At 46.8% G+C, this 72,089-nt stretch overlaps 2 protein-coding genes across 2 annotated transcripts; both read left to right on the top strand.

The window, feature by feature from the left end:
- The first annotated feature begins 239 nt into the window (after positions 1-239).
- LOC144153293 (uncharacterized) lies at positions 240-26,508 on the top strand. Its single transcript, XM_077684943.1, has 9 exons — positions 240-339; positions 7,908-8,243; positions 13,520-13,725; positions 13,848-14,066; positions 16,796-16,939; positions 20,084-20,284; positions 23,556-23,659; positions 24,492-24,585; positions 26,275-26,508. The coding sequence occupies exons 1-9, from the start codon at positions 240-242 to the stop codon at positions 26,506-26,508; spliced, it is 1,638 nt and encodes a 545-aa protein (XP_077541069.1).
- An 8,677-nt stretch (positions 26,509-35,185) lies between these two features.
- Positions 35,186-59,708, top strand: LOC144153294 (glutamate receptor ionotropic, delta-2-like). Its single transcript, XM_077684944.1, has 7 exons — positions 35,186-35,362; positions 39,707-39,830; positions 42,435-42,591; positions 43,319-43,628; positions 45,589-45,774; positions 56,127-56,287; positions 59,627-59,708. The coding sequence occupies exons 1-7, from the start codon at positions 35,186-35,188 to the stop codon at positions 59,706-59,708; spliced, it is 1,197 nt and encodes a 398-aa protein (XP_077541070.1).
- Positions 59,709-72,089: the final 12,381 nt, after the last annotated feature.

The raw sequence follows: 72,089 nt of genomic DNA on the forward strand, positions 1-72,089 counted from the left end.
GAATAAAAACGTGTTGACGGTGGACATGAACGTCAGAGAAATCAAAGAATGCGTCTGTCTTTATGCACCCACCCTCAGGCTTTTGCCTACAAGCGATCTGGAGGATAACATACAGCACCTCGTGAACTTTTTTTCTTAACATGCACACACAGTAAAACAAATTATCTCCGATGATTACAGGAATAGCTGCGGTGCTCGGCCAGCAGCGCCACACCGGGAGGAGTGATTGGGCGGAGAAGATGGGCTTCTTCGTCAGCTTCCTGCAAGATGCCTACATAAACAAAACCGATGGACCTCTCTTCCTCGTTCACTGGATCAACGGCTCCCTCGACGCCAACAGTAAGACGTTTCGGCGTTTAACAAGAAAGATGCGACCTTGCTGCTTCGTTATATTTACAGTGAACCTGTCTTGCACCAGGTTCCGACCGAAATTCCGTGTGCTAGGACAGTCAAGTTTACAGGCCTGTGTTTTTATCTACTGTTGTGCCATTTGGGACAATCCGAACATTTGCGGCCCTTGTTTTCGGTTTTCTTCTATTTTTGCTCCTCGTGTGAGTGTTTGTGCGTGTTTTCGCTTCCTCTTCCATTTTTTCCCGCATCTATTCCTCTCTCCTTCATCTCTCCTCCCTATCATTCTGCCATCCCCTTTTCCGCACAGCAGCAGGCATTCCGGTGTACACCTTAAAATGTGATAAATTAGGCCTGCTGGTGGACTTTCCTTCCAGGTTTTATTTCAGTCAATTCATTCATCAATCGGAGCATGTCGAGAAAAAATCGCACGCGCAGGCTCTATATTTAGTGCAAAATATTATGTTGCTTTAATTTAATGTAGGTATCTTGAAAAACATACTGAAATTGGCCATTCCCCAACTGCGCCTTCAGGCTGAGTTTTATTTACTTTTCGTAATTAGTTTGCTGGCAGTGAAGTGGCAAACGCTACATAATTGCTGTCTGTTCAATACATGGTCGTCTGCGGAGGATGTACGGTTACCGAAAATGGCGGGAACTCTCGTTTCATAGGCAGTATCCCGAAACACATTATGTCAGAAATAATTGGCTCCAATCCACGCTGACAAGGTGGTTAGAAAGCAAAGCTTTAAACAACACCCACAACAGTTGCGCATGCGACGCCACTTGAATTCACACACGTGGCTCTACAAAGAGTGAAACGAGAGATTCTGCCAGCCGTTACTTGGAATTCGCGGGGACGGTGTCCCGAACGCAGCAGCGGCGGCCACGCCCGGTATAGAGCGACAGACGCAGCTGCTGTAGCTCGGCCGTGAGTCTGCGGAAACAAAAGGGAGAGGAGCGTTTTTCGATTGATGACACAGCGGAACCTAGCCATTCTGATGTGCAAGCTCAAAGCTGCGTCACCGCGCGACAAAAGCGCAAATACCGAAACAATTTATTTTTCTTTATACCGATTTAAACTAGTTAGTTTAGTCAGTTTGCGAATTGCGAGAAAGCTGAGGGAACTATTATAATCGCTATTTATGTGAACCAGTTGTTCTTTTCGCTTTTTGTAATACCTGTTAAGACAAAACCGAATCGGTATTCACCAGTTTAGAAAACGGAGTCGCGTTCCTGGCAAGCAGAGAGCAAAATGTTGTGTTCTCCAGCGGCAAGACGTCTGCATGTGGTCTCTCCATTTTGTTTTTCCCGCCTTGCAAACCAATCGTTAACGCATCTTTGATGTACAACCACTCAATTCCGTCGGGTCTGGGTTACCCAGGAGGTGCTGTCGAACAAGTTAATCAAGCCTTGCGAAGGAAGCGCGCAATGAATCCGAAGCTGCGCCAAAACAGGCCCAAAAGAACCGTCACTAAAGCATACGACCAAGCCGTACCGCCGGCGAGCCCGCATGTGTGAGAAGGCACCTGCGCTCAGGGAATTCGCCATCTACACTGTGCTCCGTGAGAGAAACCCTCCTCGTCTCCCTCCGCCTCCGTCGCGTTGGAAGTTCATCGTCCCGCACACCGCGAAAGCACCGCTGGCTGGTAGAGTAGAAAGCTTTGCTATAAAATGGTTTTAAGTAAATTATGTGCACGAACGTTATGGATCGATACAGTCAGTCACCCTAGATGACTCATTATAGTTATCAAATAGTTTAGCTTCGCTGGTCCTTCATCTTTGTAGTAGCGGGTAGGCTTTAATTTCAACAGCGGAGTTGCTTAGGGTTTCGTACTGTCCGTTCATGATGGTCGTCAAGCCAGGCGGAGGTACCCCGTTGTGCCGACAGATGGCGCCACAGCTTCGACGGCAGTCCCGTGTGCGTCTCGGCGTGTCCGCACATGCCCCTCATCATCATCATCATCATCATCATCATAATCATCATAATCCTATCTACGCCCACTGCAGGGCAAAGGCCTCTCCCATCAATCTCAAATTACCCCGGTCCTGTGCTAACTGCGACCAATTTATACCTTTTTGATCTCATCTGCCCATCTAACTTTCTGCCGCCCCCTGCAAAGCTTACCTTCTCTAGGGATCCACTCTGTTACCCCTAATGACCAACGGTTATCTTGCCTTCGCATCACATGCCCCACCCACGTCCATTTCTTCTTACTAATATCTACTAATATGTCCTTAACACGCGTTTCTTCCCTGACCCACTCCGCTCTCTTCTTGTCCCTTAATCTTACACCTATCAACTTACGTTCCATTGCTCACTGAGTCGTTCTCAATTTAAGTTGAACCCTCTTAATGAGCGTCCAGGTTTCTGTCCCGTATGTGAGTACCGCTAAGATGCAGCCGTCATACACTTTCTTCTTCAGCGAAAATGGTAGGCTGCTATTCATTATCTTAGAATGTCTGCCATATGCACTCCACCCTATTATTATCCTTCTAATTATCTCTGCCTCATGGTTGGGATCCGGGATCATCCCCTATACATGCACCTATAAATTACCAGACCTCCATGGGTGAGCTTCGAGTACGTAGATACTGCGGCAAGTGGCGTTGTGAGCAAGCCCGCCCCGGCAGAAGGTGGCCGCCAGTGTGCCGAAGTTGGCTCCGCTGTTTCAGTAGAGTTCACAAGAGTGGAACTGGCTTTCCTTTTTTACTTTGCCATCCCTGGATTTGTAATACATCGCCGGAAAGTGGCCACAGCAATCAGTATGAATCAGCCGAAACTGGCATTGTCAGTTTGCATTGTCGGTATCAAGGGGGTCATCCAGGAAAAAAAACACACATCCTTATGAGAAACATTTCGATAAAAGCAGGCATAATTTGTTGGCTATGTACTAGGGTGCGGTCTATAAGAAAACTTCTACTTAATCGAGAATTCCAGTGAAGCTGGTTGGTTATGCGGTGGAGTTACTGTATGTGGTAACTCAGTGTCGAAGGGTTGCGCGCTGCTGTGAACGTTGGCTGGGTGATTGCGGTGGATGTGCACAGAAGAGAGGATATGAGTGGGACGTTTTCAGGACGACGTTTGAGAGATTTTGTAGGAGGTGTTCATGTCTATAGAACAAATTATTTTTTAGAACGTTGTTAATCTCCTGCTGACTAGAATGTCGCAGTTGATCCAGCAAAAATTCATAGTAAAAATCAAAGCCCGAAAGGAAGGACGGTAAAAACGAGAAGCTTTCTCCATGCACCCTGAATCGAAGCTCAAAATATAAAGCTGCTTCAACCATGAAAGAATGGCGCAATCGGATAGACGTCGACTTCATAACGTGGTTGGTCGGTCGGTCGGTCGGTCTGTCATTTTGTGTGTCGTCCTGTCTGCCTGTCATTCGATCTGTCTGTCTGTCTGTCTGTCTGTCTGTCTGTCTGTCTGTCTGTCTGTCTGTCTGTCTGTCTGTCTGTCTGTCTGTCAATCAGTCAACTTTATTGATGTTAGGAAGGAAGGTAAAGGTGGGGCGTGAGGAGCGAGTGGAGCGTTCTTTGCAGGGCCCCCGTTTTAGCTGCAGAGATCTTTTCTCTTTCGATTAACGCCCGCTGAGTATTTAAGGTGGGGATGCCCGGGGATGCCTACTATGTGTCCAGAGCGTTCGGTTTGTGGGTTTCCTCTGGAGGCCATATAAAGGGGAATCCCCAGGATGCGTGGAAATTTGATACCTCTCCGTGTTTTTTGCAGTGTTCGTCTGTGGTGCTCGGGTACATCAAAGCAAGCCCACACTTGTATGAGAGGATGCTAGATACTTACTTAGTGTTCGACTTTTATTGTTATTGAGGTCTTTGAGTGGTGGAGAGGTTTTGTCTGCTGCAACTGAGCCTGGTGAGGTTGCAGGAGGGGAAGGCTGTGTGATTTCTCGGATTCGGCACGGTGCTTTAGGAAGCTTGCTTCCTCAACAGCCACCTCGCTCCCGTCTAGTCACTCGCGACCTTGGCACCAGATGATGGGGCGTTTGCGCTTCAGAGTTAAAGGAGGGGCTAGAGGAGGTAGCCTTTATTGTGGCAAGAAGACTATGTTAAGTGGGGGAAGTGGGAGTAGAACGTGGGGTGAAGGGAGAATTTTCTGCGTTCCCTTCGGGATTCTGCCTGCCGCTATGTTTAGAGCGGCCCTTTTCGAGTCCGTGATGGTGTTGGAACATTTGTCGTTGTGTTTGCACCACCGAATGGCTGATAGGACGATCTTGTCTCCACTTCGTCCTTGTCCAGGCCTTTGATGGTTATGCAGTCTATTACCTCTCCTAGGTGGTACATCGCTACTACTGTTGAGTTCCAGTTTGCACCTGTGCTTGCAACCGCGTAGACTGTTTTGATCTGGTGTTGGAAGGTTTCCCTTCCCTCTGGCGGCGTCGTCGTCGGCGTTGTCCGCCCCTCCCCCATTCTCCTCGCCGCGCCAACTGCGCTCTCCGCCGCTGTCCGCCGCTCCCCCCCTCTCCTCTCCGATAGCGAACACTCTCTCGCGAGGGGCATTGGATTGGATTCGATTGGATTGGATTGGCTTGGCTTGGCTTGGCTTGGTTTGGCTTGGTTTGGCTTGGCTTGAATTGGATTGGATTTGGATTGGATTGGATTGGATTAAAGTGGATTGTGTTGGATTGTGTTGCGTCATAGCCGCGGCACGTTGCGTCATAGCCGCGGCACGTTGCGTCATAGCCGCGGCAGACGCGCTGGGGCCGGCGCATGTGCAGTACTCTCTCTTCCGCGGTTTCCTCTCCTTCGGGCGCGCTGCGCATATAACCGGTGTGCCGTTCTCCGGCGAAGCAACATCCACGCTTGGCTCAAACACCTAGAGTCCACGCCGCTTTACAAGTACGCCAACGTCGTCATCGACTGGGACCGGCTTACGTAGTCCCCTCAATGTTATGCGCGCTATAAAACGCGGTCCCTTCGCCGCTGCGCCTATGCGTCGCATCTACACAGGGGTTCCCGCGAGGGGAGGTGGGAGTTTTAGATGCACAGCATCTGATTAACTCGCCTTGTCCCTCCGGCGTCGTCGTCGTTGTCGTCGTCGTCGTCGGCGGCGTTGTCCACCCCTCCCCCATTCTCGTCGCCGCGCCAGCTGCGCTCTCCGCCGCTCACCCCCTCTCCTCTCTGATAGCGAACACTCGCGCGAAGGGCATTGGATTGGATTTGATTGGATTGGATTGGCTTGACTTGGCTTGGTTTAACTTGGCCTGGATTGGATTGGATTAAAGTGGATTGTGTCGGATTGTGTTGCGTCATAGCCGCGGCACGTTGCGTCATAGCCGCGGCAGACTCACTGGGGCCGGCGCATGTGCAGTACTCTCTCTTCCGCGGTTTCCTCTCCTCGGGCGCGCTGCGCATATAACCGGTGTGCCGTTCTCCGGCGAAGCAACACCCACGCTTGGCTCAAACACCTAGAGCCCACGCCGCTTTACAAGTACGCCAACGTCGTCATCGACTGGGACCGGCTTACGCAGTCCCCTCAACGTTATGCGCGCTATAAAACGCGGTCCCTTCGCCGCTCCGCCTATGCGTCGCATCTACACAGGGATTCCCGCGAGGGGACGTGGGAGTTTTTTATTTTGGCAACCCTTCGCTCTTTGTGACGGGTAGGATGAATGTTGTTGGGTAGGGGGTGTGGGGTCAGGCTTTTTTCGTTCAGTTAGAGTGATGCTCGTCATCCGGTATGCCTGATTCTTTTTTGCGATTTTTTAATTTTGGGCACGATGGCTTATCCTGTAACACTTTCATTGAGGAGCACTCTCTGGGCTGCTAGTACAGTTTCCCTTAGCTCTTCTCACAACACAGGGGTGACAATTTATCACTCTCAAGCATGAAGCGACAAATTAGCAGCCTTGGTCCACGGGAAGCGTTCGTCTTCCTTCACGTGCTGAATGTGCCTTCGCTTATTATCCTCATCACCGTTTTGTGCAACCTATATTCTCTTAAGTTGGGTCCCCTGAAATGCATTTCCGCCTTTCCACTAAATCAGTGAGGCAGAGGATGCTTCGGTTTAAGTACTTAAGGAACATGGCCAAAAGTAGGGTAAAAGTCACTTATATGTGTCGCTCTAGTAGGAAATAAGTACGAGGAGGCGTTGGTGCAGAGTCAGAGAACGCCATACAAGGTAGCGTGTTGTCGCACGTGTCCATACCTATAAGCCTGAATAACAGCTTAGAAAGATCTTTCCTAAAACACCCCCCTTGCTTCGTTCCGTGGCCCCCGGCCGAAATATAATGCGAATCGAATGTGCAAATAAATCTGAAGGTGACTGTTCATGCAACGCGAATTTCCCTTTTGTTTCGCTACAAAGCCCAGTCAGACTACAAACGCTTCATTAAGTAGCTTGGCACAGGAATGGCTTGATTCCTGAAAACAAGTGGTCTACCCCACAGTGCTTTTCTATGTAAGTCATCATGCATACTTTGTGGTGCTTACTTTTAAAGGAACGTTGTTTCTTAGAGACTCGTGGAATATTTTATTTTAAGGTGAAGTGGCAAGGGAGGGAAGTGCAGAAACTTTGTTGATACCTGCAGACCTCGCACATTACTTACACAGACAGAACACAGACGCAGGATAAATGCTTCAGAAGTCGGTCTCCACAACCACTCACCGATGTGGCTCAGTAAGTAATGTGTTGCACTGATGACCACGTTGATGCTGGTTGAATACGATGAGGGAAGGAACAAAAACGCGCGTATGTCGATATTTGGGCCCATGTTCGAGATCGCGCGGTTGTCAAAATTTATACGTTGTACTTCACTAGAACGCGCCTTATTGTCCATGCGAAGCGTAAACCCGTAACGCCCCAGCCAGCCCCCCACCGCCCACCCCGGTAAAAAAATAAAACAACTATTTTAAACTGATAATAATGTTGACTAATTATCTTAAATATTTTATAAACTTGAATGTAAAGTTGAGTTACCTATGAATGTAAAGTTGCATAATGAGAATAAATATCGTCGGTGGGTGATCTTCCTCCCGTAGTTATATCCAACAGTTAACTTTTCACCAATGCGTTTTGCTTGATAAAGGACAGGTTAATCTCGTGAAATTGTAATTTGTAAGAATTTTGTATGGAAAATAATAGGACGTTTATTGTGCTTCTGACAGATGTTGTTATTAAGTCTAGAGAAAGCAGATACACATTGCAGCAAACCATGCCTTCTGGTTTGTTTACTTATGTTTCGTTCAAGGTCCTGACTGCTGCTGATAATAAAACATGAGTAAACAAGCTGTAACTTTAGGCCGCGGAAGTTTAAAAAACTGCTGGAGTTTCAGTGCCTAAGGCATTCAGGCCAAGGTCATGGGTTGGATTCCCGGCAACCAGAGCCGCTGTTCAGATGAAGCTGAAAAGCAAAAATGTCCGTGTGTCGATATTTCGGTACGCGCTGTATATGCCCAGGTGGTCACATTATTCCGGAGCATTCCACTACGGCACACCTCCTAGTTTCTCAGGTTTCGCTTCGGTATGTAAAACACCAGAATCAGTCAGTCTCCAGACTTCTTTGTTCGTTCCACCTTTCCGTGTTCCGCGTTGCCTGCAGTTTGTGATCTGCGCGCAAGCGGCCTCATCGCCCTCATCACTTCCGGCGGATGCGAGGCGACCGTGGCCCTGGCCAGGGAGGCAAATAGGGCCCACCTGCCCTTCATGGCCGTCCTGAGTGGCGAGTGCAGCCAGCAGTGGATGGTGGAGCAGGCGTACCCCAAGCACAGCCGGCGAGGCAGACCGGGGCTCAGTGTCTACAACCTGGCAGCACAGCAACGACGGCCCGGCGTATTCGTTTTGCCCCACAAGGAAGCCTCGGATGTTCAGGTGGTCTTCACGAAGCTGACGAGTATGAATGTGGACCGGGCACTCGTCCTCTACGACGACGACTTCGGTAGGTTTTTTCTCCAGAAATAGCTTAAACACATGACGCTCAAAAGAGGGTAACGCAGGTTGGAGGATGGTGGGCTATTCTCGACAAATGGGAAATTTGGGAACAAGTATTAGTTGATGTAAGTCTTTTCTGAATGGCTCAGAAGTCCGTCACGTGGTTCCAGCGAACAAAGCTATAGTATTTCCCGGCCGCGGCGGCCGTTTTTCTGATGGAGGCAAAAAGCAAAAACGCCCGTGTGTGCGAAATTTCGGCGCACGTTAAAGATCCCCAGGTGGTCAAAATTAATCCGGAGCCCTCCACTACGGCGCGCCTCATCGCCTGCGTTGCGTCGGCGCGTTAAACCCTACAATTAATCAAATTATAGTATTGAAAGCTCGTGTCGAATGTCAGAGCCAATCAGAAATGACCCCAGGGACGTTATCACCTGTTCCCTAATTTTATGTTTATGCCGCATAGTTCCGTGGAGCTCAGAACAAGTACTCCTGGCGGTCACTGCAAGTTAGCAGTGCTTGGCTGCTCGTGGCAAGAGCGAGAGCAGTCCTAATAAGAGAAACACTGCGGAAACACTGTGGTACTGCATTCTATTTGATTCATTTGCTTCTTTTCTAAACAAAATTTTACTGGTGTTGCTATTTCAAGAACGAGAGGGGGAGAACATGGGCTGTAAAAGAGGGGGGGAGGGGATGGGCAGGGCGTGTTACGTGACACGGGATGCAAAAGGGTATTGCCAGTCGACGACATTTGCAGCGAAGTGAGTAGACACCAGTGCTTTTCTTTTTTTGACGGAAGCATTGTTAAGAAGGCAAATATTCGGCCCTAACATGCGTGTTCCATTGGACGGCCCTCCCTATTGGCTCAATTTCGCTTTAGCTTCGCACATCAGCAGAAGGTCAGGGCAGCAGAGTACAGGGTCAGCCTTAACGGAAGGTCAGCCTAAAAGAATGTCTCGCTGCGGCCATTCAAGCATTTCGTCATAGCGGATGTCACAGAATGGGTGAATAGTAGTAGTGGTAGTAGCAGTAGTAGTAGTAGTAGTAGTAGTAGTCGTAGTAGTAGTAGTAGTAGTAGTAGCAGTAGTAGTAGTTGTAGTAGTCGCAGTAGTAGTAGTAGTAGTAGTAGTAGTAGTAGTAGTAGTAGTATGAGTAGCATTAAAAATGTTTATGTAGCAAAGAAGTGCGAGTAGTCCCTTAGTCCAGTAGCCCAGGTGAATACTTCGCGGTCTCTGTCCTGGAGAACTGTAGCTGCTTGGCTGTTAGACCTGCGCTGGTCTGCTCGTTCACCCACCTCTCAAAGAGCAGAAAAGGGGGGGGGGGGGGAAAGAGATGGGAGGCCTGGGTTTGGAGCGAACCCAAGGAGTATGTGAGGAAGGATGCCTGGCTGAGAGTGAAATTCGACTTCACGGAGGTATTGGCCTGGATATAGGTGAGGAAAAGCGTCGTGTGGATTCTTCTTGTTTCTCCTTTTTCTTCTTGTTTGAATACTTTGAGATTAGTAACAAATTTGCATGATGTTGCAGAAAAACACCAAGGACGGCGCACACTTTAAACGTTAGCACAACGAAGCGATCAGACGGCGCTTACGGCCGTCAAAATTTGACATGCACAACAGGGGTCTATTCATGCGCTACAAGTACCCCAACGATGAAAATTGACCCGCTTTGTTTCTGAATGACAATATGTTTCGACTTTATGGCATTTGTCAGGCTTTCATCCATACTTTCACCTATTGCCATCGGTGAGTGTTTAAGGGGCAGTGGCTTTACAACAGGCCATACTGCATTACTGCGCAATAGGGCAGACCTCACACGGCGGTCACGTGACAAGACGAGCGAATCGCAAAACTCGAGCACTGCGCTTGCAAAGAATTTCTCCTCCCTAACGAATTAAAAAGTAACCACCGTTCTTTTGTAACTGAGTTGGTAGCGTCATAAGGACGAAGGCGTACGGGAAGCGCCCCCCACCATCCCTCAACGTTTCCAGATACCGTTGTTGGCGATCAGCTGGCAGGGGACTCGCCTTCGTTTGTTGTATGTATGTATGTATGTATGTATGTATGTATGTATGTATGTATGTATGTATGTATGTATGTATGTATGTATGTATGTATGTATGTATGTATGTATGTATGTATGTATGTATGTATGTATGTATGTATGTATGTATGTATGTATGTATGTATGTATGTATGTATGTATGTATGTATGTATGTATGTATGTATGTATGTATGTATGTATGTATGTATGTATGTATGTATGTATGTATGTATGTATGTATGTATGTATGTATGTATGTATGTATGTATGTATGTATGTATGTTTTGTGTTGCTTTGTTTACGTGTCTTCGTTGATATTTGACGGTTGCCGAAGCCCGGTCAAGGTACTATAATGCAGTTTCTTTACAGCCACCATTTTTCCCCATTTTACACCTGGTGTGTTTTTTCGTGAGAAATAAACAGCCTGGATCGGAATCCGTTTCGATATCAAAGGGCCAAGGACAGACGTAGCTAGTGTAATGCATGGGAAGTATAGAAAAGCGCTGTTACAGTCAGCAGCAAACTGGTGGGATTAAAACATGACCACACAAACAGGCAGAGAAGTGTTCTCCTCGGAGGCCCCGGACGCACTCTTTAGGGTCGCGTAGGGCGAGCATCAATACAGAGAACTCCCAATCGCAGACAGGCATTCAACGTGTTGCGCACGGCAAACAAAAATTACAAATACACAAAACCACGGGTCTTGTGGCGGTTTCCCCAAAGGGGAGTACGACAGCCACCGTTTGCCGAGGGCTTGTTCCAACCCGACTTCGCTGGGGTCCGTCAGTTTATCCCGGTTCTCGCGACATCCGCGACCGTGAATCACAAGCCCCGAGTAGCTGCGCCACAGCCAGGCCCTGGCTTGTTTCAGCATGATGCTCCTGATGAGCCGTGATCGCCGCCATACACACACGAAGCTTCTCCTCATTGCACGAACGTTGCCCGTACTATCTCGCGCGCCCTGGGCAACGCCGAAGCGCCTTGTGGTGATTCCTTACAAGAAAACAAAATACAGCTATGGTTCTTCAAAAGATTGCCTTGTCGTAATAACAATAATACCAACTGTGTCGGGAACTTCAAACAAATAATCGAGATAATCAAGAAAAAAGATGAAACAGCGGCGACTCCCCGACCACTTTCCGGCGTTTGCTCTATGACGTCACCGAAACTTGCTTGTCTGATTGGCGGACGCGGTCCGAAGCCACCACTAAGAATCATGACTGGGCGATTGGAGAAGGGTCTCTAGTATTGTTTGGTCACGTCACTTTAATGCCAACGTGTGCAGCTAACTCACCAAAAACTGCGAATATAGCGCTGAGCCATTTTACGTAATTCCTGTGCATACACATCACTGTAGCAGACAATTTTAAAGGCTCCCAGCATGTCTTTTGCTCTCGGGTAAAAAAAAAGTGTTTTGTGGATAAAGTGGCGCAGAGTGATTTACCAAAGACTAGTTTATTTTTATTATTTTTCATTCGATCGCCCTCAGGGCCCGAGGGCCTTGCATAGGGGAGTAGGTACACACATGTAGTACATACAAACAAAAATACAACAGCAAAAGTGCAATCAGGTAACATCGCTTGATACAGGGTTGAACTAATGGCTACGTACATATAAAATTAGTGACAGCAACATTAAATAAAACGGCATCTTCTATACCGACAATGTCATAAGGAAGACGATTCCAACATACAGACGTCTATGGCGCAGATGAGTCCTGAAAACACTTGGTGTGCGCTGATGGAATCCCTACTTTGTTACGATGACCTATGCAAGGGGAAGCGTTTTTCGCTGGGGACACTAATCTATTTATGAGTAACGCGTTGTTATAGTACCTTTTATGAAACTGACGCAGCCGAATAACTTTCCTGCGAAGAGACAGTAGGGGCAAAGATAGTGCTGTTTTCATTGATGTGAGGCTCGAGCTGCGATAGTAATTAGAAAGAATGAAGCGCGCTGTCCGATGTTGCGCTCGTTCTAATTCCAAGATAAATGTTTCAAGGCCAGGTTCCCCAGCAGGGGCTGCATATTCTAGTTTGCTCAGTGCAAATACGTCGTAAAGCAAGAGCTTCAGTGAAACAGGCGCTTAACTAAAATTTCTTCGGAGACATTTTAACATGCTATTAGCTTTAGCTGTACTATAGTTTAATGTCTGTCTTCCAAGTTAATGTAGAGGTTACGTGTATGCACACATACTTATAAAAATTTACCGTTTCGAGGAGAACGTTATTAAGTTGGTATGTGCACACTATAGTTCTTTAATGGCTGACAGGCATGTACTTGCATTCGTTAATTTCTACGTCATAACCCAAATCTGACACCATTCCTGAACCCCATCAATATCAACCTGTAATTCAAATACGTCCTAATGACCATTAAGTGTCCTATAACTTCCACATTCATCTGTAAAAACACTGACCGAAAAAGAAATGTTTAGAGGAAATCATTAATGTAAACCAGAAAAGGTCACAACACGGGCACCTGTGGGACGCAAGAGCGAACCGGGACCCTGGGAGAATATAAGTTGTTGGCTGTTATGAATTGGGAACGGTTACTGAGAAAACCAATCAGCCACGCGAGGACGTTATTGTCTCAATTCTCGTGCCGTGATTTTAAAATGAGTAAATCATGAGTTACCCCGTCGAATGATTTTAAGAAACCTAAACAGGTACATTCAATGTGTTTGCCGTGGTCGCGAGTGGAATGGAAATCATGACTACAACATACTATAGTTGCGTTTCACAGGAAACGTTTTAACGAAACCCATGCTGCGAATCTGTAAAGAAAGACTTGCCCTCTAAACAGTTGATAACCTGCGAGTAAATGACACGTTCCAGTATTTTGCATAGTAACGAAGTCATTGATACCGGTCTGTAAATTTCTGGACAACATTTATCACCGGGCCTAAACAATGGCATAATTCTTCCCACACTCCCATTATTCGGAAGAATATTTTTCTTAGAATCATGGAGCTGTAGATTTCAGTGTTTATTAGGAACTTGGAACTAATGTTGTGGACGCCGGCGGAAGACGAGATTTTAAGGTTTTCTATCAGTGTTGTATGCCTGTTGTGTCGAAACGAATTGCTTCCATTGGGAGGTAATCACTAGCTTGATAAACATCCTTTGTTCCTGTGTTTTTTCAAATAAAACAGGGCCGTATTGCGCCTTCATGGCGTCTTTACGACGCTTACGTGCCTCACTCTGGTCGAAAGATGTAATTCACACTGACTGAGTTTCGCAGCCGAGAATTGCATGAAAATCTTCAAGGACGAGGCGAGGCGCACAAACATGACCATGGGTTTTGTGCCGCTGGAAGGGAACCATCTTGACCCTTCTGTGGCCGTCAACGTTACCCTACAGCGCCTCAAACGACTCAACACTTTCTACACCAACTTCGCAATGGTCATCTTCTCCAATATTTCATTTGCCGAAGGGCTACTTACAAAGGTGAGCAGAGGACGCCAAACCGTACTCTCATATTTGTTATTATGACTAAAAAAAACTGAAGAGTTTCTTTTTGGCTAGTTGGAAATTCTAGAAGATCAATATATCTTTTATGCTTTGTGCAGCTTATCGAAACAGGCATCATCGATCCCAACATGCGGACGTTCATCATTTACACTGGTTTTGACCATAACTTGGACTGCTGGTTCTTCCCGTTCAAGACTCGGTATGCGTATGAGAAGCTCCTCTATGTCATCCCCCGCTCGTACTCTAAGGAGACACTGCTCCTTGTGAGGGCCGCGGGAGCCCACTGGAATAAAGGCTACGAGCAGCCGTGGACAAAGGTAATGCCGAAAACAGAGCGTCGACGGCTTTTTTTTCGCCAGTGCATCCTCCGGAACAATCTAAACAAACTTTACTCGCTCCCTCTCCCCAGCAGCGTTCAGGAAAGGCTAGTCTGGGGACCCTGCGTCAAGTGGCGAAAGTAAGGCGCACGTCGTGGGTGATATCCGAGGCTCCTGATGTGGCTAACTCGTGCCGAATGAATACCCATTTATATCCCCATGAGGTGATCTAGAGTCGCCTCAGCGGAAGAGGCTGTACACAAATGACATGTGTCCGGCACGAACTTCCGTCGTCCAAGGAAGCCTCCTTTCAGCAATTATTATTACTCATGGGCGTTTTTCGTTGCTGATTACATCGAGTGTTCAGTATACGAAACGTTTGGACTTAAGACCACGTAAGCAGTAATGTGATTAGCTCGGCGGAAACTCTGGCTAGGTGTCGGCAGGAGTCGGTTCGATAAGGCTGATAAATTACTGTAACAATCTCAGCCATAAATACAATACAGTGGCGCTCCGGTTATAAGTCCCCGGGTTTTATGACAGACTAGTCGAGTCCCGGTGAAGTCCTCGCAGAAACAATGGAACAGAAACCTTGGTTAAGCGACGTATGTTCATGCCTGACCCGCGTTATCCGACGTCGGACGCGAAGCGCGCGACCGACCTGCCAGCGATATTAAAGGGCCGCGGGCGTGTTCCGCGGACCTTAAGCGCGGGTCTATCAGTTCCCTCGGCATATCTTTCGCTGTCTGATCTCTCAATTCTCTCCCCTCTCACAGCCGCCCGCTCCTCTGCACAATCGCGTTCCAGCCTCTCGAAGTTATATTTTAAGCTCTAGTCTCTTCTCGCTGGAGTTTCTTGTCTTCTTGCGCAGCGGTCACAAGGGCAGTGTGCAGCCGGCATTCATTTCATACGCTCAGCAGTGAATCGCCAACCAGGTTACGATTACAGGATTTAGCTTCCACATGTGTTTTCTCGTGATCGTGTGTGCCATAATTCGCACTGTCTGACGGGAATCGTGGCAGTGGACTGCGGTACACAGCTTGTTTTGTACAGCGTGCCTGACACCAGCCCTCAATTATTCTTTTCGCATTTACTCTTTTTAGTAATTTGGGTTTCCTAGCCCTCTAAAGAATTTGTTTGTTGCTTACATGAAGGTTTCTTGGAAATCCATCGCCCGAAGCTGTATTTGTAGGCGTAATTGTGGTTGTTCGCATTTTGCGACGCCCGCATTTTGCGGCGATTTGGCAAGGTCCCGAGAAAGTCGTGTAATTGGCGTTCGTCTGTCAATCAGTTTCGTTTATATAAGCGTAATTGTGGTTGTTCGGATTTTACGACGTCCGCATTTTCAGGCGCTTTTGCACGGTTCCGGGAAATTCGTATAATCGGCGTTCTCACGGTGTATCAGTGTCGTGCGATAATGTCACCTACCAAATTTATCCTAATTTGTTGCTTACCTATATATGAGGCAGTTTTGGAGGGTTGACTCTCCACAAGTATGTTCAACATTTTTTTTTATTTTCTGCCTGTGTTTTTGACTCGAAAGATTTTGGCTTCAGCTTTGCGAGTGCCATTGCCGAAGCCTCTCGCGGAAGTTCCAGCGGTACTGACTCAACAAGACAGTGCCATCTGCAAATCCTAAAGATTAGTATATTGCTCACTGATTCGTAGCTAATTACGTTCTTAAATACTGTGTCTGGATAGAGAATGAATAACTGCGGTGAGATTGTGTCTACTTGCCTGACGCCCTTTCGGACAGTGAACGTTCTCGTTTTTTTTTCAGGAAGGAGATTCGTACCCATACATACATCTTATATATCCTTTAATAGGGCTACGTAAACCTCCTCTATGCCACAATCTTAAATTCTTTGTTAAAGATCCCCGGGGGGTCAAAATTAATCCGGAGCCCTCCAGTACGATGCGCCTCATCGCCTGCGTTGCGTGGGCGGGTTAAACCCTACAATCAATCAATCTCTATATTCTTCACACACCGCGATGGTGGCCACTACGTCAAATGCTTTTTTCATAATCTATGAATACCCTGTAGAAGGAATATTATATACCCTAAATTTTTAAATTATCATCTGTTGTTTGCATGTACATGATGCATTGTAGAGAAGCCCTTGCTGACGGTAGCTTGTTAACTCTTTGTTGTTCAATGTTTAGCATGCCCTTACTCGATTATGACTATAAGGTACAAAATTATGATAGCTTAAATGCACGCGTGCATGCCGTAGACGACAAGCAAATATCGGCAATTTATAGGCTGACGGACGCGAAAAGTCATGTCCACAACGGCCAGGGGGATGTAACGTTGTAGCCGGCAGGGTGAAATCGTGCGCTCAACCTCTTAGCGCGTGCGTGGAGGCCTCGGGAGAAGGGCGAACAATGAATCACTACCAAGGGGAATACCATTTCATCGCGTCTAATTGATTTGCGAGGCATTTTACGGGGATGCCAGTGGTATGTACTAGTTTATTCAGTGTTACGTGCTGTACGTTAATAAATTTTGCTATGGTGAAATGTCTACGCGGCTGGCCTTTAAGGGCCTTCTTCGAACAGAACAAGCAATTATATAATAAGAAGTGAATAAACGAAGCTGTTTAGCAGCCAGTAGGGGGCTACTGCTCTGCCAAGCACGTCTGTTGCAATGACTGGATTGCGAGTCGAAGCAATTGCGCACACTTTGTACACAACTGTAAATACTCCTTCACTTCTCGCGGTTCTTCCAGTTCCTCCATCCGGATGTCTTTGCTCTGGAGTTCTTGCGTGCTGTTCTACAGTACACAACTGACAATGCGGACAAAATTCCAGCTGACACTGGTTGCGAAACACGCATGGATGACTTCCTAGAAGAGATGAATAGGAATGTGGAGGTGAGGATTAGGACTCTGACTGGGTACTAGTTCCTTTCGAACGACTCCCAAACAGTGTATGCATGTTGAGGCTGATACGGGGTCACCCTGGAGCAAACGTGCCTACACTTCGCTATAGTACACGGTGAAAATAACACCATTTGCACAGCACCCTTCAAAACTCCGGCGTCTGGGATGAGCATTTTTGTTAACAACATCTACGCGAGCTATGAGAACCACAATCACATTGCTCCAGCCCACTTTTCCAGTATTTTGGTATGCGTCATTTACAACAGTTGATAATGAGCGAGTACGTACGCCGGCATTTCTTAAGCCTGAGACACGATTGCCGTGGATTTTACAACGACGTTTGTAAAGCGTTTTCCTAGGTGTCATCCCCTGCTAAAGGGCCCAATGTTTTGGAATAAAAAACATTGACCCCTAAAACAAGCATAATTACGGGAAAAGCACGCCGTATAAACCCGGCTGTATAACGCAAATACGAACGAACACGGCTAAAGCAATGAAATACACAGATTATATTAGCGTTTTACCTCATTATGGCAAGAACGCCTTATGTACACACACTGTTTAAATGCTGATTATGTTAAATTATGTCTGCATGTACACTTCGACAGACAATTGTATTCGCAGTTCCTGCTCATCCTGATTTCACAAGAAATCAAGTAGCAGGGAAGAACTCCGCATTTGCTGTCCAACATAACTCGGCGTAATCATTGCTTCTTATTTCGACCTGTGGACACGAATGAAAAAATAATATTAAGCACTGGCTGTAAGAATGGGACACACAAGTTGAACAGAAGCTTTGCTCAATAAAACCGAAATTAGGCAGACACGCAACGAAAAATAAAGTAGGTTTGCGGAAGTTACACCACGTAGACTGAATAAGACACACATGCGAACCACTAATCCCTCTAAAAGGTCGCACATCAAGCAATCTGCACGAGATGTGGAGAAAAGTTTCCACCCTCCACGTCGTAAGCGAATGTACGGAAGGCGACGCAGACCGACGCAAGCTTTTCCAGGACTTTCATGCCTCAATTACCCTTGCACCCTACACACTTCCTTTTAGACGAACCCATGCTTTTATATCAACGCGTTATCCGACGTTTTACCTCGTATTTTAATTTTACAGACTGTTTTCTGTCACCCATAATTGTTGCGTGGTCTTTTAAAATCTCCATTATAATCTGCCATTACAACCTTCACCTTTTAATTATAAGCCTTGTACACCCACGAAGTCCTTTTGATTGCATCCCATTCCTACTTTCGCTGCCGGAACTTTCCATTAGTTCGATCTACATTAGTTAAACTAGCGCTCTTTGGCCTTTCCTGCCCCTGTACAAAACATGCGCGTACACATACGCAATAGCCATGACTAGACAACACAGTTTTTTTTTAACCCGAGCCTTTAGCGTCTTCCTTTTAATACCGACAGAATGCTGGTTTCCCGCCATCATGGAATGCGACGTGCGACTTTTAAAGACAATTGTCTTTCTTGGGCTACTTAACCAAGAAAATTTGGGCTTTCTGTGTCCGTCTGTCTGTCTGTCCCTTGATACAGCCTGTCGGCCTGAAGTTGACCGAATTTTCCAAAAAAAAAAAAGCTTATATAGGCAGGAGCGGTCGATACTTCTAATGCTGCTGGCACAAGCCATACATGTTCCCACAATTTGGCCTAAGGAAACCCGAGGCACATTTGTGGAAAAATGTTCGTACTTAACCAGCGGTTCCCGCGTTCTTTTAGTGAAGCTTACAGATGAGCCGGTTTTTGCGGTTGAAAGTGAAAAACAACGCATTAAATATTAAAAATGGCACAGAAAGGCCCCATTTCATGCGACATAAAGGCATGCACCAAAAATTAAAGCCAGCTCCACACCTGTTAAATCTTCTGAAACAGCTCCGGTGACTTCCACGCGCTGGAGGCGACATCATGAATATGCGGGGGCCGCTGACAACACTACTCGCCGCGGTATGTACACACTCGAAGCTGACCCATGGAGGTCTGGTAGTTCATCGGTGCATATATGTGGGGGGGTAGTGAGCCGCGTGCCCGGGCGCGTGAGCCAATATCGCGCACCGGACGGCCGTCGCATCGTCCCGGGAGCAGTTCTAAGCTCGCGGTAGAGGTCCTAAGGTGGCGGGCAGGTGTTGGGTGCGTAGGGTGAAGAGTACGGCCTCTCACGACTGTGTGCGGTGACCTTTCGTTTGACTACGGCAGTGATATTTGGTGACTTGGGCGCGCTGGCGGCCCCTTTCCACAGGTAGTGGAGGCCGCTCAAGACGCCATTCGTAGCATTATGTGCCCACTAAATGCTCCCTCGCAGACGTCTGGTAGTTTATCACTGCATACACCGGACGGTAGGAGCACCCGGGAGGTGGATGCAGTAGGTCTGCGCCACGTGCCGATATCTTGAACTGGACAACCATCGAGGGGGTGGCGCCATCTGTTGGCCCATAAGGGTACCTTCGCCTGTCGTGACGGGAATCGCCTTTGCCTGGCGTGAATGATCATCGCCGGGAATCGGGAGCACTTAAGCAGCCCTGTGGTTGTAAGAACAGAGCTTCAACTCGTTCTGTTCCTGGCAGAAGAATAAACAAAACTAAAACAAAAAGTTCGCGCTGCTCCAGCATAAGGCGCAGGAGCAGTGTGAAGGCGGAAAACTTAAATTGCATTTAACAAATATCCGTTAAGTTTATCACATGAGGAGCGAGACCGGAGAGGAAGGGTGTGGGGGTGATAGCGGAGAGCGGAATGCGGGTGATGTGGAAGAGGTGGCCGACGACTGTGTTCTTTCGAGGACATTTGGAGGGAAGGAAGCAGATACGCGGCCAATTCTTTTTCATATCACCCTTCCCGCTTATCACTACCCACGGTCTTGCGACTGACCACGTGTTCGCAAAAGGCAACAGGACTTTTAACGTTTCCAGCTTTGTCCCGCATTTCTCACTGCAGTCGCTAGTGGTTCGCTTCACAATGATTGCGACCAGTGCGCATACAATCGGCTAATTTGTTCATGCTGGGTCAATGTGTTTGCCGTTTGTGTGCCAGGGACAGCCGAGTTTCGACCCACATGGTTAACTAACGCTTTGGAATTCAGAAATTATTGCGCTTTAGATAGTTTTCACTGTGCTTTTACGCAGGCAGAAATCAGGCACAAGCACATGAGCAGCAGCACGGCATCGTACAAGGTTTATTACCTAGCACCCCTCAACACGACTTGGTACCGGCTGATGCACCTGGAGACATGGTACCTGCGAAACGGCAGCTTTGAGCCCACGGTGATGCTGAACGAAGTGGATGCCTACCTCAACAACAAGACGCTCAACATTGTCCTACTGGAGGTGAGCCGCTTATAAAGCTCTTCCTCATTCTGTTGCTGAAGTAAGTAGAGGCCGTCTATCGGTATAGTTATACGACGAGCGTCCAGTTGCAGAGTAAAAGGTCTAGGTGTGACGGGTGCAGTTTCCCTACCGATCGAAATATCATTTACTCGAGAGAAAATAAGATTAGATAACGTTAACTTGCGAATTTTTTATACGACGGGCTAAGGAAAAAGCTGAAGAAAATAGCTTTATGGGCCCCCCAGCCCTTTGGCTACATGGCAGCTGTTGGTAATTAAGATTAAATATGAAGTTGCGGGCAACTAAAATAACCTTGGTACGCACACTGATAAAAAGGTACAGTTTGCACGGATGCAATCAGTTAGAAAACTGTTTGCATGAAAGAATTTTGAACACCCCAGGAAACACGCCGTATTCAGGAGATGCTACTCGATAATCCATCAAACTCAACCTAATAACATGGCGATCGGCAAATCAGCAGAGTAAAATAAACATCTTGAATTAGAATTTATAGCTTATGAAAACGCTGTTAATTAGTAAGTAGAAACCCCTGCAGTGACGGAAGCGATAAAAGAACCGGAAATATAAGAGACGTATACATGGTGCTCCTGGAGGACTTGCACAAGGAATGCAGAACATGATAACACTTCATAAGTATGGTGGTAAGTTCCTGATGACCAGGAGCGTCATGCAAGCTGACACAATCTAACTGAAACTATTTACAGCATGTCTAGAGGGGCTGTTTAGAAACTTGGTTGCGAAACGGCTACCATACAAGGAAATGGCAAACATTTGAACCGCCAAATATTTGTGGGTGACCCCGTCTTCAGTGGCTCTGAAGAAGATCACCAAAAGTATGCGTCAGGCACTGTTCTCGGAAACGTTTGCGTACATGTTTAGTGAAAGGTAAGTAATTAATGTTATGAGGCGGCAGGAGTAATGACAGTAATGACGGTTGTAGGTGAACGGCATGGCTCCAAGATGTCCGCCCCGACAGATGTCCAACCAGGCGACGTGGTACACAGAATTTCGCTTTTAGATGCGACTGCATCTCATTCACTCGCCTTGTCCCTGCATCCGGCGTCGTCGGCGTCCGCCCCTCCCCCATTCTTCTCGCCGCGCCAGCTGCGCTCTCCGCCGCTCACCCCCTCTCCTCTCCGATAGCGAACATCTCGCGAGGGGCATTGGATTGGATTCGATTGGATTGGATTGGATTCGATTGGCTTGGCTTGGCTTGGCTTGGCTTGGCTTGGATTTGAGTGGATTGAATTGGATTAAAGTGGATTGTATCGGATTAAAGTGGATTGTGCTGGAAGGTGTTGCGTCACAGCCGCGGCAGACGCACTGGCGCCGGCGCGTCCCCTCACCGTTATGCGCGCTGTAAAACGCGGTGCCTGCGCCGCTCCGCTCCATCGTTCCAGCGCCGTTCCTCCGCTGTCCAACGCTGCAACGCGAACCCCCTATGCGTCGCATCTACACAGGTGTTCCCGCGAGGGGAGGTGGGAGTTTTTTGTCTGAGGGCACCCGATTACAGTATGAATAAGTGGAGAGTAATGTTCAATGCACGTGCAGAAGCTCCCCTTACGCCTGGCAAATGACATACAATAATAGAAAAAGTGTATGTTATAAATATGTTTACGTTATATACGCTTACACGTGTTGTGTATATGTATACACTATTTTTGTTTCCTTTGACAAAGCGGAGCGATTGCACGGTAATTTTGTTCTAATTTTTTTACGTGTGAAAGCGTGTCTCTTCAGTTATAAAGCTTTGTAGTATGTATTATTTTGTTGTTTGTTATGCTAAATGTGTGTAAGCATTTTTGGAGGCATGCACACTGTAGGCATGTGTTCCCATCGCCTGCGCTATCAGGTGCTGGGTGCCTAGTCAGGCGACTATTACAGTGTCTTTAAAAGCAAAGCTTTGTTACTTTCATCAAGCGATTTCGCCGAGCATACGCAAGGTGACCTATTGACCGAAGAGGTACCCCCCGCGACACACCCCTTGAAGCGCATCGCGTGATTTACCGGGCCCGCGGTTCGCGCTGCTCACAAAGCTCCGTTTTAAGTCGTTCTGCGGTGGCGGCCGCGACGGGAGCGGTCGCTCAGCTGATTGGCAGCCTACCAAACCCGCAGCCTCCCATGCATGTCGTGCTGGGTTGTCTCGGTCAACGTGACTCGTCTCACGGCCGCGAAGAGGAACGGTGCGTTCGCTGTGAATGAACGTCGCGTTCACCTGGCCTCCTTCTGCGAGCGTTGCACGCACCCGAAGGGCTTTGAGACATGGTCGGAAATACAGCTACATTAAAGGTTAACTAAACGAAATCAAGTCTCAAAAAAACTAAGCCAAGCTTCTGCTTTGCATATACAAGATTAGCTGAGATAAACCACAGCCATTTTTTCTCTCAGCACCTTGGCAAATTCTGATAGCCAAAGGTTTACTAACTAACTAACTGACTGACTAACCAACTAACTAACTTGCTAGCTAAATAAAAAAATAATAAATAAATAAATAAATAAATAAATAAATAAATAAATAAATAAATAAATAAATAAAACTTTATTACCATAAGTATGCCGACTCTCGGCCTACGTGGGGCGGGTGGGTGGGGCGGTGTCAATTAGTTCGGGATAACTTTACATTCTCAGATGGACGCCAGTGGCTAGAGGGAAGTTTCACAAGTAGGGCTTTGCTAAATAAATAAATAAATAAATAAATAAATAAATAAATAAATAAATAAATAAATAAATACCCTGTAAAAGGGTCCCTTCCAATGCAAGCCTCCAGAGATAATGGAGGGTTCTAGAGCGTTGGCAAACCTACAACAGTGGCGAACAGTAGGCTACCTCTCGCTTCAAAGTTAATTCGTTAATTAGACCTTTAGGGGTGAAGGTCATTTTACAGTATAAAGTTATCGAAGCTTCTACATTGTACGATTATTTACACCCTTAAGGAGAGTCTTCGGTGTCTATAAATAACGCTCTTGCACTTTAGCGAAAAAGCAGGAAAATACCCCTTAAAGCAACACCCTTAAAATGGTCTTTTGTTGTGTTTTTGCTAGGGTTGACGATTACTTAATTAGGCAATGTCAATGAACAGAAGGCATAGTACAACCAATGCGAAACCTGAGTGGTGACCGTGGTGTTTTTGCCCTCGAGCCCAGTCGCATGGCCCTATCAGTATGTGTAACCACACTCGCCACTAAGCGACGCTGTGGCAACATACTTCTGCCGCGTAATCGCTGTAAACGTTCGGTCCTATATCATGCAGTACCCACCTTACGTCGTTTACGACAAGCATCGGACTGGCCAGCCCACCGTCAATGGCACGTTTCTCGTCTTCATGAACTACCTCCAGGAAATGTACCACTTCAGGTGGGTATGCCCTTTTAGTTATGACGGCGTGATAGTTATGACGACGTGTTTTCCTATAAATGCGGGCGCGGTGACTTAACTTGGCATTGAATAAAAGCGAAAAAAATTAACGAGAGAAGCAGAAAGAACACTTGTGCTTCATGGCGCTACACATTTAGTGTGAAAGAAAGTATGCTCTAAATATTACGTTTTCGCTGTTGAACAAGCTTGCTGTTGAATGCATGATGTGTAATGCAGAGAACTGTAGGCTGTGTTCTTAGCTCTCAATAGCGCCTTCAGGATCGCACCAGATTCCTCAGCCCTAGATTCAGAACTGGCTTTTAACTCACGCCAATTGACACCTAGTGTGGTCACGTAATACCCACGTGCTATACCACGTCCGTTCATCGCAAAACCATGGTAATTACCCTTGGTATTGGCCACCCACGTTTCTTTCCTCTTGACTCTGCTCCTTCAAACGTTTTATTCACTCATTGAGACCTGGTGTTCACTTTATCGCTGAGATCAAATTCATCCTCACCAGAATCCCAGTCTCCCTAGGCAGAGGAGAGAGCATCTGACTATACGCCAGTAAAACTGAAAGTCGGCTTTTAATGCTTTTAATGCATGTACGTTCGTTTGTTCTCCGCAGGAAGTCGTCAAGCTCAGAACAGAAGTGTTTACAACAGTGCTAAACTCGCACTTTTGTTGAGTTCAAGCTGTATGAATATTACGTTGAGCTTTGCTTCGAGCTGGCATTGACAAACCAATAGCATTCGTCTGCCTTATCGGTATAGATCCATGTCCTGAAAGGAAACGTGAAGCATGGTCACGTGACACCCACCCTTTGCAGGGCTTCCTACCAGCTGCTCGAGAATGTCACGAGCGGAGGAATCAGACGCACTGACTACAACTGGAGCGGGGCGCTTGGTATGCTGAACAAAAGGGTGAGTGGACAACGGGTACAACGCGGACCTTTCGTCTAAGGTGAATTCTGTCGGCATTCGTCATCATTCGGTGCGTATGCTGACTCAAAATTCACACAAACGAAGGAGTATAAGGGTGGGCATTTATGGGACATAAGGATGTCGATATGTGGAGGAGGTTCCGTATAGCACACACAAAGTTGAAAGGAGGTAATTTTGTTTTTCAAATATCTACACACCACACTACTCGGCTCATTCATATTTACGACTCGGCGCTTCCCTATAATTTTGCGGACCACGCATTTCGATAGATTTCATTGGTGCTCAGAGTTTCAGCAGGCCAATGTTACTTTTGTTGTTTCGGTTCTATTATTGTACTCCTAAACGTAGCGGACCTGGGGAAACACGTCTTCTCTCATTTTGTCAATCTTCGCCACTCTCCGGCGCGACCGGGATGGCCCCTGGCATGGCCTAAGCGACGTCAGAGAGGCCATGGCTGTCCGATAGGCTGTAACTGGCCAACTGCGCGGCTAATTTCTCCCATTTCCGCTGTCGTCAGCGCTGTGTACGAACCTATTCTATGCCTGAATCTGTAGGCACAGTTTTGCCGTTTCTTTTGTGTTTTGAGTGCACGAGGAGCTTGGGTGATGACCTCAATACTTCCCTTTCAATGGGTCCACTCGACAACAAACGTTTATTGCTTCAAAACTGCCTTACCAGCCCGAGCGCACGCTTGCGAGCAGGCACCCATGCCTGCTTTTTTGTGGCACCAGACCGCGAATAGACCCATCCACATTTCGAAGAAAATGGGAGAACTCCCCGTCCTGTCGAAGGCCGCCGGAGAAGACGCCGCGATCCGCTCCCATCTCCGGGAGAGAGCGCGCAGCTTTCGTCGCGTTGTCCGTGGTCGAGTTGAGAGGGAACAATTATGCACGATTTCTCATTGCGTGCAGTTTTGGTGATAGTGAACAGATTTTCATAATTCTGGGAGGAGGAGATTGCTGGGACAATAGACTTTACCCCAAAATACATTCCTAGTAGTCGATGGTAAGTGTTGCAGGGTTCCTTTAAAGGGAACGTTAGTCTTCCAAGCCATATTTTTCAGGGGCAAAGCCTCTTACGGGTTTGGGCTGTCACCATCTCATGTCGTCGTAGAATCATGTAGTCACGGTACTACAACACCGGGACACTCGTTCTCCAAGGCCTAGCGCTAGAACGCTTCGTGCTTCAAAGACACCGGACTTACAATAAAGCTGTATACCTCTACCCCCCAAGTGTTTAATCTCCGTGGGCCGAAGCACCAAGGCGCCAAGAATGAACTTATACTCTGCATGCTTCGCCCCTCTCCAGGTTTCACGCTAGTAGAGATGGCCCAAGATTTTTTCCTTTGAAGGGGTTGCTTCCGGTGGATTCAAAATTCTTTTGCTTAGGTGAATGCATAACTGTATGTTGTGGAAAATGAGGAAGTATTCCGTTTCGTGCCTCAGTTTCGAGCCACCAATTCTGAATTAGGCATGAAATGTCTGATGGTGGTGCAGGAGAGAAATCCCAGGAACCTGTAGTACCCCCAAATAGGCCACCATTTTTTTTTATTCTGACAGGAGGTATACGTTAGGTAGGGACAGTAAGTACTTTGGCGTGGAAGTGCTCAATTGTGAAACGATGCTTAAAGCTGACCAACCTCTTCGACTTCTTGGCCACGTCGTGCAGGAAACCGACTGGGTGACGTTCGTGGACATCACGGAGGAGCGCGTGCGTTCGTTCTCACTAACGGAGGAATTCATCAGCCACCCGGTCGCCATCCTTGTGCAGAAGCCCGAGATCCGCTCCCCAAAGATGCTCTTCGCCCAGCCGTTTTCCAAGCAGGTTGTCCCTCATTGGCGACGGTGCCTTCGCTTACAGCAGCTGGCGTGCACGCTGTGTGCTCAAGATAAGCCCAAGTAGTAGAAGTGCAAAGCTATCAATGGAGGGAACACCGACACAGCTTTCTCAGAACTGTCACGAGCATAAAACTGCTCTAAGCTGTAAAATAAGTTCCAACCTGAAGGGCATTTTCACTGTCTGTAAATAACACCCATAAGCCATTGCAAAAACACAGGGAAGTACCCTTTTAAAGGGGGTTATAAACCACAGAACGCCGTTTAAAAGGGGTGTTTTACTTTTGCTACTGTGTAAGAGTGTTACGAACAGTGAAAATTCCCCTTATAGGTGAACATCCTTTTACAGTATGAAGTTATCGGATGTTCAACATTGTACGTTTATTTGCACCCTTGAGGGGAGTTTTAAGTGTGTATAAATAACACTCTTACAATCTACCAAAAACACGAGGAAACACCCTTCAAAGAAACGCCATTTAAGGGGTGTTTTCTTGTGTTTTTAATTGGGTTGATCGTCTTTAGTTATAAACACTGAAAATTGTTTGTGGTGTAGTCAATCCTTTTAAATTGTGCAAAACTTAACTGAATTGCTGCCCCTGGGATGAACGAGTTTCCACCTGCAAGCTGCACTCCCTCCTGCCTTGGTGTATGTTTCTTCTCGAGAGTGAACAGAATTTGCGCTGTGCAAGCAAAATAAATCGAGACAGTGGCAAAACATAAATTGCCACCTGTGGTGAGCCGTTGCACTTACTCTTTGTGGGGGCAACAAGAAAGTAATGCACTTTTTCTTTCCATTCTAGATTTGGTCCTGCCAAAGTGTTTCACCGTAAGACATGCTTCGGGATATAGGAGCTTTGTAAGGTTATCTTTTCAGGAAAAGAATCAGTGCCAGTAGCAGGCGCTAGTTGTATATTTAGGTCTATGTTCGTGTTTGTGGAATGCATTGTTTATGTGTGTGGGGTGCAAGCTGTTTCATTATATTGATCCCAACTCTATTAAGTGAATGAAAAGGCTGAGTTCTTGGAAGCAGCCTAGAAGCAGTCGAACTAAATCGAGCAATCTAGAAAACAAATGCTACCGAAAAGCCAGCAGCGACAATTTCTTGATTTCATACCTCCGAAACCGGATCTCCACAAAATGTTTATGGTTTCTTTAACGATACATTTACTCTCAAAATACATCAAAATAATTGAGTCCGAATATGAGACAAGACTGCAGGGTAGGAGACTGGGGATCCCTGTAGCCTATACAGTGTGATATTTATACATTTATTTGATTTAACTCCCGGCAGGTATTTAAATGAATGAGCAAGCGATAATAATTAAGTGGCATTTTGACAAAAGATAACCTCCACAGCACATTAGAAAGTGTCTCAGTGCAGACGGCCATCGATGATCTATCGATTGTCAGTCAGTCAATGAATCAATTTCATTAAAAACTGCAGTTCATACAGGTGTCGCCTGCGATACCCAGCGTGTCAGCGTGAGAGTGGTCAGCGCCGTCTTACTGCTAACACATTGCTGCGTCATGTAGAGAGATAGGGAGAGAGATAGAAACAAGTCTGACAGGAAAGAGAGATCAAGATAGAGAAAAGAGATAGAAATAACAAAAAAATCAAATCGCAGCAACAACAGCTTAAACATTGTTTTTATACAAATTTTAGAAAAAAAGCGAATGGGGCAAAGCACCACTGGACCATTGATAAGTTTTCGAACATAGTTTGTAGATAGATGAGTTATTTTTTTATCGTTCTACAATACAAAACACAATACGAGATAGGGCGAAAAAAAACAGGTCCTGTGCAGCTGAGTACCCCTTACGCCTTACATAACACATCATAAGTGTTGTATCACGCGGAGATGGACCGGCTACACTAATTCAGCATTTTTAAATAATAGCAATGGTAATAACACTAAAACACGAGCTAGTTGGTGACAATTCATAACTGTAACTTTAGCGCACAAAAATAGAGGACTGAACGAAAGACATGAAGACCTGCGCAGACTAAGAATTGAAATAATATGCATCACTTAACTGCGCTGGTTTTCTGCGCTGATCTTCGTGTCTTTCATTCAGTCCTAGTTTTTGTGCCCTCAATTAGAGTGACGGTAATATCATCACTGTACATTACTATAAAAACAAGCAGTTGTAGAAAAACTGACACTATACAAAGCAAAACTGATAAACCAACAAAGCGGGAACTGAAAGTACATGAAACTCCTCAGTAATAAATAAATCTCATTATAAGGAAGGCTAAAAAATGTACATCAGCTTTGTTCTCATTTTTTTTGAGATTTCCGTTATAGAAACATTGTTTTCTTCCATTGTGTTTAAATTTCGTGCTGAGGTGTACAAAACCGATTGGAAACAATGATTAGTGTGACAGAATAGCAATGACCAGAAGACACTATGGCGTACACAGCAAGACGGTTCATGACAAGCTAGCTGAAACACAGACAAAACGGCCCTGTTATTGGCGCCACAGCATGTTGTAGATCCAAAGTGGTCTGAACGCGTAGAGTGAAGTCACCTTAAGAATATTATTCTGACGAAAGTATTGTTCCGTACAAGTATTCCACTCTACGTTAGCAATAAGCGATATTGCTCGCAGTTGCGCTACAAAACGCTTCAGTTTATTCTGCTTAGTTGTTGTTCCCCAAAGTGTATGGCGGTAGCAAATAACTGGCAGCATAAATGCATTGTAAATAAATAATTAACCCGTCTAGGAAGGGTGTATCGGTGACGACGAATCACGCCATTTATTCTGTTCATTTTGTTATGTAGGCTGTCTATTTGCCTGTCCCAATTTAGTGTTTCTGAGAATATAATACCCAAGCATTTTATACTATGCACGATCTCCATCCTGTCATTACCGAACACGAGTTGAATATTGGCACCCGGAATTTTACTTTTTCGTTCAAAATATTACAGCCTTCGTCTTGTTGTTAATCTTAATGCAGTTTTTATTGCGCCATTGACAAAGATATTGTACAAATTTATTGCCGTATATCGATAATTCAGCCAGTGTAGCTCCTGCTACTGGCATTGCAATGTCATCAGCATAAGCAATAACATGAACTGGAAGAGGGTTATAGAATTTCTCATTTATATATATTAGAAACAACAGAGAACCCAAAATTCTACCTGGTGATTCCCCAGACAAAACTGAATTTGCATTTCATAATGATTCACTGCAGTCTACAACCTGCATTATGTATTTTAAATGAGGCTCAATGAGGGAACAGAAGCTTACTATAATAATTAAAAGCCTAACAAACTTCCGCACACCGCCGCACGCCGCTTTGCAAAGTGACGCAAAATGCAGTGTTTTCGTAAATTACGGAACGCGGCGGAACGAGTTTGCTGCGAGGTGACAAAGGAACAGCCTATAAGTGCCTGCCCCTGCCACAGTGCGGGACATGACAACAGACATGGGGGTCGACGCAGCAAGCTTAGCGCATTTCTTCTTTGCCTTGTGGGTACGTTATGTGCATTTAGTGAGAGTTCCATTTAGTCAGACTTCCTCATCAATATTGAACGCACGCTTGCCGATGTCGCTAATGTCTGCAAGTCGCGGCAATAACGTAGCCATGTCCGCTTTGAAAGGGAAGGCAAACAGAGGTAAGCACAATAATCATCAGCTAGGCTTGGTACACATTCCCCATACTGCTGCGGCAAGTTCAGGGTGCGTTCATTGCGCGGGAAATTAAAAAAATAGAATTGTGCGACAAACTTCAGGGGTGTGATCATTAAGCGAGTACATACGGTATTTATATTGCATGGGTATGGCACCGTCTGACGTATAAACATTGGACACTGGATTGCACGCGCCTGAGCATTGCGTGAAACCGAATGAAGCCACGCGCGCTCGCGAACCATGCGAACGAAACCGAACGGGTTGCCAGCGAATCGCTTGGTAAACTCACTGTCCGCTGAATTGAAAAAGCCTGATTTGCGAGGCCCTCTTGTGGGCGTGCTTGTCGAGCGAAAACATGCTATCGCGTCACTTTCGCAAACATAGAGTTTCATGGTAAGTATACTAGAGAGGAAACTGCACTTGACAAGCCATGTCGTCGTGGGGTGTTATGGGAAGGGCTTGGGCTTGGCATGACAATTGGATTCTTATGCGGTTTTTGGGATTTGCTTCCTTCACTATGCATTAACACATCTACGAGCCGTGTTCGGTGAAACAGCAGGCAGTGCGTGATCGTACCTAACGTTGGTCATGCAAGAGTGAAGGAACGTATGACTGAGCGGGTAATATATTGCCGCGAAACTTGTAGCTGAGGAAAAAAAAAGAAGCAAGACCTACTTCGACGGAGACAAGATATGGCTGATATGGGCGCCTGTATTCGCCACGCCATCTACATTGTGCTTCGTAAGCGAAGCCACCCTCCGCCTCCCCAGGCGCATTGGGAGTTTCTTGTGGCGCATGCCACGAAAGAGCTGCTGGGTGTTCGAGGTAGAAAGCTTCGCTATCAAAAATTACTGCCCTGCCACTCTGTGAACAATGATGAGCTGCGAAGCTGGACGCAGTACACGAAATGCACGAAACAAAACACGTTTGTTTGTAATTTGCGATTGAGCACCGTAGCATATAGCCCGTTAAAACTTTGAAGTACTCGAAATTTATTCTAGTGGAATAACATGCAGCTGTCTGTCTCCCTTCAGCGTCGCAGGCATCTCAGTGTCTGCGTAACACACCAACCCAATCCGTCTGACCACTGAGGACAACGGAAAGGTCGGATTGGGGTGGTGGACGTACAATATTAACCTCACGCCAGCTCAACGGACATGTCGTCAGAGAGGCAATGAAGCCTATATCTGTGCGTGAAGCACCCCTTCCCTCCACTCCCCACTCGTGGCTCATTAACCGGCAACCAGTTATGTGAGCGTGCATAGAAGTGAAAGGCACCGTCGCGCTTCTGTTCCAGCGGACGCTCCTTCAATTGCCGCAATTCTTCTTCTGACTGGACGACACGCGTCTTTAAATAGGGAGTTAATACATGGAAGGACTTAAGCTTTATTCTGGTGGACAAAAATTTGGCTGTCCATTTACGTCCGGTGTCGTAGGCATGTCACGGTCTGTGTGTAACACACAATCCCAAACCCAAACCGCTCTACCATTGAGTACAGCTGACGGGTCGCATTGAGACGCGAGACTTCCACGTTTACATTTCCCGCCAGCAAAATATTGGTAGCGGCATGAAGACTAATTGTTCGTGCACGCCACCTTTCTTTCACACTACCAGTGCACGCATAACTCGGCAACCGGTAATGGGCGCCTGCTTAGGCGTGAAATACACGGGCGAAAATATCACGGGAAAGCCTTTCATGCTGAAAAATTATTTGCTCACGTCGCCATTCATAGCCCGGAAGTTACTCGGCAACGCTTTAGAAGGTAGCTACCGCCGTTGTCAGGCGAGTGCGCAGCTTGTGAAAGAGGCATCGAAACATGCACTGCTATGCAGTAAATGTATAATCGGAAACCGGTAAGTTAACAAGTTGGATTCAAGACTTCCACTATGACCATTTACAATTTGGAATCTATGAACACGTGCCATCATAGAGGAAACCTGTCATGTCTAGGGTCCTTCCAGGGCTTCGTTCTTGGCCTACTTCTTTCCCTTATATTTATTAATGACATAGCGGCACATGTTTTTCAATATCAAACTTTTCGCTGCCGATTGTGTTATCTACCAGTCAACCAATGGTCCTAGAGAGCATCTAGTAGTTACTAATTATTTAAATCAGCTTGCCAACTGGTGCAACAAATGGCAAATGAACATTAATCTGAAGGAAACAGTGTGCATGATAACTATAAAAAAACGATGGACTTCTCTTACAACATCAATGGTGCTCAACTGGTCAAAGTTAATAAACACGTATAATTAGGGGAAATCCTGAAATATGACCTCAAATTGGACTCGCATGTCGGAAACATTAAATCCGTTGACTTGCAATAGTTGTTTTATAGTGGAAGATGTTTGAGGGTTGCACCCAAACCAACTAAACTCCTAGCTTACACCGTCAGTACTAGATTAAACCAACACCCTATGGTTCCCGTATACTGCCGCTAATAAATAAAAACATGAAAATTGTTCAGAGACAAGCCTTTCAGATTTATTTGCAATAGGTATATGCGTACAGACTGACCAACTAATTTGTTTTCTGATTTGCGGGATTTCTACCCTTGAATTTCGAGCCTAACAAGGCGATTGAAGTACCTGTTGGAACTTTTGCACAATCATTATAAGATGGGTGCAAATTAGTACAGCCGTATTTCTGAAACCTGGCAATCAACGCAAAAGCACCCCCGAACTTTAGTCGAAAATTTCTGTCATAACGATGCCTTTGATTATTCACTATTTTTCCGATCGCCAATGTGGAGTAGAACCACTTAACCCTGGCTGTCACTAACATGAATTCATGATCGGAATTTTATCAATAATCGTGAAAATTACCACCTCACCGGAAAAATTCACACAGTAGCAGACTTTTGTTGAAACATGAGTCACACACTTTCACTTTCATTTTACTGTGGGCACTCAACACCTGGCTGTGTAAGCAAAAACTGCATGTTTCATTTTAGGAGTTTAGTAATGTTTATTCACCGGTTTTATGTTACTTAGCGAATCATGTTGACTGTTACTGTCCATGTCTATTCATGAATGCCCACCTGCTCTGGTTTCTAAGTGATTGGCTATCAAAATAAACCAAAATTTTAGGCTGTAGCGGCCTGCTATTTTTAAAGAACGTTCTGTAGGGAGAAACCGATAAGAAGTTGTTCGTGTGATCAGCGCTTCTGGCTCAATGAGCGAGTAAAAAAGGTACTTTTCTGCTCGTGCATGCTACATAGAGCGCTGAGTGCTTGCATATGTGGTCTTATTTTGTAGAGAATTCGCGGATAGTTTTATATAGTGACGACTCGTTCAATTCTCTTCAATCGTGCAGGTTTGGTTGTTCGTGCTCCTGAGTGTGCCAGTGGTGAGCGTGGCTCTGTGGATGATCTACAACCGGTGCCCGAAAGAAACGGCTCGCTCTCGACGAGGCCAGGGTCTATCGCAGTTGCACAACTGCCTGTGGTATACTTACGGCGCGCTCCTGCAGCAAGGGAAGCATCGATATCTGTACCCAATGTTACAAATCATGTTATAGCGACTCACCTCGTGACAATAGTTTGTATCCGAAGGTGCAATTAACACCCGACTGAGCATCTATTTGTTTTTTGGCTCCCACTCGCCAATAAACTGAGTTTTGCAACCGTTTTCTTGTAGAACGTACTACGTCAGGAAAATTTTAAAAATTTCTAGGGAGATTTAACCCTTCTCAGGTGATTTGATGGGGAAAGCTTGGGGTGGTTGTTTGAGGAATACCTTTTATATACAGGTACCACGGTATTTTTCTTATCCTAGTTACTCCAGTTCAATACACCTTCATTTCAACCTAACTCATCTTAATTCCCATTTACTTATTCTAGTTCTTCTAATTCCACCTTATTCCCTCTTAATCCAGCTAATCCCACATTATGAATGGTTACTATCAATCACTAGTCAATCTATAATCTATCCTATATGTAATGTACCTTAATACACCATATTATACCTAAATCCACTTTAGTCATTACTGTTAATCAATATTCAATCATTTATCTTAGTCTATTCTTACCTCTCTTACTGTTCGTATTCACTTTAATGCACCTAATACAGGCTATTATTAACTAATTAGTCAATAATTAACCTTGACAATCATTGATAATCTCCTATACTCGGGTAGCATGCTTTTCATCGCTTTTATCCTTCTTCGAGGTTCTGTAGCCTTCGTTTCGGCGTCGCAGTATTCAAGGTCACCTTAAGGATTTAATACTAATAACATATCCCAAAACGGCCAGTTGGGAAAACAGATACAACGGGGCCTCTATCTATTTTGTGAATATTACATTCACGAAATTGGTTCAGACACTGTCGACAGCGCCCTTTCCAGAGACAGCTTTCATTCAGGCCCCCTCAATTAAGCAAATAACCTCAACCACCTTAGGATGAGATGTCATCCGTAGCTTATATCCTATCGATACACCACTAAACTGTGTTAGCTGTTCAGCTGTGGCCTTTTAGAGTAACGCCACACTCAGCAGATTACCCCCATAAAAGTTCAAATCGCAATAGTTCGGTACCTATGGCGTCGAGTACTGCAGTGGTAGGCTACAATTTTTTGCTGCGTAATTGTATGCTCACTAGTAATGTGCAGAAGGGAGGGCAGGTGGACCATTCCTTTAATGGAACGATTGCCGGGGGACAGTGGAGAAAAAAAGATTAGATTAAGGAATTAACTAAATATTATTCGCGGACAAGAAATTCATTTCAGTGTCACCTAATGATATGAGCGGCACGACAATTTTTGGAGAATATGTGCCCTGTAGCCGATTTGAACAGAATATCGTGATGATCATCGGGATGACAGTGACGATTACAATGATAGTCACGATCGTGGTGGCCTTGGTGGTGATCATCACGGTGGTGGTAGAGGACGTGCACAATATTGCACAAAATTGAAGCTATTTTTCGTCGCAAGGGGCCGTTTGACGCATTAAGACCACTTTGGGCGGACGCACTGGAGCGATTCACAGCTAAGCGTTATGGGCGCCTCATTGGCGAAACACACTGACGACCCGTGCTCACCCAGCCCGATGTTCGAACAATGCAGGTAGCGTGCACCTGCCCAGAGGCACCTCCTCTCGCCTTGTGATGAGCGCCTGGTGGCTGTACGTGGTCATCGTGATGGCGTACTACAGCAGCAACCTCATAGCCTACCTTACGGTACCGCAGCCTCATTGGCTGGTGTATTCCCTCAGGGACGCTCTCCGAAGGGATGACATACACATCTACATACCGTTGGGCACGGGCATCCAGCAGCAGGTTCAGGTGCGTTCCAACAAGCCGACAAAGGAAGAGTCACTCTGGTATATGGATGCTGGCGAGTCTGCCTCTGCAGCATGTTCAAGTATGCGGGTCCGCTGCTAGCGTATGCCTGCCAGCTTGGTGGAGGAAGACGGAATGTTTATCGAAGCAGTCAAGATCAGTTAATTTACCGCCAGGTGGGCAACCACCTAAGTCCTTGGAAGTTTGGGTCTGGGGGAGCAGTTTCATCCGGTCCACGAGATGTTGGTGAGCAGGGTGTAAGCTGGTCATCCACAGCTTCAGCTGTTCAAATCTGGAGATGGGATTCGGGGAAAGTGATGGTGTGTGGCGTTCACTCATAGACCATGTGGTACAGTAGCCATGGCTTTAAGCACAAGTTGCAATTATATGTGCATAAAGTAGGGTGTATGACGTGTAGTATTACACCACGTTGAAATGTGCTTGTCTGGAGGTGTCAGTAGATGACCACGTCTCGGTGAGACATCGTGGGATGTGCAGGGAGAAAGGCGTTTCGTATCATGGGGTATTGGGCCATGCTGTCTGTGTATCATCTGAAGATGATTTCTTTTCTTGGGCTGATGGAAATATTGGGCGCAATTCAAGGGGGCACTACGGGTGTGTGTCAGGTCGGGCTGCGGTATGAGCCATCGGGTTCCCTTCTAGAGATGAATGAACCTTTGCTCATATAATGAAAACACCCGGTCGATGTGATGTGATGAAGATGTGCGCAGCCATTGGTGAAATGCTTTCTTAAAATTTTTTGCCCCTTCCGCATTCTGTGAGCGGCGAAAGAAAGACCACCCCGTTAGGTTGCCGCGGTCGCTGCACACTCTGTCTGCTTAATTAGAGGGACCTGCAATACTTTTTTTCTACTTTTTTGCTAAATCCTAAACGCTTTCGAAACGTACTTAACTACCACATCCAGGAGTTAGATCTGGAGGTTGTAAAGTACCTCGGCCGAAATTTACGACTCTATGCACATGAGAAAACTTTGAAACTTGCTCAAAAGTTATTTTCCGCCTTGGAAAACGTAGACCCTAGGAATTACGTCATCAAAGCGGTGTAGCGGCTATTGGCCAGCTTTTCTTGTATTGCATCACTGAAGGCATTCGATAGCCACTTCAAAATGACAGCCACAAAAGCAAAGCGGAAACGGGAGGCGTATCTGCTACTACGATCATATCACGTTGTGCCACTACAAGCGGACTTTTAATATAGCTTTCGCAGTGCTTCCAAACACGAAGGCGGGAGTGAAAATGTGTGTCGAAAACGTTGCAGAGTCTTTTAAAGGGACAGTGAAGTCAATTTGTCACACTTCGCTTTTTCTTTGCACTGCATATACAGGGTCTAGTAAACAGTTTTCATCGTTAACCCCAGAACGCCCAATGTATCAAAATTGTATCAAACCACTGCCTAATTTATAAAGCATGACAGAAGAACAATACCACGGGACTTTTAGGGCGACCGCCAAGACTACAGCAGATGACGCGTCTTTGTCCTGCGATGTGATTGGAAGATGTCAAAGATTGGAGCTCAAGATAGTTTCTGTTTCAGCGCTACAGGAAAACATGCCTGGTATCCGGCGTCATCATTGGATGGGCATTCTTGATATCTCAGGAATCGACATGCCGCACTTCTGACTTGTTGATAGCTGTAGAATAGGTCAGATATGCCTGTCCGCACCGCCTAGAAACGTAACGTTTTACTAGCCAAGGCGGATCTGGCTGAGCACACTCCGCGTCATCGGAGGCGGTTCTTGCCTTGCTAGTTCCTGCGTCGTCGTAAGAGGTGCGTAAGCACCAGGCCCACAGTCGGCTGATTCGGCACTGTGCTAGCGAATTGTCCACGCTTATCTCAACACCACGTCAGCGACAATTTCTAAAGCGTCAGTGTCCGATTTCACTCTGTCTGCCAACTCTATCATAGAGCAATGAATGGTCCAGCCCGAAATGGTGAATTTAGTATAACAAAAATTACCGAAATAAAAAGAAATAAACTCCACAAAACATGTCCGATCGGGGATTCCAACCTGCTCATTACGATCAACTATCAAGTGCTTCAGACCACTCGGCCATAACGTCATGTATGCTGATTAGGAAGTATGAAGTATGCATCCCGGATGCTGTTTATCTCTGTATTGTTCTGACGATTCTAGCAAATTAGGGGAGTGCTACATGTGTTCGTTCACCCGGCTCAAAAATGCCTCGCGTACCTTGGTTTCACGCTTTTTAATACGCGTTTCGGGTCAATAAAATTTTTATTACCTGTGATAACTTCGCTGATTTCTCTCCCGCCTTTAACTGGCCTTAGAATTTCTACTAGCGCACAAGTCGTACAGACGCATGCAGCTTACAGCAACCGTGAAACTAAGTTAGCGAAGCGTCGCATGTTTGATTGTATGCGGATAATTTGGTATAATCGACTTCACTAAGCTGAATACAGTCTACAAACAAACTAAAGCCACCTTCTTCCAGGCATGATTCTTCTGGTGGATAAGTGTTAACTGAGCAAACAGGCGGCGACGACCCGCCGGCAGACGGCAGACTGACTCGGTCGCATGGTCGGCGAGCCACGCAGTAGGCGCAGTCAAGCCAAGCCTGAGAGAATAATTTACGTCATACGAAGCGTGAAATCAAATCGGCAAGGACGATGTAGAAGGAGGGCAGCACTGTTTAATTGATTTTTGTACTAAACAAAATACGGAAACGCACCCAGAGTGATCTGAATATTTCCAAGGCACTCCACACGTCAATTTGCGCAAGTAAACTCACAATGTTTGCAAACCACTCCAGTGTCCCTTTTAGTGTCCCTTCAGGGCTACGGCACTTTACCTGAATACGTGCAAAGCCGTCTCGTTTTGCCCTCTCGTAAAAATATGCCCTAAATTAGAAGCAAACCGTTGCCCTTGTTCTTACTGCGTCGCTATTTTTAAGCTGATGTCAGCACATCCAGATTGGGTCTTCGCGTAAATATACAAAGTGTTTTTCACACATTACAAATGCATTATATATATATATATATATATATATAAATCTAGAGAAAGATAAACTCACAAAGCGCGCAGAAATAGTATAAGTAAAGAGTCGGATACACAGCAAGAACAATAACAAACAATGTTTACTTACGTAGCGGCAACGGGACTTGCCTTCATCAGAGTAAAGTTACAGCAAAATCATGTAACTTTACTCTGATGAAGGCAAGTCCCGTTGCCGCTACGTAAGTACACATTGTTTGTTATTGTTCTTGCTGTGTATCCGACTCTTAACTTATACTATATATATATATATATATATATATATATATATATATATATATATATATATATATATATATATATATATATATATATATATATATATATATATATATATATATAATATACGAGACATTATAAACGAACTGCTCTCGCCCTTACATTGCTGCTACTGACACGCTCAACTATCCTCGTTTTCCGTGTGCGATACTAGAGGATAATAAATTACCCACTGTTTAAGTGTTCTGTTTCTTTGTAGTGTTCTTTCCGTTTATCTCACTGCGCCGGCGTGCTTGGACGTAATAATGGTCTCAGTATTTATAAACAAATAAATAAATAAATAAATAAATAAATAAATAAATAAATAAATAAATAAATAAATAAATAAATAAATAAATAAATAAATAAATAAATAAAGCAATGGTTGCCCGTTCCAATCCTGATAACATTGCTTAGGTAAAAAAAAAATTAGCATATTTGAGGCAAACATACATTAAAGGTGTATTTGATCGCTTTTTGCGAAAACGAATTAGAAACCCCGCATCTTAAATCACCCGTCACAAAGCGATCTGCAAAATATAAAACCACGCGTATTTACCACAACACTGCAGAATTCATCGAAGAGAACAACTTTGACATTTAGAAAATCCCGAGGCTTAGAACAGCGGGGGCTGAAACTTAGAGTGTTACAGTCACAACCTGATACTCTCCTTTCACGCCACGCAGGCCGAACACCGAGGGTGTATTGGCCGTTTATTTTGTGATATTACGTTTCCAGAGCGGATGAGTACATAATGCTATGGGCAAAAGCAGCACAGGCAGTGACGGTCTTATGCATGCTTGGGAAAACATTGTTGAAACACTTGAGAAACCCCTTGTAATTATTCTTTTTGTTCCTGACTGCAGAGGTCTATGAGTTCTTCTTTTGTAGACAAATGAAAGCAACGAATATTACCCACAGTAAATGAACAGCTTACGTCACAGCCTCCACAAGTTTAGTTAACCGGGAACGTGCAAATAAATATGACGGATAAATAGGACTGATAATGACGAGATACGCTGCTTCACTCAGATTCTCCGTATGCCTTTCACAGAAGTCGAAGAACGAAGATTTCATGGAGTTGAAGACACGGATTGAAGAAAACCGCGGTGCCAGTCTGGTTCCAGACGTGAACACAGCCATCGAACCTGTGGCAGCCGGCAAGGCCATACTGCTCGGTAAAGGCGGTAATGCGCGGTCGTGCAGTGAATACACGGTCACTGCAACCCCACTTAAGTTAGTCATATCATTGTCGTGCACTCAGCATTGTTGGTAAGAGGCCCCACAAAAGCTCTAGAAGGTGGTTCAAAGCATCTTCTAGTGCTTTTGTCTGGGGCCCTTAAGCATCATGATCTACCGTGATATCACCTCTGGCTACACTACCTCTTCTCCCAACTCAGCGCCTTCAGATGTTTTTACATTCGCACCATATCTTCCGCATATTCATTACATGCGGCACTGCGGCAAGCATCCCAGGAAGTATGCAAAGTGCTAAAGAGGACGAAATCTATTTAAACATGTTTGTCTTGCTTGGAGTTATTCACAAATGTTTATGGCGCGGGATAGGCCTTTGCGAAGGTATGAGCAGAACACTACAGGCGGAGACCTTAAAAAATTTTCATTCAACCAAAGGGAACACCAAGAAATCAAGGCATTTCGCCAGTGGTGCCATTGCGAGCGTGAGCTCTGCACCAGCTCCTGCTTTTCTAGGCTTTTGGTTTTTTGCGACGCCATGGGCTCGTGCACACCTGGGTTGAACCTACCCCATTCTGTTCGTGCGTTCCTTAGCTCCGTCCACGGAGGGATAAGAAAATCCTGGTAGATGAGCAGACAGCGAGAGTTTTATGGCATTCTTTACGGCCCCTTGGTGAAGGGAACACGCCACTTTGGCTCCCGCATCTTGTGAGGAGCACTGCCAGATTTTGTGCAGGCACTGCTGGATTGTGTTCGGCCTCCTCTAACTTTGCGCTTATTGCCTTCTCTCTATATATATTTCCTGCAATTTCATTTTACGGCGAAGATGCTTCTGACTAGGTTTCCGTGGACGCTTTATGCACGCGAAAAATAATTCCGAGACTCCATATTTGTTTGGAGCGTGAGGCATCACATTGTGTCAGACGTTGGAAAACGAAAGTGCCGGTGTGTGATGTAGGAGTACGCGGTCATCATCAAAAAAACGCACGCCGATAAAATCACAATTAGGACTGTAAGATTATAAGTCTCATCCCTTAGATATACATGTTGAGTAGATGTGTTACTTATAGGGGGATTTTGAAAGATTGCTATACTCTTTGTTAGATAAGAAAGGTTTATTAAAGATTTTATGCTGCGCGACCCGAGTGGCCCTTGCGTACGTTTTCATGCCGTGTGGTAAGCAAACACGGTACGCCTTGTCAGAAGAGACCAGGGGGTGTTATACGCTGCCCACGCACGTCAGGGTGGTATTGAGGAGGGCGTGTGTACTTGTTGGCGTACGTCGAATGCACTCACCGCCTGTAATCGCATTCTGTGTTCGTGCCATGCCCCTCGACTAAGCAGAGCCTGAAATATCTTCACTCTGGTCTTCCGGCTTAAGGGGACTCACGTGATAATGTTCTTATGGGACTTACTAATTTATGATACAAGAGCTTGGAAACCTTTGGGCACTAATGCGGCAAGTTTTACAGATAAAGGGAAATGTTCGAAAGACCGTAGTTTACTTATCGTAGTGATATACAGTCTAGCCTCGTTACGACGAAGTAGTATTCGGACAGCGAGTTGTTCGTTGTAACCAATATTCGTTATAACAGCAGAGGTAAAAATAGGCTATAACCAAGCGACAATCAGGCTCACGCCGAAACACTTGATACAACAATGCATTTTTAAGGCTTCGAACCCACTACAAGCAAGGTAACCCTTACCTTTCTACTTGTTGCGTTTGAAGCTCAATAAAACGGACCATGAGTACGTGAAGTTAGAACAGAACAAAGTTCACGTGATAAAACAGACCTGCGTGCTTATTTATTTGTTGAAAAATGTTATCATAGACTGGTGGCTACTCACAGCCCTGAGCCGGATGAAATTTTTCAGTGTCCACGAACAAAGGGGTCTTTATACTTCTGTAATTGCAGACTACGGGTGGTCTTTTCAAGTAGCTTTTCAGCCTACTGGTCAAATTTTTCTTCGTTATATCCGATATCCTGGGGCTCTAACGGTTTCAATTTCGTTATAAAAGAATGTCACTGAAATAAAGCACGACCAACCAAAGTTTATATTTATTCACTATAACAGATAATTTGATATATCAGTGTTTAACTAGGTTCTACTATTATCAATTTTATATTACAATAAAAAAATTAACAATGAACACAATATTTTTAGCTAGTTTGCTGCTGGAAGGCGATAGGTATCTCAGAGGCCACTGTTTTTTCCTTACCCTGTGCAATTTCGTATGCACAACGGGGATAGACAAGACGATTTACACGTTCCCCCCTCTCTTGCCCCCATTCTTCATGCCTAACTGTACCTTTAGTTACCCCTTCTAAATGAATAATATTAATAATGATAGTTCTTAAATTCAGTACAGAAGAAATATACTTCCAAATTAAAGAATCTGGGCTGTTACGAACGTATTCACGCAGCTGCAAATATTTCGTATTGGTGCACGATGGTTTTTAGCCCCGTGGGTCAGGAATTAGTAAGTCTCAAAAGATGGTCATCAGGCAAGCGTCGCTTAAAGTGAGCGCGGATTGGGTTGCGATGCGCGTGTTGCAGTACGTGTCTGGCTCTCCTTTGTCGCGTAGCGGACGAGGCTTTGCTGCGAGCGCTCATCATGGCCGACTGCAGGCAGCATGGCGGCCGGCGTTGTCGCATGGCCATCCTCACAGAGAACATCTTCCTCGTCCGCGTCGGCATCGCCACACGCAAAGGCAGCCCTTTCGTCGCTTCATTAAACCGCAGGTATTGCGTTGCCTTTCGCTTTCGTCGCCTTCAGTGTGACCTCTCTTGAGCTTTCCGCTTGTTCCTGGCCAATCCCCTGTCAAAACTCGTCAAAAACGGAAAGATATTGCTTTTTTAGTTATCTTAAAGACTCTGAACTACTGATTTCAACTTGATGAAAAGCAAGCGTTTATCCGCCATCTTCCCCTACTTCGACAACAGTTCCTACTATACCATATTAAAAGTATCACTACTGACTGGTCAGGGGCACCAATAAGTCTATTAGGATTGGTTGAATTTGTATCCCACAATGCAAACACTATTATATTGGTGGTGCTTGTGCGCATTTTCTCGTCCGGTAAAATCTTCTGGCAGGTTCTAGAACCACGTGGGCGTCGTTGCTATGTCGTTTTATTTGCAACTCCACGTTCATGGCGTAGTGGGGCAACAAGGTGCAAAACGACCAAATGGCCGGCGTATGTCGGTTCGCTGTAATTGTGCTGCAATAATCGTACACAAGTGGCAAACAAGGAGTAGGTGGAGAGCATAGAAGAGGTGTGTGGAGAGGGAGAGAAGGGAGGGCGTAGTCCACCTCTTTTGGCGACTTTCTTCGGAAGCGTACAAATCCTGCTTGCTGCGTGACCACGAGATGGGCATGGCGGGTGAACAGGAAAGCCGGTATGGGGAGCGGTCCATTGCTATAACCCCAATGACTCCTGTATCAGCCGGACTACGTGATCCCGCCCAGAATGTTCCGGCTTGGTTCGTCGGGCAACCTGAACTACATGCTTAAAGACCACCAGCAGAAGGAGCACCCGTGTATCCGCAACTACGACGCCGAGGTGGGCGGACTGTCCAAGCCCATTGGGCTGGCCGAGATGGAGAGCGCCTTCCTGCTACTGCTGTTCGGCACCGCCCTCTCGATGCTCCTCGTTCCAGTCGAGTTCGCCGCCCACTGGGCGCGCACTCGCCGCCGAGCTCGGATGCTGGCGCTGCCTTCCGCTGGACACGACGACCCGGGCTGGCAGTCGGCGTGGTCGGTGGAGGGTGTCCGCAAGGTATGCTTTAGAGCGCAAGCTCTACTGCGCCATGTCTGGCAAAGTCATTAACCAGTGTGTCGTGTTACTCCCTCTTCCTTTTGTGTTCGTTTTATTCAAGCTGATTCCCACCGAAGATGTACCAACTAGCACAGACCAGAGTCATTAACCAAGTCGCAATAACGTTGAGCCGCCGGAGCGCAACTGGCTGGTGTAAAAGGCGTTGCGGAGTGGCGTCGCAGATGCACTCGCTGGGATCCTCGCCGCCGCGGTATCACGTGACTAGAGGAGGGTCTAACGGCTTCTTCGCCGACACTTGCTCCCTTAGCCTCGCGAAGGGTTGCCCGCCGCCGCCGGAGTGAGGTTTGAACGGTGTGGCCTAACTTACCTAACATTAATAAGCACAAGTTTACGGACGACGGTGTTGCCAAATTGCAGGGGCAAAATTTTCAAACTTTACTGCGCAGAAACTGTTGTGGGCGTGTGAGTGGGGAATAAATTGAAATGTTCTTAGTCTGCAAGGCCGGTCCGCATCCTTTGAAGACTCGTCGTTTTTCAAATCTGAACAGGGCAATCTAAAAAAAAAAAAAAAAAACTCAGGTTATTAGGTAGAGACTAGCCCGAGGGCAGAGTGTTGCCTCTTGGCAATTCTCAGTTATTCTTTGTTTAGCAAGGTTATAGTTATATCCGCCTCTGTAAGTTGTGCGGTCCGTCAGATTCTTCCTCCAAGTTCATTGATCACTTAATCGAATAGTTGTGTTTTATACAAAACAAGTACCAAAAATACCCAACAATTCTTGCTGGCGACTTCAATTATCCAGGGATTGATTCGAGGTCAAGCAGACCACACGGCAGCACAAAAAGGCATGAATGCCAAGGATTTTTTCATGTGTTATCTTCCTTGAGTTTGATTAAAATGGTCAGGTTGCCTACACGTGTCGACACAATTTTAGATCTTGTACTGACCAGAGAGCTAAGCAATATGCTCGTACATGTTTTAGACAGCATCAAAAATCACAACGTAGTACATTACCAGGTAACATAACAAAGCTCCGAAACCCAGATTAAAAATAAAACAATTTTTGATTACAGCCGCGCGCACCCTGACATGATACAAACCGAATTGGTATAATTTTCCTCGCAGTTCTTCACTTCCTTTGGTCTCAGAAATTTAAATGCAAACTGGCAAATTGTTCGCGACAAGCTTCTGGAACTGAAAGAAAAGTACGTTCCAAGAATCAGTATCACGCCATCGACGCAAAACGCGTGGTTTACGACCGGCGTTAAATGCCGCATCACTAAGAAAAAGCGACTTTATTCTATGACCAGACGATCTGGTTCAGTCGGTGACTGGAAGCGGTACAAAGAACAATATAAACTGTGCAAAGCAGAAATTGAGGCAGCCAAGAAAAAAAATTTCCGCAACGATGCAAGAAATCTACTGCAGACCAAAGCGAGAAAATTTTGCAAAGAGATAAATCGAAACTACTCATCACCATCGTCCATAGCATTAGCTAGAAATAGTGCACTCCTTTCCTCATTAGAGGCTGAAGAGGAATTCAATTCTGTTTTTTGTTTTGTGTTTGCGAATGAAAGCCCATTACCAGCCACTCTTAATATACATTCCTTAAATTCAGCAAAGAATGACTTGCTTATCACTCATGAGGGTATTGCTGCAGCCATTGATAAGACCCCCGACCAACTGTGTACCACGCCCCGATGAAATACGCAGCAAACTACTACTAATACGCAGCAGCAAAAACTAGAACCAGGTTATGTACACCATTAACAGAAGGTCAACCGTTATTCTGTTGACAAAACTAAGGAGGACCAATAGGCTTGCTAACAAAATATTCTTCACGAACACAGTTTTCTTTTTTTTCAGGTCTAGGGTATCGGGGCGTCTTTTCTACCTAGGATATTTAGTCGGCCTTTCCTTTGTGTGTTCATTGCGGAATGGGTTTCCTTGTTTCCTAAACAGGGGCGCCCTCTGATCGGCCTCCAGCACGGCTGGCAGCGAGCCGACTGCGTGGTCTGGACCACTGTAGGTCCAGGAGCTCACGTCCTCACCGACTGCTACCCTGCCTTCGGCGAGTTCGGAAGGCGGCCGCTGTTCGTGAAGGAGGCGTCACCTTATTCATTCTACCAGTCCTGCTGGAATTATGCGGTCCCAAGCGCTAGATCGCTTTCGCTGGAAGGAAGAGCACCAGGACAAACAGGCCGCATCGTTATGGTCGGGGAATGGCCGTGATCGATGTTCCGGCTGTTGTCGGAAAATTGATTGTGGTAATGCTTTGCCACTACACAACTGCAAAGCATTATAATTGTGTTGTTTTCGCTGTGTAGTTTTCCTTATTACCTCAACCTATTAATCACGTGTTTCTTGCAATGAGCTCACAGCAATGTGGAGTGCATCGTCATGGTCGGTGGATCAACACGGATCCGGTGAAGGTATTCGGATATTGTGTGCAGTCGTCTTGCTGTTTGTTCCATTAAAGCGTTAATCTCACCACTCACTCCTCTCACGCATGCTGCCTGATAGTGATAGGGATAAGTAACTTATATGACCAATATAAAAACCACCACTTGTGAGCGCTGTTTGAATATTTATTTTTTTCACAGAATCAGACTTGTACACCTCCAAAGACATGACTTATTTAAAACTTCAAACAACCGTGACCCTCACCGATTCCTCCGCCTGAAAGCACTCGTGCGTTATATCTGGTAGGTAGTTTCTCAACGATCGATGGCATCATGTGTATGTTCGTGGGCTTGTGTGTGTGTGCGTAGGCGTGTGCACGTGTGTACGTGGACATGTATGCGTACCTGCGCGCGCGCGCACGCATGGATGCGCATGCGTGCATTGGAAACATTCTCGTCAATATCCTCAAAATAATTTCGCTCTACCGAATAAGAATTCGCCTGCCCTTTACCCTCAATGATAAGTAGATTCTCTGCCGCTGTGTTTTGTCTACATTGTCCTGCGTGTTGGCAGTCTAAAGCGTGTGTCGCCCAGTCATGAATAAACATATGGATAGACCTCGTAAAATCGTGCCATGTTTTATTCAACGTAGGAATCATATAAATTCTGGAGCGACGGAGTTTATAGAAATTTTCCAATGAAAGCTACCCGCTTATAATAAACATGCAGCCATTAAGCGGAGTGCCGCTATTTTTTGTTCATTGTTATTGCAATTTCGCCAGCCTCTAAAGACGACGACACATGGTTAAAACGAGTTCAATGCCCTTTTAAAGCTAAATCGAGTGCGCCAACCGGTAAGACATGGAAACGCTACGAGAGTTTGAGGAATATCGTCAGTATTGATCGATGATTACGTGCTAAGGGGCGAATCACAATATCCAGTATTACGAAGAGGCGGTCTCTTAGCCTTCAACCGAGCGTCCGGGCTAACCCCGGTACTAGCGCCATATTCTTCCCTAGGGAGCCTGGGGAAATACTAGTGCGTTATTGTTCCCATAGCAACGCTGCCCCAATGTTCGCCTTGAAGGCGTTATGATTGTCATGGCAACAATGTGATCGGGCGCAGCTCGCGTGGGGGAGAGGTGTGCTCTCGCCCTCTAATGCCAGTTTGATTCCGCCACCCCCTTCCCACCCCCCGATTCACAGCCAGCGCTGCTACGCTGCCCAGCGTACTCGGTAACGGAGCCAGCTCGAATATCACTTGAACACTATTCGCGTTACGTGGGCAAACGCGGCGTGTGGTGAGAAACACTTATGCGCAATACAACACAGACAAGGTTGCTTGTCATCAAGCGTAGCACACGAAGGAGGTTCTAACATTTCGCTAACAGCACTCAAACATTCTTCTTGTTGCGATTCGTCCTGGTGTTCTCGGCGTCCGTTTCGCAGCACCATCATATGCGAGAGAACACACACAAAAAAATCCCACTACATGACACGCACGTCGACCTCGCCGCCTCGCTGAGTGGCAGCGGCAGCAGCGGTGACCGTTTTCGCGCATGCGCGCCGCCAGTCGCACCGTGAAGAAGTGGAGGACAAAAATGGCTGCGGCTTAGCTCAGCTAACCGTGGATATGCAAAGCAAAGGCTTGGCTTAGTCTGGTGGAGCCTTGGTTTCGTTTTGTTAACCTTTGATTTAGCTGTATTGCCCACCACGTCTCAAAACCGTTGGGTTCCTTCAACGCTCACAGAACGAGGCCGAGCGAACGCACCATTCCTTTACGACGGGTGCGAGACGAGTCACGTAGCCCGAAGCGACCCATCGCCGCATGCATGGGTCGCTAACAGCACTCGCTAACAGCGGTCCGCTGATTCACGCGATGCGCTTCGAGGGGTCTCACCGGGGGGTGTGTCTCCGCTCAACAGGTCACCTTGTGCATCCGCCGCGAATTGGCTGGTCGAAAGTAGTAAAGCTTTGCTTTAAAAAGAGATGAGGAGTATTTCCCCAGGCCCCCTACATCTAGGGCTGCGATAATAAAACCGAAACTAGAAAAAGTAACTGGCATATATGACGGTTGATGCCAGCATACCTGCCTTACTGTCTTACTTAAACACTACATGGCGCCAAATTTCATACTTCACAATGTTTAGTGCAAAATTTAAATTATTTCTGCTATTTTTTAGAAAATCTATGTGGTTACATCATTGTATAAAACGCTGGCTTTCATATCAGCTAGAGGACATGCCCTCTACAAAAATTGGTTGTATGTCCCTTTCTTAAAATCCTTCTGGAAGGAGAGTCCGGTAGCAATGGTCGCAGTCATAGAGTTTCATACTAATATACACTAGAGGGAAATGTGGCGCCACCGTCTAGGGGAGCCGCGCTTCGGTGAGCGTGCCGTCATGTACCGGGCAGGCACGTTCCACTTGTCTTTGGCATGGCTCACGAACAGGCTGAAAAGTTGGCTTTGGCTGCAAAAATGCAACAATATTACTGCAGAAAATTAATCGAATTTGTTCTGTTATTAAAAAATAAAAGCTCCATAAAGATTTATTTGCCAGGGATTATTTAGAAGCTTCATGGAAGATGAACAGAACAACAATGTTACCCCTTTTGGCTTCAAGACGACAAAGAAGCCATGTGGCTAACCAAGCCAAGGAGGCGAGGAACGTCGCTAGCTGCAATGGCGCCGCCCACGGCGGCACGCGAATGCAGCGCCAGATTTCCCTCTAGTATATATTAGTATGAAACTCTATGGTCGCAGTGGTGGCCCGGAAAATTGGCGCATACTCACTTGGAGGGATTCGCCAAGGTTTTTTCTGAATGAAAATGCAGATGCGGCAAAATAGTAGAGTAGCAGAAATGAATTTAGTATGTAGAATCAAAAGAGATGGGAAAAAGGAAAGATAGACGAACGAGAAATGAACAAATGTCAGCCTGATTGGAAAAGCTTTAGCCCCGCCGTCGAGCCCTCACCGAAATGAATGAATGGATGGCGTGACAAACAGCCCCACGCCAGTGACCAGCCTTCACTCCCCCCAAAACTAAAAGCACTGGTAGAGTAAATTGCAGCTCCAGCAACCTTCTTCGATGATCGAAAATCGGGGACGAAAAAAGAACAAATGTTAATCCGATTCAATTTTTTCGACAAACTGACAAAGGGGAAAATTTGTCAGATATGCCCGATATAGGTATCGATGAAGTGGGGGGATCGCACAGCGAAAAGCGGTCAGCGATACTTCGCGCGATTGAGTTTGGCAGAGAATTCTTTTCCAGCGGAACCTGAGGTGTTCAATTTCAGGACGCGTGTGCAGCCCGTGATCAGACACGTCTTGGGCGAACAGGAATTGGCAATAGCGGGCTAACAACGCGCAAGCGAATGGTGGAAGCACGTCTATAACCGGAAACGGCAATGCCATCTTCGCTAACATATCAGCCGCTTCATTGAGGGCTGATCCACCGTGGCCAGGCAGCCAATCAAGCCTAATTGCCCGCACATGAATGGAAACGCTGGAATAAAAACTTTAAGCATTGGACGTACACTTTCCGAGGAAAGACCCATGCACACGGGAAGGAAATCAGTGAGTAACATATTTGAAGATTGCGCCGAATCAAGTTGCGGGAAGGCAAGAAGAATAGCCGAAAATTGTGCACAAAAGATAGGAATATAATCTGTTAAACTGAATGAACAGAAAACAATTCCATGCCGGAGGAAAGATACCCGCCGCAAATTTCTCATTTTTCCGCGAGGCGTCGGTTCGCATACCCACGTGCGATGGGTGCTCAGACTGGTGAATCAGGAGAATGCTTTAATTTATGTTAGCTAAAAGAATCTTGGCATTATTAGGGAAAAGGTTATAGAACGAAATCTCCACTAGTGTGTATTGAAACTGTAAGACATGAACTGCAAGGAGCGTGGAGTTTATCGGATTTAGTTAGGAATTGTCAAAAATGACTTGTGGGCGCGAGAAACGAGACCAATAAGAACCGAAAAATGACATGGCGTGTTGGATAACTTCTAGTCTGGCCAGCGCGGTCACAAGAGACTTGGCAAATGCTTTGATTGTTAGGTATTTGAAACTGGAATTAAGCGTTTGGACTGCAGCTTCTAAGTACAATACTTGAATCAGGACGAAACTGGGCAGGCCTAAGCAGCAACGAAAATGTTCCAGCTTTACCAAATGCAGGAGATTATAGGTAGCAGAGCCAGAGAATAAAATACCCAAATTCTAAGATTGGTCTAAAATATATGCTGTAAATCATCAAGAGCATATCTGTCCCCAGACCTGTTCGCTTATGGCGAAGAACCCTTAGTAGAGCTACGGCATGGGACTCTTTCGTAGCTATATATTCGATGTGGAGGTCGCAATTCCATTTAATATTATATATGACTCCAGGGTATTATCGCGAATCAACCTGACAAATGGATTGTTCATGATGGGGTAATGAAATCGATATTGGGTCTTCAAGAGGAAACACGACAAAGGCGCACTTAGTAATTTAAAAAGAACTTTCAAAGCATACAGCCGTGCTTCCAGGTCTTTCAAGTATGACTGAAAAGAGTGAAACAAAAAATGGATGTCTTGCGACGAAGAGAAAAAGGCATGCCATCTGCATGAACATATGTATGCACATCTGGGTGAATAGGTATGGAGCTCAGAAGCACAATAAATAATACGGGGACATAACAGACCCCTGGGGGACTCGACACGTCTGCTTATACCGAGAGGAGGCGTAATCATGCTGATAAAAGGAAAATTCTGTGTTTTCCAGAAAAGCCGCTACCCACGCAGTGATGTACCCCGGGAACAATAGCCAGCTAATAGAGCTAGGAGGATGCCCCATTGTGCACTGTCGTAAGCTTTCGAGATGTCAAGACGACTAAAGCCGCAATCTGCTTATTCCGTCAAGCCCAGTGGATGCCTCTTTCCAAGTCTATATGCACCCACCAGATAGAGCATCCTTCTCTAAAACCGATTTGTCGGCAGTTTAGTAGGTTATTGGCACCCAAACACTTGCCTATAGGGAGAAGCAAAACGCGCTAAACTGCTTCAACAGGAGTGGATGTTGTACTATTGGCCGACTAGTATCAATTGTATATCCAAGCTCCGGTTTCTTAACAAAAGGCAAATTTTGGCGAAACGCAATTCCAGAAGTATCCACGCGTTTTTAAGAGAAATGTTATCTACATTTACCCGATTGCAGAGGCTTCATTGTACAATTTAATGATCGTTGTAATATCGTGTGGTAATACCGCCTGGACCAGGCGTAGATGCCGGAAGACCAGAAATAACTGTATCTAGTTCGCCTATAGCGACCTCTTGAAGATCAGCCGGGCCTACATTTCGATCGCTTGACTGCGAAATCCTCGCCACAAATCGCTGCTGTAGGTCACCAGCAATACTCTACAAGAAGTCCATGGTTTCTTCTGGCGTACAAACCGGTCCGGCGCGCCGCTAGTTCGGCAGTACCCCGAGAGATGGCACCGCCGCTCCGCGCGCTGGCACCGCGAACGTGTGCGCGCGGGAGCGCGAGAGTCAAATCGGAGAGCCGGATTGGTGAGATTCGCCATTGAAGGCGGCCGCGGCGGACCATTTATCTCACCTGGGGACTGTTTGTGTCCCCCCCGTGACTGCCGCCCGCTCAAAATCGCGACCGGATGGCGTGACTCGTGATCGCCGTCGAGCTTCGTGCTGGCATGCTTTGAGAGACACCAAATAAGTGGCTGCGCTGCGGCACTAATAATTCTACTGGATTCTCATATCGGCGAATCTCGCGGGCCTTCTGCGGATGCGGAGCCCACGTGGTTGACGAGTCGGGAGGTAGCGTTGTGGGCTACGCCGGAGAGCCGGCTGCGTCATCCCCAAGAACCTACCCACTCGGCTTTATCTATTCCAGCGCACGCCAGACGCCCCTGTCCCACTCTGTGCCCACTTCCTTATTCCCCCTACCCAATACCACATTCTGTAGGAGTGCCCCTACAACCCTACCCTACCGCACAGTTATACCGGAGTCTAATTTCAGTCGGAGTAGTCTAGCCGGAGCCTGGCTGTTGCGGCGAGTCTCCAAGACCAACGGGAACTGGCTGCCCACATCACCAGGGCCGTCAACGGCTGCCTGGTCCGAGATGGCTGATTCGCCCCACCATCCCATTAACAATACTACATATTCCACATGGCGCCCGAACATGGGTCTCGTCTTCCGATCAATTCCGGGTTGCGTGGTGCGGATGGTGTCCGCGGACAATTACCGCGAGGACAGGGGATCCCGATCTTCAGTGCGTCTGCTACATCGACCGCAGACGTGGTTCAGGCTACCTCATTTAGCAGTGTGTGCATTCGGTCGCGATCGACCGCTCATGATCACGACCGAATGGCGTGATTCGTGAACACCGTCGAGCTTCGTGCTCGCGTTGTTTGGGAGATCCAGATAAATTGCTGTGCTTCAGCACTACTGTCTACTGTGTTCTCGTATTGGTGAACCTCACTGGGATGCGGTGGAGGCGGGGCCCACGTGGTTGACCCACCAGTAGCTAGCGCGGTGGCTTACGCCGGAAAACCAGCTAGGTCCCTCCAAGACCCCCACGTAGTCCACAAGTAGAAAATGGTTTTGCAAGTTGGCACAGGCAGGAAACTTAAAGAGTTTGGTAATGTTTACAATTGCAAAATTTCAGACTCTGGCTGATATAAAGCGGTGAGGCCCTGGCGCCACACATTCTGACATGCCCCCTCACAATCGTCGAGTGTAAATCCCTACTGCTCGATGGAATTAAAGAAGCGGATAAGAAGATTCACTTCTCATTACAATGCGTTTTGGAATATCGCAGTAATCGCCAATACGTCTTACAGATGCCCATGAGTTGGCTGTTTTAAGAATAAAGCAAAATCCGCATATTCTTTATTACTGAGGAATGCTTTCTACATTTACACGTGTTTGTATTCTATAGAAACTATCTTATGCGGCAGAGAAGAAGAAATTCGAAACATTTTATGTTGGAGAATGATTGAGGAAATAGGGCAATTCACCTACGGACATCATCATCATCTCGTCGCCATTCATTCAGCTCATCCTCACAATCCCCTTCAAGCGCCGAATGGGGAACACCTCAAGTGTCACGGCAGAGAACAGTGTCCAGTCTGCCACACAGCAGCTGGTTGCCACCGCCGAAACGCAATACTCGGACGACGGGGACGTCGATAGCGAAGGTGGCAACGACAGTTGCAAAGAGCATTCTCACCACCACGGCCACCGTCACCCTTGCAGAAGCAGCCCACCGCTGCATGACGTAATCAGCGAGGTGAGTGTAGCACCCTTGTACTGTGCCTACCCATGTGCACCACTGCCCACTGCCTCCTACCGACTTACCTTAGGCTTGGCTCACTGCTACAGAGTTTCACTACATTGTGTACATCTTTTTCAGGTAGTTTGCTAGGCTGGTTATGAATTGGGCTATGTTTATGAGCCACTTACACATTGTCACTTTAGTCTGGCTACGCTGTTCTCATCATGGTGGGGTGACCATTATTTAAACAAATAATTTTGGGCGAGTGACTACGCCCTTACAGAGAACACTGAAAGAAAACTTAAGTCTGCCTAGGGAGCTTTTGGAAGAAGAATGGCAGAAGTAAAATTTCGAGACAGGAAACGTGGGCTTTTGATTATGAAGCAAAACTCGGATTGACGATGTGCTTTGTCAAATCAAGGTAAGTGTAGATGTGATTACATGTAATACGGAGAACAGACAACCAATGGACCACCAGGCTACCTTAGCAGCTACGGAGAGGGGGTAACTGAAACAGCAGGTGACGATAACTGAATAGAGAGACAGAATAAGGGCATTCGGAGGCAAAGAATAGATACGGACAGCGCACGATACACGGAGTTGGTAGACAGTGAGACATGTCTTCATCCTGCTGTGGACAGAAAACCGGATGATGAGATGGTGATGATGTAATTAGGATATTCTGGGCTTCTTTTTAACGATGAGTCATGACGAGATACCTGCAGCTTTTCAGTGTCAGTACGGCGTAGCGCTCAGACGAAGCAATAAAGATCCTTACAGTATCTGCGCTGGAAGCCGGATGACGTGATTTTTGTTGTTTTCTTAGGAAAGCCTCAATCACGGTATCAGAAATTTTTTATGGAACCCGTTCGGCAGGGCACCACCAGCAATGCGTCTCCATCTTCAGCCAGATATGTCGTCGGTCATGTGTGGCATCCCAGCCACCACCAGTCATTGGCTAACTGTACATCGGCCGCCTGCCATGAGCCACTGGAGATTCCCTCCGCCTCTCATGGCTTGGACGAGTGTCCCATCCTGGCTTCAAGCGGTGCCTTTAACGCATGGCAACAGCCACGGAACCCACATGTAAGCGTGCCGCTTGACTTTTCATTCATTGCAAACCACGAGCGCAACTCTTCTTACAGTTCCTTATAACAGCAGGGCCACACTCATAACTTGGCTCCTCGGGTAAGAGGATGAGGTCGTCCCTGGTCAGTTAACAGTAAGTGGGGATGATATTGAATATGTGTCGTAATGAGTATCGATCACTCATGAGAAAAATTAACGGACAATCAGGGTGTAATTCTAGGTAAGTTATTGCCCACATGACAGGCTAGCAGCTAGTCAGGGCGATATTTTTTTAGGGGTTAAATAATCGCTCAGGCAACAAAACATTGCTGCGCTAAACGGGTCCAGATGAATGTCGCTAAATGAGCATTCTTTTGGTCCGACACTTTTTTGCCTGACTGCATACAACGTGGTGATGAACACAAATACTGAGAGAAGGTACGCACACATGCACGCACACACTTCTTTTGTTGATGATGTTGTAGATGGTGGCGTATACAGTGTGCAGGGATGGAGCAGGGTGCATGGGTTATTGAGCAGACCTGGGAGCAGGGAACATTGCTTTTTGTAGCAGGCTTGGAGCAGCCAGCACTACCTTTTGGAGAAAGTTTGGAGCAGCCAGAAAATTGTCAGTGGGCTTGCACAGGCTGCTGTGAGGCCCCTGTCAATTAAGCTTAATTTTTTATCAGCTATAGTAGGCTTTCTACAGAGCACTAGAACCCACTCCGAACCAGGAACGCCGTTCATCTAGTATATCTAGAATTTTGCAATATGGGGAGTTATAAGACCCAGCGAGTGGGCTGCGTTATCACCACTCAAAGGGGAAGCCTCACCCACAGATTCAAAGGGGATCAGATTAGAGGTCTCGCTTCGTGTCCGGTATACGGTAGTGTTTAGCGAAACCGCAGCGGCATTCCGTAAAACGAGGCGTTTGCTTGCATTTTTTCTATCGAGCAGTGGTTTCAGTGCGTGCGCAGCCAAACATAGATTTGTCCTCTCCCGTCGCGTAATTTGGAAAGTCGACGAGCGTACGCCGTAGACTATGAAACGAGAACGTGTTAGAAGGCATAATTAGTGCTGGAGCATCCTCCACATAAGCAAAGTTAAACCCGAAGACCCCAGGCGAAAAGGACCAAGTAACTCACAACAAAGGCGAACCGAATTAGCAAGCAGCGGAAAAGCGTCCAAGACCCTGTTTGTTCAATACATGCCGATACTCTCGCCACGCGTTTATATTGATGTTAACCTTCAATAATCTACATTTTTCATGCGAATATTATTCGGTTTTCTATATGTCTGCGATGTGACGCAAAAGGACTTTACTCACTTTTAGTCAGTTTCTATTAATTGTGACAAGCCGGCTGGCACCGGTTAAAAAAACGGCGAACTGCCTGCGACCTAACAGCTAAGCAAATGCCAACATCCACAGCCGCCCATAACCTTGATAAAACCGAAACCATAACCGCATTAAAACCGAAAACAGATCGTTTTAGCCACGTTGTCGGGCAGGGGGCATGATGGTGGTCATATTCCGAGGCTCACTTCGGGATATGCGGCGCAGGGCACCGCTGATAAACCAGTTTGGCGCAACAGGCACGGTTCGGCACTGGATGTCGCAGGTAAACAAGGCTGGCGCTCAATGGCGCAAATGGCGCCGCTGTTCCACCTCTGAGTGTGTCTGTAGCAGGTTTTTTAGTTTGAAGTGCTTAGCCAAGAGGTAACTCTCGTCTCTGCCGTCTGATCACAGGTCCCTGGCGGCGGCGGTGGCATCGTAGTTCACGACGGCACCGTTCGCTCGCTCCATCTCCCGCTGTTCGCGTGCACCCTGGTCTCCGCTGGCGCCATCCTGGCTTTGGCTTCAGGCGTGCTGGCCCTGGCAGCATGGCACCTCTACCGGGAGCCGCTCGGGTTTGAGCTTGCGCGCAACGCGTCCGCCTTGATGCGCGCTGCACAAGCCGCCCAAGCCTCCCACGCCGCTTCTGCAGCCAACGCGTCTTCCGTCCCCGATAAAGCGCATGGCAGCTCTTCCCATCTGACACCGTGTGCCACCCCGAATAATGAAGACCTTGAAGCGCTCTCACTTTAAATAATTATGGTTATTTATAACCACTACTCGGAATCACACCGTGCATTTGCATCAAGTGGCGATGAAACGCTAAAGGATTGCTTTCAGTAATAAAACATGAAAATGAACAGTATGTGTTGTACCCCAGCAACCAAGCTACATATTAAGCAAGCTTTAAATGAAGTTGGCATTGAGGCGCGCTCAGCCTTCATTGCGTCTTGACCAATCCCGAACGCTGGTTAGATACACCTCTTCATGCAGGTGTTTGGTTTTTCTGACCAGACAACTCCCTGAATTCAAGCTAAAAGTTACTGTGATGTGTATCTGATACCAGCGGTGGAGCAATCTATTGGCATTGGTAATTTTTTTTTGCGTACCTACCGCATGCATTGGGCAAGGTGGGTATATGCTTGAGACAGTTTTTTGCACACGATGAACCTCGAGTTTAACAGTGCAGGCGCCAGTATTGTGGCAACTTCAAGTAATAGTAAAGGGCAGTATACCAACCCAACCTGAATAATTGTTTTGCGCCTGTATTGTGGCAACTTCAAGTAATAATAAAGGGCAGTATACCAACCCACCCTGAATTATTGTTTTGCCTGCTGGACTAGATTGGCATGAGCCTCGTGCATGAAAATTAGCAGTGGCTTAGCTCGGCTATGCCAGGATATACCTAGCGTGAGCTAAGGATCTTAGGTTTCCTGGCTGTCAAGGATTAGCTTATTATCATGCTTACTGCTCCTAAAACGATTTACAATCCAATACAATCCGATACAATCAAATCCAATTCGATGCAATCCAATCGCGGCAGCGGCGGCGGCGGCTCCGACGCGCCATCTGTGCGCCGTGAGACGTCACTGCTTCTCGCGCATGCGCAGCGCGGCTGTCCAGGAGCCACGCGAAACTGCTCAACCTCGGCCAGTGAGCTCAGGCTACAAGATCCTGAAATTTTGTTATCAATTAAGGACTTGGGGCCGGGTCTGAGCGATTCTCTCTTCTAAAATTATAGTACTTTTGTTTTGCCATGAGCACTTATGAGTCTGCTGAAACTCTATTTAATCTGCGCCAAGGTTCGGCTGGGCAAGGCCGTGTCGGTCAGGGGGGGCGGAGGAGACGGGTTTTTTTTTAAAACGTTTATGCTAGGCATCAATATACGAATTTTAGGCTTGTGTTACAATCTGAAAAATGGGCAACTGGGCCCAAGGTGAGCATAGAGGCAGAAAAGACGGTTCCGTATGGTTTATGTTCCGCTATTACTTGAGCATTAATGATAGAGGCTTGCAAAGTAGGAACTTACAAGTGACACAATCCGCAATCAAGAAATAAATATGGGACCAAACAGCTGTGACAGAAAATTAACTTCATTCCCCACAATCTTACAGCGAATATTGATGACGCCTGGTACCAAATGAAGGCATGGAGCTCAGTTGTTATATTGATGGGGTCGCAGTTGGCTTGTCAACCGAACAAGCAGTGGGCGCAGTCCTTAACACTTGTGGAAAAATTACCGAAGTAACAAGTGCTCACGCCCCATTTCCTGTTGAGTCTATGGGGCCGTGTTTCTTTTGACGCCATTTAGCCTGATTCTGTCTGGATATATTGACATATTTAAAAATACGCTGCGGTAGTTGGGCAAACTACACGATTTCACCGATGCCCTGAAGAAACGGCGAAACTACACCCCACACAAAACATTCGTGTATACCACGTTGTCATACTTTACGCAAACACAGCCTAGCCAGCTCCACACCGTCACACATGACCACGTTGCAAGTGGAAGGAAGGAAGGGTCACACTCCCGGCCATATGCACACAGACGCCACTACCATCGACAACTAAAGGGGAATGTAGGTCTCTCTTCCACGGCAGACTGCTCACTACCGCATTGAAACTCATCTGGCAATGGCCGCTGAAACGAATGATCACCGTCGTTTGGACACGTGCTAAACTCTGCTCTCTTACATACCAGGATATCAACCAACACTGCAGACACTTGTACAAGGTGTACCGTAAGGCGCTCTCACCAAACAGGATAGATAGAAAATTTATCAGACGCGGCATAGCGGGGATGCATCAGCCGCCTCGACCCAGAAAGCCGCTGAGGGATCCGATGTGTGCAGCCAGCTCCAGGATGTTAAAGAGCTTCACACCGACAATGTCCCATAATACCCCCCCCCCCCCCCTCCCCCGAGCCTGGTTGCCAATTTCGCTTTAGTTTTCACTTCTACGTGGCCGCACTGTTGACAACCCGACACTCTTTGGCACATGTTGCGGGCACCCGCAGCGGGTCAAACAGCTGAACAGCTCTCGCCTTGAAGTCAACCTATCAGAGGCCTACGCTCCACCCCTGTTATACCACGGAAAGTATTCCAGCAATGAGCCAATAACAAAATATTTTTTCACAACAATGAAAAGGAAGAAATCCGTGTTTTTTAACTGAACCACGCATTCCAATAGCCCTACAGACCTTGAGCTCGACAATCGGTCCCCTAGGCGTGCTGTTTCTGCTGCCTCGATGATATCTCTGCATGGCCTTTTTATTTTCAGGTCGAGCAAGGCCTCCACAGCACTTTGCAACCCTATATAAATTTTACTCATGCTCATGTATAGTAGTTAATTGAAACGACGACTCCTTTGCTCGTGCTGTCTATCCACACGCCAGAGGAATAGTTTTCACGGCCTTCTCAACACATCCCCCAATGCGTTCCTGTGCTCCTTGTGTTTACAAGTAAGCGGAACGAAGGTGATTGACTATGGGTTTCAGTTATGGCGAGGGTCATGAGAGGACACGTTATTTTAGGGTCGAGAGCATAGCGTCTCTGTAATAATAGCAGAGGAGGTTGGCAAGAGAGGAGGATTCCAAGTGTGCTTCCCTGGCTTGGTTGTCGACCCACGGGAAAAGCGCAGGAGGCACAACCTACTTTAGGTGTCCTTGGTTTCTTTAGAAGTTGTGTCGCGATGATTATGGGAACATGTCTGATTATAACACGCGCCGTGGCGACCTTCGCACTCCTGCTGGTGCATCAACAGCGCAGGAGTCCCAGAGAACCGGAACAATCAATATGCTGGCGCCCACAATATCAGCATATCTGTTCGGCAAATTGACCCTATGCCGTCACAATCACTGCAGTACAAGGAGTGTTTAGGGGTCCTAAAATTGTTGTATCCTGTTCGCATTGCAGATGTTCCAATCTGGAACACTTCTCCCGGCACGCAGACAATGACAGTTCTGAAGAAAGTGACCTGCGCCACCCAAATTATTAGTTTGGTGAATCGATCAATCAATAAAAGAAAATAGTACATGAAAAGAAGAAAAATGAGAGAAGGTGCGCGCTTTAAGCTTCATTTTCCTGGTGGTTCTTTGCTGGCAACTGTTACGTTGGCAGCGCCTTGGGTCAGGATTCCGCTGTGCAACACATCCAGCAAAGTCGCATCCGAGCTGTTTCCAGCATACGAGTCGTTTCCCGCTCGTCTCAACCGGACGAGCGTCCAGTTGAAGAAGTCGTCGATGACGCGACGCTGGTGGCCCATGCTTTTGGCGGTGCCGTACACAAGGATAACCACCACCCCCACCAAGCAGCCCAGGATGAACCCCGTGCATGCCACGGCCCACGTGCGAGAGCCACCCACCACCACCAAGTGCCGGGGAGCCGCACCGGGACTCTGCGTCATAGAGCGTGAGAAAAAGGGCGACGTCAGCAACAAAAGTGTTCCTTTGCATACGGTTCTAGGAAGGTATTCGAATTTTGGGAGTTTAACGTGCCGAAGCTATTGGCGGTGAGCGCCACCACGGGCGGCGCTGCGCCTCCGTGACGTCGGCTTAGGGATTCTCGCATTTGTCGTCTGCTTCAATCGGGCTCGCTCTCCCTGCTGTTTCTTTGCGCTCGGTTGACGTAAGATGCTTGTCCGCACCAGGTTTAGCGTGTGCGTAACTTTTTATCATAATAATAGACATAAAATCGCATACACTAGCTCAAGGCGAGAGCTAAAGTGCAGTTTTCGATACCGATACGGAAGAAATATAGCAGGCAACAGCCAATTCCTTGCGAAGCCATCCTGTGTGGAGCGCGAAAAGTCGGAGCTAGGGGTCAGCTTCTGTACTAAGACATCTCTTGAACAAAAGGAAAAGCCGGCTGTTAATAACCGACAACAGCGAAATTGAAAGACCAAAGTAAATACCAGGCCTTCAGGTCTCTCGGCTTTGGCAGAAGGCATTACGATTCCCGGTAATCGTAAGTAAGGTTAGAGTTTTCGAAACCTTGTCGGACGCTCTAAAGTATTGTACCACATCACTTGACGTTGTCATGTCATGAAAGTAGGCCGACATGCATTATGGGGCTGCAAGAACTGTAGGTTGAGTTCCGAATAACCCACTGTGTGTATAGGCGCGTGTTGGTTTGATACCACGCTTCTAACCAATATGGAGGTTTTATTAACGAGTCACGTCTACGGTAAAGATACAGTAACACTATGTTTGTTCAGACCTGGAGGGATAGTTCGGTACATTCTCCAGATCCGCGTCTTCCCAGTATTGAGATTTGCGTTATAAAAAACTGCACCCAAGAGGAGGAGGAGAAACTCTATTCAATATTAAAATCAAGCGGATTAGTGGTCCGGATCCTCAGTCCAGGACAAATGAGCAAGAGCATTTTTTTCCAATTGATAGCTCGCCATTTCGGCTTTGTTCTTTACGCCTGGAAGATTTAAAAGAGTTGAAGAGAGCTCCTTGGCAATATTCATCGGTTTCGATTCTTGTAATATATGCACGTGCACTATTTATTACGTTTATTGGCGATTATATCAAGCCTTAAAAACTCTAATCATGTCATAATGGTCCGGATTGAGATTCAGTTCGGTATAATAAGAATAATTACGATAGAAATTCGGAGCACAAAAGCCACCTTCGAGTACTCTGGACAACGTTGCCTGGGGCGCGATCGCGGTGGCCTAGAAAAAACCTTCTCATTGTATTTGCATGTGAATAAACAACGCACGCTGCGGATATGCACTTTACCCGCCGCGGTGGCTCAGTGGCTAAGGCGTTGCGCTGCTGAGCACGAGGTCGCGGGTTCGATTCCCGGCCGCGGCGGCCGCTTTTCTGATGGAGGCGAAAAGCAAAAACGCCCGTGTGTGCGAGATTTCGGCGCACGTTAAAGATCCCCAGGTGGTCAAAATTAATCCGGAGCCCTCCACTACGGCGCGCCTCATCGCCTGCGTTGCGTCGGCGCGTTAAACCCTACAATCAATCAAATCAATCAATCATATGCACTTTCTTGCAAGTAGCCATAACAAAAGCCGCTTTGTGAAGAAGGGAATGTATGCCATGCATACAGCCTGAAGAAAGTATCCTCGCGATCTTTGTGAGCCTCCCAAACATATCCAAACCTACTAAAAGACGTTTGTGACAGTAATTAATTAGGTCATAAAATATTAAAATATAGCGTTGGACACAGAAAAAGCCTTCATCTGACACAAGTCTACAAAAAAAAAAGAAGGCAGCCGCTCTAATTCCTGCTATGCGATTCGCGTGTACGTAGCACTAGACTGTTGAGTCGTCATAAGAGCATCTAGAAAAATACTGTGGGGAAGCCAACGCATTTTGAATACTTATCTGTGCGCTGAACCTCGCGAAAGGACGGGTTGAACCTGAGCTACTAACCGATGCTCTGAAGAAAGTTGTTCTTTCTCTCCTCGTGGGTTGCAAACTTGTGGGGTATACAGCTTGAAATTATTCAGATGTGTCAGAAGCTTGCAAAAATGATTGAATGATTACAAATACGCTTTTAATGCATTAAAGCATCAAAACCGGTGATTTTGAGCGCAGGCACTGCTGCCCCGCACAAGCGCAGTGTTGCAGACGACAGCTGCGCGAGTCCCTAAGCCGACGTCAAAGCCAGGGGGCGCCACTCAAATATCTCACCGCCAATAGTGCTCTCTGTAGTGGAGCGCTCAGGATTAGTTTAGACCACCTTAATGCGTGCCGAAATCACGACACACGGGCGTTCTCGTTTTTTGTCTCCATCTGAGACGCAGGCACCGCGGACGGTATTGAACCAGCGTCCCTGGACACAGCAGCAAAACGCTGAAGACACAGAGCCATCGCGGCGGGGCCAGGAAAGATTTGACGTATGTTTCTCCCGCATTGGGTAATCCGTAACGTTACTGCGGAGGATCAGATGTGAACGAGTTTCGTTAACGTCTTTGCTCTCGTACGCTATGAATAAGTAAAAATGAAATTACTAAAGGCGGCAGTGCCCTCATGAAAAATTTTCACTGCGTCTAAATCATGTACTTGAATTTTCAAAATCTCAATGAAAACTAAAATTTTGAAACAGTCGCGTTTGAAGTTTGGGCAGAAACATTAGGAGCCTACCCCACTCTTCGTGACCGCTATTCTCTAGATTTCTACATTAGATGTTTTCTTTGAACCGAATAAGTTCGTTTGCCAACAGGTTTCCCTAACGTCTCCGTGTAAGAGCCCAATGCGCGAAATAATGCAATGCCATCGCTTAAGTGACATCTTAAGTGTGTATAACAACCTTTCGTACACAGTGAATGCTATTTTAAATAAGAAAAATGCCAAAATCCTAATCCAAGTGCGAATTGCGTATCATTTGGGAGCAGATGCAAGATATACAAATGAATGCCAACTGGCCTTTCTCCCGGGTACAGTGGACGGGGGTGGGTGGGAGATAGGGACAAGGGGAGCGGGACGTTTTGGCCGCCTCAGTACGACATGTGTAGCAGAGGGAGGGGCGTTTATCAAATGAACAACTCTACTTGAGGAGCTAGGAATTTCTTAAACCTCCTGCCAGAGTCGCATTCGCCACTGGAATTCTGCGAGAGCTAGTATGAGTGCTAGATGATCAGGTTCAGCAATTATAAATACAAAAAAGCTATTTGAGCCATAGAGGCACACAACTAATGAGATGCGACAGGATTTTGAGTCAAAGCCATTGCATGGACTATTGACCAAGAAAGCCGGTGTTCCGAGTTCGTCACAGAAATGGCTCTTTAGGAAGAGTTCGCTAGTGCGAGGCGTTCCATAGGCGTTCCATAGGTTGTCGTTCCCGCCAGCACATATCAAATTGAGACAGGAGAAAAATGCACCCAACCAAGCGGATAGACAACCCGAATAATCAGCCATCGTCATCAACTGCCCGTTTCACGGCGGCAGGAGCTATTTGCGGCGCAAGGCGTGCGGAACAAATCGAAGCCATTTGAAAGCGTTGTGTCGCAAAGCAAAGCTTTTCAAGCGGCAAGATTACATGGCCCTTCGACAGCGTGAGGCGGAATCTAGGCGTCTCCCAACCGGTCACTCATGATTCACAACTTAGTAAAAGTGCTTAGGTATTCTGAGAAATTTTGTACTTCACTTCTACGGGAATGTTAAACGCGGTGAGCGCACCTGATGTTCGGAAGGCCAACCTCCCAGGCTGGCAGGGAGATCAGTTGGTCCTGGCTGACGGCTTCCCAGTGGTGGCAGTCGTATGGGCGTTGAGGCCCTGGCTGCACGCGCAGCCGGACTCGACGGCCTGCTCCCTACGGTCCCTGCTTGATCCAAAGGGTGCCGTCGGCGCTCCGTCCCGGAGCCTCCGATTCGCTCTTGGCCTGCTTGGCGGATGGCAGGCGCTGTGGGCGTCAATTCCGCTTCGGGCTTCCCGGACTGGTGTGCGCAACGAGAACAAAAGAGAAGGGTTGCTAGGAACATAAGTGTACATCAAGAGCGCTGAAACTCAAGGAGGGAGCGAGACAAATGACACAGGCCCACTTTGACCAAGGTTTCATACAGTGCGTGGCCAAGCTGCAGCAAGGGATACCGTATTTCCAAAATTCTATCCCGCACCTTTTCTCCTAAATATAGCCTTAAAAGTTATGTGCGCGTTACAATGGGGCTCCAAACTAAAGTCAGTTTTCAATGGTACCGGCTTAAGTTTTTATGTCACCAGGAGTTCGATAAGGTAGTTTATGGAAAACAGGGAATTTTTCCTCTAACAGTTGCGTGCGTCAAATAAGATGTCTTCTGCCAGGTACGTGGTGTCGTATCTCTTTACATCTGCGTTGTAGAACAGTCGTCAAATAATTTTTACGAATCATTATGAGCAAAAGTTTTTCCGCGTTACAGTTAGAGGCGCATCAGAATCGTGAAATGCGGTTCTTGTATACGTGAACGAGTCTTCGTCTTCTACGTGGGCCGAATAAGTAAGACGGAAACCAAAAACCCCCGTGTGTACGAGATTTAGGCACCAGTTAAAGATACCCAGGGGGCCAAAATAATCCGGAGCCCTCCATTACGGTGTGCCTCATCGCCTGCGTTGAGGATCCTCGCGTTAAACACTACAATGAATCAATAAGGCGGTTCCTCTAAGTGGTGTATGCAACTCAGTAGAACTCAAAGCAGCCGCCTTCACCTTTGCAGAAGGTCCCCACCAATGAATCGTAGTCGACCATTTATGTCGGAAACAATTCGTTAAACGGGATATCCAAAATCAGTTCTCTAAGGGAACCCAGTCAATAAAACGGGAAAAAGAGGTAATGGTCTTTGATAGTAGTGGTGAGGCTAGGCGGGCAAAGGCGCCTAGCTTGCTGCACTAGATGTATGGGATGATCATGCTATGATGACGATGATGAGCCTGCTTGCGGAACCTTGTTGAGAGACTCTGATCAAATGAACAAGGGGTCGGTGTCGCAGGTATTTGAGAATAAATGGGTGTGAATTTGAATGAATGTGCGGAGCATGCTGGTAGCCAGTCATGTGAATCAGATTCAGCCGTCTAATACGGAACCAAATCGTGTTTCTCTTAACGTGTGTCCACTTTCAAGATATGGAAGAAACCAGAAAACAGTGCCAGTCTGAGAATCACAAAAGCGATTTCGTACAAACGTGACGTGCCTGCTGGCGTGTTCTGCACAAGCAGGCATCATCTTCCAGAGAGCATCCTCCCTTGAGAGAACCTAGTGTGGGATTATGAACCATTGGCTAAGACAAAGTTTTTCGAGGCCGCTTTGAGATTGAAGCGAGCCCTCCACTGGAGGGACTTCTGCTGCAGGAAAACGACGCACAGAGGAGCGAAATCGCTAATTCATCTCTAGACAACCCAAAATGGTATGCAGTCCACATTTTGTCCACAGCACATTCGGTTGTGTTGCAATGTTAAGAAAAGGTACCATGGTCTCCTAGTGACGTTTACGAACTCTTCTTTATAATATTTCGCCGTTATACAGCTACGCGGTACACAATGAATCATACCCGCCACGGTGGCGTAATGGATGATGCGTCGTGCTCTTGAGCACAAGGACGCGGGCTCGATCCCAGACGCCGTGTCTGCTTTTTGGGTGGAGGCGAAGTGAGAACGTCCGCAAAACGTTCCACTACGCGGTTTCCCAATGCCCATGTGTAAGTACGGTGCATTAAGTACCCGAAAGCAGACATATTGCCGGCAGCAGGAAGTTTCGCTGGTAGGGATATGTTCTGGCACTATCTTGTTATTGGTTGTTCAGGATTGCTTTTGTTGTGACTGGTGTGGCTGCCTCTGTAAGTAGGGCAGTCAGCCGTGGTTAGCGTGGCACAGGGGTCGCGCTGCCACGTTCTGATCGCTGCTTCAATCCCACATTATCCAGTTTTTCTTTTATTTTCACGTTTTTTTCTGAATTTCTTCGTCTTCATCGTAGCGTTATTTTATTCATAAGCTACGTAATAGGTAATATACATGCGCTCGGTTCTGTTGCAGTATTCCGTCTTTATGATTTATTCATGTCCTGGCGTTTTGGTTTATATTGTATTGCGTTAGGTTAGGTTAGGTTTGGACCTGCCTTTGTGGGATAGGTTATAGATTAAGATAGGTTAGGTTAGATGTTGGCTTAAAGTAAATACGAATAAAGCATCACAGGAACAATTCAGCTGGGCGAGAGATATTAAATTGCATACATCCGGCAAGAAACGCCGGCAGGATGGGCTCATAGTCGCGACCAGCCAGTAGTGGTCGCGACATTTTGCGCAGCCTACTGTGCCTGCTGCCGGCACAATAAACAGTTCATAAACACCCATCATCTCCCAACATGAACTCAAATACCTAAGAGATATCCGAGGTGCACGCTGCTTTCAGCAGCAGGGGAATCGGCAACCTGAAAAAAAACCGCCCTTTTCCTTTTGATGGAAGCATTAATGCATTAAATTTGATAGTAGAAGGCGGACCTAACGCTCTTACGACGTTCTGGCGACTCGACGCATGTCTTTCGCGATACTGAAGAGCCCACCAATGGAAACCTTGCGGCCACATTAACCGCCCTGTTGTTATGTGCACCCTCTCCAAGCCAAGCTTCAACACTGGAGAAGGCTTCCTTTTAATAATTACCGCCGCTAACTGATTCGCCATCACCACTTTCAAAAGAAAAAAAAAACGCTCAACCTGGGCTGCACAGAATATCACGCGCTGAATTGCACCCACCCGGTTGGAGCGGCGCTCCTCGGCCGCGATGTCTCCAGGCTCGACGGACGGGGGAATTGCGTCCTTCAGAGGAGACTCCTCCGGTGGGGAACGGCTGTCTTGATGGCCGATGATGACCTCGGGCGGTATGGCGTCCGTCGCTTCCCTTGCCGCGCCCGCTTCGGCAGGCGCTTCTCCAGCGGTCGCTATGCGGGTTCCTCCGTCACGCCCATCGACGCCAGTATCCTGGTTTTCCTGAGAGGTCTGTACCTGGCCCATGGCGCCGACTTGCGTTTGGCTGAGCTATGTGAAGGCAGTGCTGCGCGCCGCCGACCGTGCCGAAGTAGCGCGAGCAGAACGTGTGACGCGGAGGTGATCTAATGAGAACGAAGAAGAACAAGAAGAAGTGGACGACGACAACCACGATGGGGTTGATGAAGATACTGCTTTCAAATAAAATAAAGCGTGTGCACGCCCACCATTTTCGGCCGAGCAATGCCGCTTCCAGGCAGGATCCTCGCTTTTCGGCGACTGCAATAAAGGGTATTTTCACTCACTCACTCGCGCTCACTCACTCATTCCAGAGCCACATGGCGCCCTCGCTCATTTAGAATTGCTCTCTCACCGCCGGGGAGGTTTCTCTGACCAGGAGAAGTGATGAACAGGATTACCGAGAATTGAGGTCAATTTCATGACTGCTATGGGGCTATTACCGAGATTTGATGTCAATTTCATGACTTCTATGGGGCTCTTCGCAGAAATAAAGTAGGCGGGGTTTTGCTTGGTCACGTCCCTTCTCCTAAATGGTCGTAGAGACATCCCATGGAGTCACAGAAATCTTCAAGGCCTTCGGAAGCTCTAACTTTTTTCTGCCTGTCTTTTATGATTCTCGGTACTACGCTTTCGTTTCGATATATAGGAAACAACAACCACGACAATTACGCAGTTGTTTTAATGATCTCTGTTTAGGGGTTAAGCACTGTCCGAGCGCCAGCGACTGCTGCCATACGGTCTGAAACTCTGTGGCTGTTGTCTCGCTGGCGGCTGAACCACCCCCTTCTCGGTTTCCAAAAAAATAGAGGAGACATGGCAACGGGTCCAGGAGCAAGAAGAGAGACAGAGAGAATCGCTTTATTGAGGCAAGGAGCCCAGATGCCCTGGGGGGAGAGAGGTAAAAAGGTAGTGAAAAGCGCAGTTCAGCCGATTCCCCCTGTTCATGCAAAGTTGCTCCCTGTTCGCAGTTGCTTTTTTTCAATTTTCACACATAATCCGTAATGGTGGAGCGTGTTTAGTGAACTCTAAGGTAGTCCGAAAAGCTGCTACAGCATTTTTAAGAGACCATTCTCAATAGCGCGTTCGGTAGTCATTTCAAGGGTTGTTGGATCTTCCCGCACCCGGCGTATGTGTTCGGATTCGGACTTTGGTACCGGGCCAAGGGCTAAAACCTGCGCACAGCCTCTTGAAGGTCGGACAGAGCCAGATAATATACAATAAATTTGGTGTGCCATCACAACAGTGTGGGCAGTGGTGGAGTCCGGAACCTGCAGGGGCTGTCCATTTTAGATGCGAAGCAGCTTATAGTCGCCCCTGTTCTCTCCGCCATTGTGCGGCATCCACACCCCCACTGCGCATGCGCATCCTCCTCGCGTTTCTCTCGCCTCCTTATCTTATCTCCTACTCTCCGCCTTCCTCGTCTCCTCTCGACGCTCCTCTCCTCTCCAGCATTCCTCCTCTCCTCTCCGAAGCTCCTCTCCTCTCCGGGATTGCTCAACGAATGGCAACACCTGCGGCTCCGGGCGCGATAATGCGAAGCAGCTCAGGGTTAGAGGCGCGACGGTAGCCGCTGCATACTCCGCTGGGGGCGCCACTGTAGCTCCGCGGAAAAATGACGCGCGCGCACGCTCCGCCCCCCTCATTCTCCTCCCGCAACGTCGCGATGAGTGCCACGGGCAACGCCGCCGGTAACTTGAGTCGACCCCATGGCTGCTTCGCATACTACTCAGAGTTCCCCTAGGGAAAGATGGTGTAGTTTTTTAAATGACGTTAGGTGTGTAGGCCGCATTAGCCTAGACTTTGTTCGCGAATATTTCCCCCGACCCTAACAGAGGCTTAATAAGGTGGAAGACTCCATCCGGTGTCCCATCTTGCGAGCGTTGTCTGCTTAGTTTCTTTAGATGCCGAAGCCGAAGTTGACAGTCCGACTGGACGGAGGGGGTTGGTGCGTTGGGGACCACGGGAGGTGTTTGAAGTCACTTCCTGGAAGCAGCGTGTGCAAAAAAGTTGCCATTTGCACTCATGGTGTGCCCCAGTGTCCAGGCAACGCGAATCATGAAGCCTTCTTCTTGTAGGTCACGTACCGAGGTCAGAATGCTGGTAACCGTGCTATTAGGCGGGAACAAACGATTCAGCTCCCGAAGTGCGACGTGGGAGTCCGGGGTTATTCTGAACTTCTTGATAGAGAGGGTGGAGGAATGTTCGCCGATCTGCCAGATTGCTGCCAAAATTTTCATGAGTTCCACTTTTTCCACAAGCCCGTATGTATTAGAGACGTGACGGGATCCATTTATTTGGGGGATATCTGTAGATGTCCATGCTACGGCCGCCGTTGTTCCGTCCACCGCAGCGTCCGTGTAAATGTCTGCCTCATCTTCAGTCTTCTCGTTCACGAGGGTTCGAACATACTGCTCTCGGGCAGTTTGATAATTTCTCCTAATTGGTCTGCGACGAATGTATTGATTACAGATTACTGAATTACTGATAGGTTGATTACTGAAAGACGTAACCAGTTTATTCTTGCATGACTAAGGCCGAATTGAGACATGTGCAGGCAATTATAATCTTGATTAATTAAGAATGCACACTGTTTAAAGGTGAAATGCTTTTTTTTGGTGGTTGGGTTATACATCCAGCAAACATGGGCCTTCGTGAAGCTAAGTTTAAGGTGCAGAAACGACGTAGAGTGATCGTTTAGCAATTCACAGGTGAAACCTATAACGCCACTTTCTGTCATGAAAATATTAGAACTGCCGCCGCAACGTCAAAAATAGTCTCAATGAGATTTAAAAGCGGAGGGTAGTCATCCGCGTATCTATAAATCCTAACTACATTACGATTGGCAGTCATGTCCTTGTCAATGAATGAACGCCGTATGTCGCACAGAACAGAGGCTTCAGAAGACCCGATGCAAATGACGTCGTTTTGAACGTAGCGCGAACTTACGATGGGGGTGACGTATCCTAAAAATTAATGATGATGGACTGCAAGTAAAATTGTAAACATTCTACAATCTGCTCAGACGTCAAATAGTTCTGGACATCAACTTCACCGGTATCTTCGACCGGCTTACAAGCAGCTTCAAACAAAAGATTCTGGGGTATAAAATAAATTTATTTTACGCCTAGAAAACCCCGTTGTGGCCGTCGCCACCTTGGCTTCTACTAAACCGTGCAAAAAACTCGCCAGTGGTACACCAAGAATACGTCCTGTACGACCAACCAGCACAGGTAGTGTTGCAGATAGCTGCTAGCTTTGTCTTGTCACGTTTCTTTCTCGGACACAATTCCACCAAGCGGGCAATCTCGCTTGAGCGTTCGACCGATAAGGAAAAGTTTAAGGGTACACTTCTCATATTTGCGGAAAGCTTTATGAAGCAGCTCCAAACTGCTGTCTTTTAGTAAACAAAAAGCCGAGGATATTTGTTTGTTAGGGAACACGTGCGCTGGTTTAAAGTCAGTTTGAATTGCCTCGTGGGAATTCGTGTTGAACATTAATTGAGGCATAATTACAAAAATGCTCTATTTATCTGCTTCAACAATGGCAAGATATTCTTCTTTCGTGCAATCTTCTTAAACGAGGCTTGATTACCTACTACGCTTGTCACTGACTGTGCGTAGATGGCAGTCAACTGCGTCAACAATGTCTCGATCCCAGTCTTGCTCACACGCACGGCTCGCAACGCCATGAACAATGGCGACAAGTAGTGTCCGGATAGACACAGACTGGTGGCTCAATTCCTTGCCGTTGCCTAAAGTCTGTTGAACGTCAGATGAAGCGGAAATACTTCTCAGGATGGTGACTGAAGACGTCCTAGCTGCTCGGCGACTTCACAGGTGTCCTAATACATTTGTACAGCTTTGGTATGGATAGAGGCTCGTATTTTTAATAGGAAGGTTGGGAGGTAGATAATTTTATTCCTGTTGTGTATTACGCTGTTTTTATGTTTTTGTTCATTGAATACTCTCCACCTGCTACACGTGGCAAAAGGGCATTGACGAGTGTTTGTGTTCATGTTCAGTAGTCTGTTGCCAGTTTTTCTCGTTTTCTTTTGCTAATGGCAGTTTTTTTTAGAAGGAAAGTCATCGTCGCTCCTACACCGAACCAGACAGGAGGAGGTACAGGCTTTAGGGGTTTAAGACGCGTGCGTCCTTCAGATGAGCAGTAGGGCTAAAGTACTTCACGCAGAAAGAGATCGGGCGTGCCGATGACGTGAGTGGGAACGCCAAACCTGGTACACGATGTCGCTTCACTGCGCCCACAAATTCCAGGCGACTAAATTGACAACATGAAACTTGCATTGCGTAGTGGAGGGGAAATAATTTGCTTCAGCCACAATAAATAACTTCAGCAAAGATAAAAATATTACACCATCTTCCCGTAGGGGAACCCTTAGTATGCAAAGCAGCCATGGGGTCTATTCGAGTGCCCATTAGTTTTCAGTTCGTCGTTTTCGTTAGTTTGAGGTACGTAACTACCGTTATATTTACAGTTTGGTTTCCATGGTAACTACCACACTTTTCACTTACCGGAACTACGAAATGGGAAATTGCGTTGAGCTCATGGCTGCTTCGTATACTACTCAGGGTTCCCCTACGGGAAGATGGTGTAATTTTATTAGATGCGACGGGGCTATGTCCCTCCCTTGTTGTTGCGCCGTCCACACCCCCAATGCGCATGCTCGACTTGCTGAACGCCCGGTGGTGTCTTACCCTTTATTGGCTCCTGGATCGACAGTGTTATCGGTGTGTTCCTGGGCCGGCCCGAGATGAGCCGAGCATGCGCAGTGGGGGTGTGGACGGCGCAACAACAAGGGAGGGACATAGCCCCGACCATGAGATGCTGGAGCGACAGTGTTGCCAGTGTCTTCCTTGGCCAGCACGAGACGAGCATGCTTCCCCTTAAAGGGCTCCTGGAGCGACAGTGTTGCCGGTGTCTTCCTGGG

This window comes from Haemaphysalis longicornis, unplaced genomic scaffold, assembly GCF_048455015.1.
Source record: "Haemaphysalis longicornis isolate Haplotype H1 unplaced genomic scaffold, Haemaphysalis longicornis Haplotype H1 scaffold_9, whole genome shotgun sequence".
Taxonomy (NCBI): Eukaryota; Metazoa; Arthropoda; class Arachnida; order Ixodida; family Ixodidae; genus Haemaphysalis; species Haemaphysalis longicornis.

Bases quoted from the DNA above. Each gene is read 5' to 3' on its own strand.
- LOC144153293 (XM_077684943.1), top strand. From the start codon at position 240: ATGGGCTTCTTCGTCAGCTTCCTGCAAGATGCCTACATAAACAAAACC. The intron at 8,244-13,519 runs GTAGGTTTTTTC...TGAGTTTCGCAG, and splicing joins CCTCTACGACGACGACTTCG to CCGAGAATTGCATGAAAATC. The intron at 16,940-20,083 runs GTGAGGATTAGG...GCTTTTACGCAG, and splicing joins AGATGAATAGGAATGTGGAG to GCAGAAATCAGGCACAAGCA.
- LOC144153294 (XM_077684944.1), top strand. From the start codon at position 35,186: ATGAGCGCCTGGTGGCTGTACGTGGTCATCGTGATGGCGTACTACAGC. The intron at 45,775-56,126 runs GTCCCAAGCGCT...GTCTGATCACAG, and splicing joins AGTCCTGCTGGAATTATGCG to GTCCCTGGCGGCGGCGGTGG. The intron at 56,288-59,626 runs GTTTGAGCTTGC...TTCGCATTGCAG, and splicing joins CTCTACCGGGAGCCGCTCGG to ATGTTCCAATCTGGAACACT.